This window comes from Microtus pennsylvanicus, chromosome 11 (genome assembly GCF_037038515.1).
Source record: "Microtus pennsylvanicus isolate mMicPen1 chromosome 11, mMicPen1.hap1, whole genome shotgun sequence".
NCBI lineage: Eukaryota > Metazoa > Chordata > Mammalia > Rodentia > Cricetidae > Microtus > Microtus pennsylvanicus.
Genome location: NC_134589.1, coordinates 62,060,233 through 62,121,180, shown reverse-complemented (window position 1 = coordinate 62,121,180; position 60,948 = coordinate 62,060,233). Strand labels below are relative to the sequence as shown.

The 60,948-nt window shown below is 52.0% G+C and overlaps 1 protein-coding gene across 1 annotated transcript; it reads left to right on the top strand.

The window, feature by feature from the left end:
* Positions 1-10,612: 10,612 nt before the first annotated feature.
* Wnt9a (Wnt family member 9A) lies at positions 10,613-35,838 on the top strand. Its single transcript, XM_075992387.1, has 4 exons — positions 10,613-10,790; positions 29,816-30,072; positions 30,764-31,026; positions 33,201-35,838. Exons 1-4 carry the CDS (start codon positions 10,696-10,698, stop codon positions 33,681-33,683), a joined length of 1,098 nt encoding a protein of 365 aa, XP_075848502.1. The 5' UTR covers positions 10,613-10,695; the 3' UTR covers positions 33,684-35,838.
* The last annotated feature ends 25,110 nt before the right edge of the window (positions 35,839-60,948 follow it).

Sequence of the window (60,948 nt, the reverse complement as noted above, 5' to 3'; positions counted from 1 at the left end):
TGAGTTGATCTCTGACACACTCATTTCCAAACAAAGATGGCAGATGCAGTGCCCTGGCTGCCTCCCCACTGCTCTTCCTGGAGAGACTGCAAAGGAGAATTAAGCCTTTCTTTCTCAGCTTTGGCCTCAGCATGGGCTTTCTCCTCTCATGTACCCATCTCTAAATGGCCCTTTTGGAATACTATTTTAACCTTTCCAGCTTAGTCCTTGGTATTGGTCTATATTGGGTAACCTTGAAAGAAAAGAAAGCTTATAAGCAGTCATTGTTCTGGGGGTTTGCAGCTGAGAGGTGCATCTGGTAATTATACTTATTTATATTTATCTCTTCAAGCCTTGCTCCCTATTCCTATAAATTTAGTGCTATTTGTTCACGGGACTCACTGTGAACCTTATATAACTCTAATCACTCCAAAGGCTGCCAGGCGGTGGTGGCGCATGCCTTTAATCCCAGCACTCAGGAGGCAGAGGCAGGCGGATCTCTGTGAGTTTGAGGCCAGCCTGGTCTACAAGAGCTAGTTCCATGACAGGCTCAAAGCTACAGAGAAACTCTGTCTCGGAAAAAAAAAATCACCTCAAAGGCTCCACCTCTGAACATCACAGTCAATTAGATTTCTACCCTCTTAGGACCCCATAATGAAGATTAAATTTCAACCCATGAAATACATTAATATCATATTGATGCTATCTCAGACTCATGGATGTTACCAGAGGCTCAGGCCAGCACCTACTCATGTAGGAAAATCAGGCTCACAGTGAGGTGGCAGAGTGAGATCTAGTCTAGATTCTGGTCTGGGGGTCCCTACCCCAAGGATCCTCCTGTGCTTTACACCCTCCCCCTTCTGTCTGCTGGACTGCTGGATACTTTGCAGCCTTCTTCTCCGAGAGCAAACTCTAAGTTGTCTGGACCCTCCCTGCAGGTGTGTGGCATCGTGGATCTCCACACAGAAGACAAAATCAGACAGAATCTCAGTTCTACGGGAACAGGACACTCCAGCTTGTCGGTGGAGCTAGCTAGCATCAAATAATCCCTTGTTGTAGGTGGGATGAGCTGTGAGATCCTGGGGCCCAAGCAGCTGGGTAGATGGAACACCTTTGAATCCTGGAATGTTATGATTATTGAAAAAAGGACCATAGTTGGAGCATTACATAAAGATTTTTAAAAATGGAAATTGGATTAAGAAAAATCACAGCATGAAGGCTTTCTAGAACCCAGACTTCTGTCCCAGCAGGTCAGAATTTGTAGATTCCTGTCTGGAGTTCTGGTTCCCGGGCTGCAGCAGGAAGTCATGAGACCACTCAGCCTTTCTTAGTGACAGGGTTGTGCTTTTCAGCCAATACTGCCACCCCGTGGAGACGCTCGGGGCAAAGCAGCTTGGAAAGGAGCCTCAGTGTCCCTATCCCTTTGCGGTAATCCATCCCTTTAGGCATGGATGGATTTGGTGGTGTCTCCTCTTACTACTCTCAACATTCCCGTGGCCCAGGTCAGATTTTGCTTTGTGCGGTTGATGCATCTCATGACAGTGGTGACAAAAACGCCTCCCTGCTACGTGCCAGGCTCTGTGTGAGCCAGGTTAGTTCCCTTGGCAGATATAACTGTCACCACCCTGAGGTAGAAGTCAGCTGACATTCCTGCCCTAGACTAGCTGTGTGTGTGTGTGTGTGTGTGTGTGTGTGTGTGTGTGTGTGAACAAAATGAAGCCAATCTGCCAAAGAGGTGTCAGCAGTGACCAAGAAGCAGGAGCATCCCAAGCGGTCATGACTGACTGATGAATGGCTAAGAGAAATGTAGTCCACTCTCTCCTATCTGCTGACTGTAAAATTGGGTGCCTTTTGTGACGTGACCTGGATTACAGGACGGTATATAGAGGAGTTAAGCCAGACACAGAAAGACAATCGCTGTGTGCCCTACACACGATTGGGAAACTAAAAATGTTTCTCTTAAAGCAGGAGTGAAGAACAATGGAAAAGTCTCCTTGTGATCTGACTTTCTCCTGCCCCACTGTTAATAGGGCAGACCCGCCTCGAGGGGTGGCGGCATCAATCAGAGCCTGAGGCCGAGGCTCTCCCATGCAAGTAGACTGTGTGGGCCCTGGTTCTAGAGAACAGGAGTGTGGGGCAAGGGGCAGACAGGGAAAGTCACTGGACTCGCCCGTGGGCTACCATCTGCTTAAGGGAGACTAAGGTATCAAGACCCTACCTCTGCATCTTCCGTCTGTGGACCAGCCATTCAAGAGCAGGGAGAAAGCCAGACATACCTTTAGGATGTGAGCTCAGCTTTAAACCCTTCTGTCTCCATGGCCTGGAAGTTGTGGGCCCAGCTTATTTTGGCCAGAACAAAAACTAAGCTGGGGACCTCACCTGGCCAAGGTAAGCTCAAGCTTCATGAGGGACGGGTACAAGTTAGGGCCTGCAGGGGGCAGTGTTGTCTCTTGTTGCAGTGGCACTGTTCTCGCTCTGTCATTAAGAATACTTCCAGCCCAGAATTAAATCCAGGAGAAAGATCAAGTCACGGAGGTGGGGGGGACGATACGACATAAAATCCATTCTGCAGAAGGTAGGAAGGTGCCATGTGATCGAGACTTCCCCAATATCTCACCGTTAGCGCTGAGGTTTGCATACTACCTCCCAGGAAGGCTCCGTTCTTGTCTACTGACATAGCCTCCACCCGACCCCTCCCCGCAACTGCACCCCCACCCCCGCGCGCGCGCGCGCGCGCGCGCACACACACACACACACACACACACACACACACACACACACACACACTGCGGTCTGAACTTGAGCCCTTGGCACCTCCAGACCCTTCACTCCATCTCCTCCCATCTTGTTTCATTTCTCTGCAATCTGTTTATCTCTTTGGGGGAGGGCGGCTGGGAAGGGGGTTATACCTTCTCCATCTTTCCTTTACTTCTTGAGTTTGTCCATCTTCCCACAGACAACACCAAAGGAAAGAGGTTTAGTTAAGAAACAGGTTGGAAGGCTGAACGTCCCGCATCCGGCAGCCCATCTGGCCTCTGGAGAGGGAAGATGAAGTCACGACAGGGGCATGTCTAGGCAGAAGAGATTTTGTTGATAATCAGGAGACCAGGGAGATTGAGGGATTTAAAAACAAAGTCTTGGGTACGAACTAGAACCATAAATATCTCTGCCACTTTAAAGTTTCAATGAATCAGCCACTTTCTACTTTCTTGACCTCATGTTTCAAAAATAATATATATATATACATACATATATATATATATACATATATGTATATATCGGTTTTGTTTGTTTATTTTTTTGGCAGTCTCACTATGTAGCCTGACTGGCCTGGAATTCACTATGTAAACCAGGCTGTTTGCCTCCTGATTGCTGGATTAAAAGTCTGTGCCACCACGACTGGCAAAACAACAACAAATTCTTTTTTTTTTTTGAAACATGGTCTCATTCTGTAGCCCAGGCTGGCCCCATATCTTCAATCTTCCTGCTCCCATCTTCTGACTACTGTTATTAAAGGGATGTTTCCCAGTCGGCTTTTATTTACTTCTCATTTTATGACATTGTGGTCAGAAAGGACACATGCTATGTGCTGGAATCGCAAGTGCGACCCCCCCCCCCCAAGCCTTGCTTAGACATGCTTTCTTTCTTTTTTCCTCTTAGATGTATTTATTTTATAGACTTATTTTGAAATGTCTGCACACCACATTTGTGCAGTGACTGCAGAGTCCACAAGAGGGTATTAGCTCTCCTGGAACTGGAGTTAAAGACAGTTATGAGGTGCGCCGGACTGGGTCCTCCGCAAGGGTAACCAGCGCTGTTAACTGCTGAGCCATCTCACCAGCTTCTAGGTAACGCTCTCCAATAATGCTACATAGAGGGTCAAGCTCCCAACGCTTGAACCTGAGGGACACACTCACCCCGTATCCGATTCAGCACATCTTTCCAGGGGCCTTGCCTCTCCTCGCGTGCTCCTCCTGGACCATTCAAGAGAAGACAGAATGGGCGCAAAGAGGGCTTCGGGAGCTAGCTCAGTCGGTGGAGCAAGGTCAGCATCCACACAAACGGCCAGGTGGCACAAATTGATAGTCCGGGTGTGGGGGAGACGCTAGGGACAGGGAAAGGTAGACTGGCAGGACAAGAGACAGCTGGATGGCTGGGCTGGAGAGATGGTCGACTGGAAAGAGCACCTTTTGCTTTTGCAAAGAACACGGGTTTGGCTCTCGGCATCCGCCTGCTGTTTACAACAGGCTGTAAGTCCAGTTCCAGGGCATCTGACACTCTCTTCTGGCCTCCAATGACATCAAACACACACGTGCAGGCAAAACACTTATACATGGAAAGTCAAAATAAATAAATCTTTTAAAAAATCCTCAGGAGGGGGGCTGGAGAGATGGCTCAGTGGTTAAGAGCACTAGCTGCTCTTCCAGAGGTCCCAAGTTTAATTCCCAGAAACCACATGGTGGCTCACAACCATCTGTAATGAGATCTGGTGCCCTCTTCTGGTGTGCAGGCATACATGGAGGCAGAATGTTGTATACATAATAAATAAATAAATAAACAAACAAACAAATAAATATTTTAAAAAAAATCCTCAGGAGGGGGCTGGAGAGATGGCTCAGAGGAAGAGCATTGTCTGCTCTTCCAGCGGTCCTGAGTTCAATTCCCAGCAACCACGTGGTGGCTGACAGTTATCCGTAATGAGACCTGGTGCCTTCTTCTGGCCTGAAGGCCTACATGCAGGCAGAACATTGTATACATAATAAATAAATAAATCTAAAAAAAAGTCCTGAGGAATGACACCTGAGTGGAGGGTGACCTTGGTCTTCCACAACAGCCAGATCAACCAGATCAACTCTGGCACTCAAAAGGTGTGATTGCCAGGTCACCTCACATCATAGTGTGCTCTTTCCTGTGTCTCTTCCATTGGCAGTTTGCTAAGTTTCTTGATGTTTAAAATTTTAAAAAGGTTACTCTTGCCAGGCTGTGGTGGCCCACGCCTTTAATCCCAGCACTTGGGAAGCAGAGGCAGGAGGATCTCTGTGAGTTTGAAGCCAGCCTGGTCTACAGAATGAGTTCCTGGACATTCAAGCCTACACAGAGAAATCTTGTCTCAAAAACAAAATAAAACACAAGTTCTGCCTAAGTAATGCACACGTATTTTTTATGACTGCACTTTCAGTGTGAGGCTCCATAGGTCCTCAAAGATTTTGCTCATTTATCAATAGTTTCTTTCTTTGTTTTAAGGTTTTACTTCTTCATACAGTTCCCCTTCAGTGAGGGAAAGCGAGAGACGAGAGAGAGAGAGAGAGAGAGAGAGAGAGAGAGAGAGAGAGAGAGAGAGAGAGGGAGAGAGGAAGAAGGAGGAGGAGGAGGAGAATTCAAATCGGATTTTCTGGGCAGCATCCTGGAAAGGCCAGTGTGGAGTGAGACAAGAACAGAATTCAGGATAATCCATGTAGAGTAGAACAAGCCTGTAATCCCAACACTCAAGGATGAGGCATGAGATCATGAGATCTCAAGCTCAGGACTAGACCCTTATCTTAAATGGCAAGACTATCTTTTTTGAAAATTCAAGAGAGGATAGAAAAATGCCTCAGCAGTTAGGAGCACCGGCTGTTCTTCCAGAGGACCCAAGTTAGATTCTCGGTAGCCATATAGTGGCCCACAGTCATCTGTAGTTCGAATCCCAGGGTCTCTGATGCCCACTTTTGACCTCTCAGGGCACCAGGCATGCAGTGGTGCACAGATACACATGTAGAAAAAAAACATGCATGCACACGCACACACACATATTTAAATAAGTTTGGTTTAAGCCCCACGGTCAGAAACTCTTGGGATGAAGCTGAGCAGAGTGGTGCAAAGCTATAATTTCCACATTTGAGGTGAAGGCAAGAGGTTCAGGAGTTCAAGGCCAGCCTGAGATATACAGGACCCTGTTTAAAAAAAACCAACAACAAAGAAGAGGAAGAGGAGGAAGAGGAAGAAGAAGAGATGGGGACTGGAGGGGGTATAGAAATTCATTGACAGAGTGTTTGTCCAGCATGCCACAAAGCCTTGGACTCAGTGCTTAGAACTGCATATATTGGCATGATGTCCAACGAATCCCAGCATTTGTGAAGAGAGTTGGCAAGATGAAAATTTAAGATCATCCTTAGCTACATAGCAAATTCAAGGCCAGCAAAGCAATAACAACAACAGAAAGGAAGGAAGGAAGGAAGGAAGGAAGGAAGGAAGGAAGGAAGGAAGGAAGGAAGGAAGATAGATCATGGAAGGGGTTTTCTGGGTTATAGTGTTCTGTGGGTCACCAAAGGTGTTGTGGGCATCAAAGAAGAGCTCATCCTTCTCTGGAGTACACGATGCCAGACTGAGACGTTCCTGCCTGGTAACACAAGCATTGTGAAACCAAGCAATGAGACCCCACCTTCACAACGGAAGAGTTGGAAGCCACTTTCTGTGCCCCAGCCAATACCCACAGCAAAACAGAGCCTGGGAGTTGTGTCTGGAGTCTGAACATTGCTTTGTAAAGACAATTTAATAAAAGTCTTACATAAAGGGAAGAAAAATTTCTTACACTCGTATCCCAGAGGATTTAGTGGTGTGGATGAATGTTTTTCTCGACAAGTCTGCCTCTTGCCTGGCATCCGTCCCAAGCCAGGTCTTGGACTGGGTGCTGCCCAGACAGTAGGTATGCACATGCAGGCTGGGATGGTAGCCAGGACATTGGTAGGGACACTGATCATTCTCTCACTGACCGGCAGAGGGCAGCCTAGCCTTGCAATTTAGCTTCCCATGCTTGGCTGTGGCTGTGTTTCTTTCCCTCTCTCTCCTTCTCTCTCCCTCTCCACCTCTCCCCCCATACACACACACACACACACACACACACACCACCACCACCACCACCACCACCACCACCACCACCACCACCACCACCACCACACACTATCACAGCCATGAGCTCATTCTGTCCGTGTCTGGCAATCTGGGTGGGTTCGTTTCTCCTCACACTCTGTCCAGCTTCATTTCAAATGACTCATGCGTGGTTTTGACTTCTCCCCCAGGGAGACCCCTGCCCAACCTTCTCAATTAGGCAGTGTTTCCTGATAAGTGGCCCCTTGCCCCACTCCTCCCAGACCACCCGAGATTGGCTCCCCTGGTTCCAAACGCTAGCGAGTGTACGGGACAGGGACAAATCCCACTCCTTTAACCTCTTCCTGCCTACTGTGGGGCCTGCTGCTGCTGCAACCCTGGTCTGCAGGAATGGTGGCAGGATGCCCGTGGGGTCCATGGAACCCTGTGAAGTGGGTGGAGCTAGGGCAGCATTGGCACTTGTCCCTCTCAAGCCTGTATTCTCAGTGGAAGACAGTGACACTTTAGGTCCCTGGGAATTCATGTGAGTTCAGAAACTGAGCCCAGTAATCTTGAAAATATTTGGTCATTCCCTTTCCCTTCGTGGCTGATCTCCTTGGAAAAGAGCTAGAGGCAGGCTGGGCAGCTAGCAGGGTCCTTTGTCAAGGGGACCTGATCGTCCCTTAACTTGGGGGTTCTGGACCTGTGAGTGGGCTCACGCCAGATGATCCGACAAAGAGTTGTGAACTCAGCTCAGATCTTCAACCAGACTTTTGTTCCTCTCAGTCGTGAACACAGCGGCATCTGGCCCCTGTCCTGTATTTGGATGGCTACATAGGCCCAGGTGGTCACTGAGGAAGATGACAGTGAGCCTTCCAGCCCTGTACCCAAAAGGAAACCAGAGGGCTGCTTGGCCATTCGCCAGGGCAGAGTATTTGGGAGGAGACTGGCCTCCTTCAGCAGGCTGCCCTTCCCACACTCTGCAAAGCCAAGAGATCATCTACCTGGGGAAAGGGAAGAAGGGCAGAAAAGAAAGAGAGCAGAGATGGGAGGGAAGTGGAAAGGAAGGAAGGAAGCTTCCCTTGCTCGGCTGCTGCACCTTAGGCAGGTGAGTGCTACCAAACTCAGGGGGCTCAGTTTCCCACCCAGCAAGGCTCCTTTAGGGATTCACTCTCTACCGCTTCGTGGTTCTTTCAGGCACTGCATTTTGACAGATACCAGAAAAGCGCCAGAATCTTCTGTTTCCTGAACTTCTTCACTCTCTTCCTCAGTGGCCCCTCCTTTCTACCTGTCTTCAGCAGAGACACTGACATGGGGGGAGGGGGCGGAAGGGGGCAGAACCTCCACAAGGCAGGTGCTCTCTCCGCCCTGCCCCGGTGCTGGGCTGACTGGTGGCAGTCTGGGCAGATGTAGAGGGACAGGTAGGCTGGGGTGTTCCTTTGCGGGTGTATGGGAGGGCAGAGCTCTATATGAAGAAGCACCTCAAAGACCTGTGAGGGACAGAGAAGAGTCACTCTGCCATGCAGTTATGTTGCGGAGCAAGGCTGCCCTAGCTCTGGGTGAGACAGCACGCAGCTTGAGAGTATGCTGGGGGCACGCGTCTCCCCAAGTTCTGTTGAAGGTGGGACAGCTGTGGTATCTCCACCATCCACTGCCGTCTCCCCATCTATGGGAATGGAAGGTTGGGGTAGCCCTCAGACCCAGAGCTATCATTCTTATGCCGGGCATGCATCCTGCCACCCACATGCCTTGGGCCCCTAGAGGTGGGCCAGGGCTCTGAGTTTGACAGGTCACTCAGAGATAAGCTGCCCCTACCTCCCCCTGTCATGATCGAAATCCTCCCCAGTATCTAAAAGATAGGTCATCCTTATTAACACCCCATCTCCACAGAGGGCCGGGGCTGAAACCAGGCCTCTCTGTGCTGGGCTGCCTGGCTGCTGCCTCCTTCCTCAGCACTTGCTGGGTGGCCGAGGTGCCAGCTCCACTCTCGCCGAGTCTGTATCGCCTGCAGTGCCTGGCGACACTCGTTTACAATCTCACACATCATTTTTCTTGGAAGCAATCTCGTGCCTTTAAATATGTCATCGCTCGGGGTCTCCAGTCTCCTGCCTCTTCCCAGGAGCAGAAGCCAGGACTCCAGGTGGAAGTCTCCCTGATGCCGAGGCCCCCAAAGCTGCGGAGGCTGGGGCTGCCTTCTGGGTTCATTTTGCTGCAGAAGCACCACTGGACGGCTAAGTGGGGTGGAAAAGGAAGGGTTCCCAGCAATGGGGGGGGGGTGATGCAAGTCTGCCACACCCATTAGGAAGGCAGAGTACAGGCTACAGCGTGAGTGGAAGACGCTGCTCACTAAAGTGGGCCTTTGATGGGAAAACCAAGGCTCAGAGAGGAAGTGATGGGCTCGCTCCACCCCTCACCCGGCCAAACACCCACCACATCTGGAAACTTCTGTCAGGACACAACATATTCGCTTGGGTGGTCCACACCCACAGGAGTAACCTGCTTGGCTCTGGCCCCGGTGGAGGCTGATGTGATTTGTTTCCTCTCTCATTTCCTCTTTTGGTTCCTTTGGAGCACCCTTCCTGTGACAGGTGACTGAGCCGTAGCTGTGCCCAGCTAGACAGCCCAGCCTCCCAGAGATGCTCCAGTCCTTAGCTGTGGAATTCCGTTCAGCCAGAATCAGCCCCTTGAAGTTCAGAAGGTGCTGGCCCGTAGGGAGGTTTGCCTTCCACCGGAGTGGAGCTTGCCCCTTCAAGCCCAGGTCAGTGAGGCTCACTGGTGTTAGTGGCTCCTGAGTTTTATCAGTCTGGCTCTGGTGTGTGCGTGGGTCCCTGTCTTGCACAGAAGTGCATCTCGAGCATGGAAGGCTGACATATGGTGGGTCCCCAAGGAACCCAACCCCTCAGTCTTGTTCTCCAGCGCTTAGTATGTCCCTGCATAAATGCTACCATCCCCCTTTCAGGGAACTTGTAAGCAGCTTCCTGGGTGCTCTGGGCACTTGTGTTTCTCTGCATCTTAGTTCAGGTCTGACTTATCAGACGATGCAGTCTATGAGGATGAGTCACAGCTCTGGGCTTCACAGACACCAGTCACGGTCAGCAGCAGTTCCCCTTCATCTTCCGCCCTGTTTGGGGGGGATGAGGTCCCCGTGTCAGTGAAATTCGCAGCTGATCGTGAGAGGGACCCTAAGGACCATATCGCCCCATGTTATCCACAACCCCGCTCTGCAGAAATGCCTTTTTGATCTCCCTCGAGGGGTCGCTTTTCCATTCCTCCAGCCACACACTGCACCCCAGCTTTCAGCAGTGGCTCCTTCCTTGGCAACAGCTCCGGCGAGTGGATTTACGCCCCAGCGCTGTAATCCGGTAGCTAAAATCGCCCCCAAGACATCCAGTCACCACCCCTCAAGCACAGTCGTCCAAATTTCTCCGACTCTCGGATGCCTTTCCCGGCGGCCAACAGCCGGCCCCAACTGTCGGGAGACTCTCCGGAGCTCGCACTTGTGTCCCGGCTGCAGACGCCTAGCCCAGGGGTCTACCCTTGCTCGGTCACCCGGTCCCCGCCCCGCCGCTCCTCCTGGCCCCGTTACTCGGCCGGGGTTCCCACCGCGCCACGTGCCCAGCCCTCCCCACGGCGCGCCCCAGGCCCGCCCCGCGAGCCGAGCGGCTCGGCGGCGGCGGCGGGCGCGCAGCTCGGGTTTCGGCCCGCCCCCGGCGCCGGCGTGACCCCTCCTCCGGGGCGCGGGCGGGCCAGGCCCAGCTGGCCGGCGCCCCGCCCCGCGGCCGCGGCTGCGGACGCTATAAGAGGGCGGCGGTCGCGGCGCGCCCTGCGCGGAGCCCGGAGCGCGATGGTCAGCCGCCGCGGCGCGGCAAGATGCTGGATGGGTCCCTTCTGGCGCGCTGGCTGGCCGCGGCCTTCGGGCTGACGCTGCTGCTCGCCGCGCTGCGCCCTTCGGCCGCCTACTTCGGGTAGGTGCCCGCGGCGGGCGGCCGCGCGAGGGCGGGCGAGGGCGGCGGGGCCGGACGGGGGCATCGAATCCGGGGCAGCACCCGCCAGGTGCTCTGCGGGGTGCACGGGTGGCTTGGAGTTGTTAGTTGGCAGCGAGCGCGCCTCTCGGTCCGCAGGTCGTTGCCCGCCGTGCGTCCTAGAGGTAGAGGGGCCGGTGTCCCCGACGGGCTTGCGAGGGGCCGCGGTCCACGGTGACTCCCGAGTCGCCTCCGCCGCCTTAGGCCGCGGTATTCCTGCCAAAAGGCTGGAGCCTCCCTGGCCCCTGCCCACTACCCCCCTTCTCTCCTGGAAAAGTTAATTTAACAACAACAAAAAAACACGTACAAAATCCAGATGTTCCTTGCACTGAGCCCCAAAGGGGAGGAAAAAAAAACCCTCCAAGCTGGAGAAATTTATTTTTCTTGCGCTTTCTTCTGGCGCCCGCCCGAGCCCGGCTCCGACCTCGGCCCTCGGGAATACGTCTGGGAGACCTGGCCCGGGGGGTGATCGCCGCCGCTGTCCCGCGGGGTTGCCGCCCGTACTCGCTTGTCTCTGCGCTAGCAGTTTTGCCGCGTTGGTGGGCATGTTTCTTCGCCTTTAGTTCCTTTCGTCCCTCCCCTTCTACTCCTTTCCCAGGTCTGGGATGCCTGAACCCAGCGATCTTTAGAGGGATACCCTCTGCACTTTGAGTTCGCCGAGGTCCTGGGTGGCACCATGAGAGGCAGCGTCCCAGCTTTCTCCGCCCTCCCTGCTTCTCACCCCCGCACTGACCCCCGGGAGCCCTGGTTGGCCCCTCAGGTCGCAGCCCTGGTCCTAGGTGCCCTGAACTGCTCTTGGGCCGCCGCCCTTCGCCGGTCACCTGTTCCCTCGCCCCTGGCTGCGGTGCCCGCTCGTAGCTTTGTGGCCGGCAGAGGGCCCCGTTGGTCCAGGAATCTGGCACCCGCCAGGGCAGGGAGAGGCGGCTGGGCCGAGAAGCCCTGCAGGTGTATCCTGTTCTCAAAGAAAATAAAATATTTTCATGGGAAAATTTCCCTTTGTGTTTTTCTTTCTCCTCGTTTCTCCTTGTCTATCCATTTCTTCTGGGTTGTCTTCCAGGGTCAGTTCCATGTCTCGGTTCCCAGGGTCTCTCCCACCCTGGCTTCCCTGGCTTCCACTGTGGATCCAGTCCCTGGGCCTTGGCCTGGCACGCCCCTGCACGCCATCTGTGCAGCCCTAAGCCTCACCCGCGGGCAAGAGGGAGGGCTGAGGATGGCCGTCTGGCCACAGGTCCGCGGTGAGTCACAGCAGCCCATCAGCCAGCTGTGCCTTCTTCTCTTCTGGCCCAGCCGGGCTCCTGACACGCCCTGGACTTGCATGGGCGGCCACTTGGCTCCTTCTGGGATCTCTTGCTGCTGGCCTTGTGGCCCCAGGATTCAGATTTTACAGATGATGGGGTTAGGGTACTGGCTGCACTTCCCCTCATCAGTCTCTCTTTCTCATCCTCTCCTTGTTGTCTCTAGACCTTGTGCCTTGGTGAAGTCTTCTGGCTAGGCTGCTGTAGGGGTCTTGGCACCCTTTGATGCAATGGCAGGGTTTAAGCACAGGGCAGCTGGCTCCCAAGCAGGTAGGGACTGAAGACATCAGTATTGCTATGGCTTGGGTCAACCTCTTCCTAGCTCTCTGCCCCAAAGGGCTCCTCAAGGAAAGCCAAGTGCTTTTCTCCGGCAGCTGCCATAGAGACCCACTTTCTTGGTTTGGAGGAAGAACTCTAATAGATCAAAGATGAGCAGAGTGGATACCTGTTGAACCAAGAGCCGGGGAGGATGGCTAGCTGACTTGGGCCTCTCTCAAGCTGACTTCTGAGGAGTATGTATTGTGTTGCTCTTTGGATGTTGTTGTTGTATGTATGTATTGTTGGGGGCACAAGGTGTGTCCTAGGCTGTTCTGTGTCCAGGGGGGCCCACCCCTGCCTCAATCAAGGAAGGAGATGAGTCTGGAAACCCTGAAAGGCCTGGCGGCCTGGAGCTGGAGGGGGAGCCTGTGGGTGCGACCGTGAGAATGTGCTGTGCTTCCCAACTAGAGAGGGAGTAGAGAGTAGGGAGAAGGAGTTGGAATCTGGGGCTCTCCTCTCCCTTCCCCCTCTCCAAAGCTCTGCCTGGCACGGAGGCTCCCAGGCAGGAACACGGCTCCAGTTACAGCCCAGGAACCCAGAGAGGAGAGGCTGGCCCGGGGGAGGGTCACGTGGCTACAGGAGCCCTCCCCACCCCCTCCCAGAGCTGCAACCCAACCCTACAGCGCTGGCTGCCCTTCCCTTCTAGAGGCCTCTGGCCACCCTGCTGCTGGACCCCTCCAGGCTGGCCACCAGCCATGGGGAAGGGGCTCCCCTCTCTTCTTCCCTTGGCTCAGCTTTGCATCCCAGTCGGTTGAGCGGATCAGCAGGTGGCAGTTCCAGTAGTTTCTTCCAGAGCTGCTGCCTGCTGCAGGCCTGTGTTCCAGAGGCTGGTCGGAGGTCACATGTGGGTTGGGGACACAGACACAGACCCTCTGGAGGCTTTGCTTCGTTCGCCCTCTACCCCTCTCTGGAAATCGACCAGTTAGAGGCTTGGTGTGAGCCGCAGCGGTCAGGAACAGACCCGGGACTCTGTTTCCCGCTAAACTGCCCTGGCATCTAGAAAGGAGGCCCCAGACTAAGTGGAGGTAGGGATTAAGAGCTCCTGCAGAGGCCTCTGGGAGCTCGGAGACTTTGTAAAGAACTAGGAAGGTGCGTTATAAGCCTTAAGACTCGCTTCATTTCTCTGTTCTGGCCATGTGTGTCGATTTCTCCCAGGAAATGCCTGTATGTCCCCTTCTGAAAGGCACCCTCACTTGGGATCACTAGGGACTCTTTGGGGCTGTGTGGGATCAGAGCCTACGAAGGCCCTCCTTTTGTTATTGAATATAACTCACATCCCTAGAAACTCCCCCAGCTCAGTGGTTTGGGGTATATTCACAAAACTGTCAGCCGTCACCACTGTCTAATTCCAGAACATTTTCCTCACCCCAGAAACCTCATACCCACTCAGCAGTCACTCCCCGCTCCCCTCCCTCCAGCCCCTGGCAACCACTAATCTTTCTGTCTCCATGGATTTTCCTACTCTGGACTCCTTGTAGAAGTGGGACCATGCGCTCCGTGGCCTTTTGTGTCTGGCTTCTTTCATCCGGTGTCGTGTTTTTGGAGGCTCATCCATGTTGTAGCATGAATCAGTGTTTCACTTCTTTTTATGGCCGAATTGATTATACAACAGTCAAAAAAGCAAACCTGTTTGTCAGTTGATGGCTCTTTGGGTTGTTTCCACCAGTTGGTTATTTCTAGTGATGTCGCTGTGACTATGGATGTACCCCCCGCCCAACATATCTGTGTTTTCAGTTCTTGGGGAGTTCCTATCTAGAAGTGGAATTGCCAGGTCCTCAGGCAATTCTGCTTTACACTTCTTGAGGAACTGCCAAGATGTTTTCCCAAGTAGTTACAATATTTTATATCCCTCCCATAAAAGTACAGGGGTCCAGTTTCTCCATGTCATCACCGCCCACATTCTGATTTTTTCATTGTTATTTTTAATTCTAGCCATCCCAGCGGGTGTGAAGCGTGTCTCCTTGTGGCTTTGATGGCTGACGGCACTGGTTGCCTTTTGTAGGCTTCATGTTTGGTTGGCTGGGTTTTCGTTGTGTTTTTGTTTCTTTCTTCTTTTTTTTTAGACGGGGTCTCTTCATTATTTAGCCCTGGCTGTCCTCGAACTCACTAGCTAGTATAAACCAGGCTGGCTTCCAACTCAGAGAGATCTGCCTGACTGTTCTGGAGTGCTGAAATTAAAGGGATTAAGGGCCATGGCTTTTGTAGGCTTCTTTGCATCCCTCCTTTGGAGAACCATCTGTTCAGTTCTTTTGCCCTTTTAAAAGTTGGGTTATTTAGTTTGTTGTTGTACATGAGAGCTCTTTACATATTCTGGATCTCTCCTAGAGAGAGAAGTTTTATTTTTTGACTGGAGAGCAAATGGGTTCTTTTCATCCCATACACAGAGGTGGTGGCAATCCTTACCTGCCGTTCTTGTGCCTGCCCCGGCCTGACTGTAAGGGTGAAGGCGGCATCCTTTATTCAGAGGAATTCTGGGTGTTCAGGAAACTAGAAGAGAAAGATCCCCTCAGGTCAGAAGGGCAGGAGCCTGGAGCCTGGATGGGAGTACCCTGTGGCCATCTGCCCAAACCTGATGGCTGTTTGGACTAGAGGCACCCAGTAGCTCCTAGAGTCAGGGAAGGCTGGGAAGGGTTCCAGACAGGATGCTGGGCCTGAGAGTGCAGTCTCCCCGAGCTATATGGAGCCTTCACTGTGTGTGTTGAGGCAAGAAAGAGGTTACAAAGAAGCCAGGGGTCTGGGTCCAGCCAGGAGCCAAATAGGCATGAATTGAGGAATCCATGGAGGCTTAGGGGCAGATTGGAAGGTCAGGCCTAGGTCAGGGTTGGCAGTTGTACTTGGGGTCAGGTGTATCCACGGAACTGCTGGGCTCAGAACACTCCAGGATGCTCACAGGTCTTTGGAAGGTCGGCAAAGTGTGGCACCCAGGCAGTGGGGCTTTGCAGGGCAGCAATGGGAGCAGAGAGGATGGCCTTGGAGGCCTCTGCCAAGGGGCTCTGTGGGTGAGACCTTTTGGCAGAGGATTAGGAGGAACCAAGAGGTGGATGAGGAGAGAAGAGCTCCCTGTGGCCTGCTGAGGTGGAGGTGGAACCAGCATTCCTTTGCAGCTCCCTGAACAACACCCTGCGCCCCCCCCCCCCAAGTGGCCAGCTGAAGTTGGAGTTGCCTGGCTTCCCAGCTAGGCTGTGTGGCAGTTGTGGCATTAGCCCCAGGTAGGAGCTGGTTATCTTCATTCTGCCTTAGCAACCCCTTACACCCTCCCACTCCAGTTCCCCGCGAGTCTCCCATCTGCATGTTCCTGGAATTGGGGGCAGGTTTTGCCTTGGACATCCTCACACCGGTCGAGCTCAGACCCTCGGACTAGTGTGTGCAGTGTCCCTTGTGTGTCTTGAGGGAATGGGAAATGGTGTTCAGCAGCAGTGTGGTGGGATTTAAGGTGAGGCCAGCCCGGGGCCACCTGGCCCCCCTCAGCTGTGTGAGCAGATGTCCTACTCACAGCCGGCAGCCGTCTGGATGGGGAGACAGCTGGCCTAATCTTACTCCTGTCCTCACCATACGCTCTGCCTCCTGCCTTTGTGGCTCAGGGTGCCTGTCCTGGCAGGACCTGGTGGTAGGTGCCGGGCAGCATTTAGGTGGCCTAAGGCCCCAGGCACCTTCTGCCTGAGCCTTTGCCTCTCTGCCAACTCCCAGGTTTGGCCATCATGGGTAAGGTGTGCAGGTAATTTGTACCCTAGGAAAGAATGTACAAGGATAGATTCCTCCCGGGGAGGCCCTGAACCCTGGAGTGTGATGAGCTGATAAGGGGTAGGTGGAGGCGGGGTAGCCAAGCCCGCCTGGCTCCTTGCTGGAAAGACGACACCTGTTGACAGGCTCCCTGCACTTGCCCTCTGAGTCCAGCCTGCCGGGCACCCGCTGCCTTTGTGTATTGTGCAGTGTGGCGGGTGCCCTGCTGGTGCCCGGCTGGCTGCAGCAGGCTCTGGGCAAGGCACAGTTGTCTGTGTAGTCAGGGAAGCTTCTGGCATGAGCCTTAGGTGCCTGTAGATGAAGCCAGGCCCCCTGAAGCACATAAGTGAACTGTTTGGGGTGGGGGGAGATTCTTGCTAGGAAATTGGGGTGAAATCAGCTTTTGCCTAGCTTACTGTTTCCATGACAGACCAGATGCGTTGCTCTTTGCCTGATTCAACTCTGGAGCATACAGGAGAGTCTCCTATGAGTCTCTTCTTAGCTGTTCACTGTATCCCCTAGGTTCTAAGGTCAGTGGAGGACCCTCTGTTCCCCAGGGGGTGTCTGCCTTTCTTATTGATCTCATAGTCTAGCCTGGTCTCCTACCCTGACTGGAGTCCTGACTTCACCTACTAGATGCGTCTTAGAAGAGGTGTGGCTGCCCGCTCCAAGCTCATGGCTCCCCAGCTGGCATGCCACCCTACCTTCTGGCATGTCTGAGGTCATTATGAGGAAGTGGCCTGGGCATGTGGATGAACACTCATGGGCAGCCATGCTCTGTGAGGCCAGCTGGGAAAATCAGAACGTACACCTATGGCTGACTGCCCCCATGGCAGGTGTCAGGGGATAGGCTCACTATCCTCGCCGATCTGGGTGGCTGCAGACTGCCCTGCCCCTGTGACCCACAGGCCTGGCCCCTCTGGCAAGGTCCCTGCTGGCCCTATGCCCCTGCCCACAGGAGGAAACCCAGCTGCCCAGCTGGCAGCCTAAGTACCTTGGGTCAGGCAGCCGGACGAGGAGATGGAAAAGGCAAGCCGCAAGTTCTGCGTTTGTTTTTCATCTCAATACCTGAGGTCGGAGCAGCTAGGGGAAGTGGGCTGGAGGTCTGGCCCAGGACAAGATGCTTGCTAGGAGCTCCCAGAGCCTGAGGATATTGGGGCCATCTGCGTCCTGGCAGATGGGGATATGGAGATGGGAGCACCCTAGTCACAAGGCTGGGAAGCTAGGGGTATAGAGCTCCAGGGAGAACTGCTGTGTAAGGTCATGGCTGCTGAGGGGCGCACAGATCTCCTGCTTTCATTGCCTAAGGCCTATGGCTAGCCTTTCTGAAGGCTGTTGCTGGCCACAGAGGTAGCTGTTCTGGGAAGTTCTGCTCCTATCTTCTTCCCAGGGGTCCAGCACAGCACTGGGGCCCCACAACATGCTTGCCTGTGATGGATGGGGTCTGCTGGACAGCACCTTGGATCCCGGGGTGGTAGCTGGATGGTGCTTGTCTACCCCACAGTCCCCAGGAGCTTGGCTCCTCCAGGGCAGTGGGCAGTGAGGGAGGGAGACTGGATGGTTGCCCATTTGCAGCCTTCGACCAGTGTCTCTGTGGAAAACATCTCTGGCCTTGTCCTGGGCGCATTGCCACCCCCAGGGACTTGGAGGTACTCGGGCTGGAAGCTGGGCTGCGGGAGGGCGGAGGGTTAATCTCAGTTCCGTCTCTCAGTGCTGGAATTTGTTTTGATTTTGTTTCACACAGAAATTAAATGCTGTCTGGCGGAGCTGAGGTTTCCTCGGCTGGGCGCTGTGGCTTCTGGAACTGTACCCTTGGCTCCCTCCACCCTGGCCCAGGAGAGAGCTGGTTCCCTGGCAGGGTGGCCCAGGGGTGGCCTGGCTTGTTGGTGGGATGGAGGACTGTAGGAGCAACTCTGGGGGCTTGCTGCAATAAGGGGGACTGCCCATCTGTCTGCCCTGCTCCTGTTTGGGGGAACAGCTTGGGCTTCAGAATTGAGATACGCTTCTGTCTTGGGCTATCCTCAGCTCTTGATCACCAGCTTGTGCTCCACGGAGGCTCCTAGGCCCTTCAGCTATCACAGCCTCAGGCCCGTCCAGGACTCAGGAGCAGTCACTGACTATGAGCTCTCTAAAGAGCTAAAAGGGTCTCTCCGCTAAGTTCCTGCAAATCAGTGAGGGGTGGGTTCTTGGTAGCCCACCTCTCAGCACCCTCGGGGATCAACAGTCTTACATGGGTTCTACTCCGTGGGACTTTGTGGGTTGGAATGGCAGTTTTGTCTCATGTGGTTCAGGGTGCTACAGACGTCTTCCTTCTTTCAAGCTGGTCTTATATCTTATATGGCTGCCACTTGAACGATGGAGAAGGCATGAAAGCCAGGTTGGGATGGCTTGGGTTACTGGGGTTGTGTGGGCATCCCCTGGAGACCATGTTGGGCTTCTTGCCAAGGAAGAAATCTTAAGTCAGGTCTGTTTGTGGCTAGGTTGGGAGCTGCTGTTGGATCCCGGTCTTATCTGGCTTCTCCTTCTAGACAGTGCGTCTTGGCCACGTTACTTTAGCCTCTGTCCTTCAGGGTCCTGCCTGTGTATGGAGTGAACACACTGACCGGTACCCATCAAAATGAGAACATCTGTGGGCACAAGTACCTTAGTTGCAGCAACTGAGATGGACCACATCTTGTTGAAACCAGTTGAAGCTGGATTTGTGTGTGCGCGCGCGCGTGTGTGTGTGTGTACACATGTATGCCTGTGGGCATGTGTAAAAGTGCGTGAACGAGTGTGTTTCTTTGTGAATGCGTTTGTGATGTATGTGTCTTGGTATGTGTATGAGTGCACCTGTATGCATGTTTCTGTAGGGTCGCCCGTGTATATTGGTGTGTATGTGCATATACATGTATGAGGATAGTTAATGTCAAAACTATCAAAAGCCAATAAGATGAAGCCCATAGATATAGACCCAGAAAGATTAAACAGTGTTGGCTTAGAGCCTCTCACAGGAGAAAGGACAGCCCAGGCCAGTGCCTGCTACAGCAGGGAACACTCAGTGCAGACTTCCCAACAAGCACTAGGGCCCCGAAGCTTGTAGGACACCTGATGATGACCTGAGTCTCCAGCACAGCCCAGGGTCCAGCCTTGCTTGGACTTAACTTATTCTGAGCTTGAGACTATCATGGCTACAGCAACCTGACTACCTGACATGGGAAACATTTCTGTGGGCTGTTGTTGGATTCCAGTCTGTACAAGTGACTACACACCAGCGTGGTGTGTTAATGCAGCAAGAATTTGTTTTCTGTCAGTTCTGGAGACTAGAGGTCTGAATTCAAGGTATTGGCTCTTCCCGAAGGCGCCTGTGCAAGTCCTTCCTGTCTCCTCCGGGGACCCTAACTGTTTTCTTACGTGTAGGTGCACGCATACATGTGAGTGTGCATGTAGAGGCCATGTCCACACCAGATGCCTTCCTCCACACTGTGTTTTGAGACAGGATCTCCTGCTGAACCTGAAGCTCGTCGGTTAAGCTAGATTGGCCATCGGGACCTAGGGATTTACCTAGCTCGGCCACACCACCTGAGCACTGGCATTGCAGATGCGTGCCACCATGCCGGGCCTTCACAGGGTGCTGCAGTTTTGAACTTAGGTCCTCATGCTTGTACAGCAAGCCTTGGACCCACTGAGTCATCTCTCTAGCACTGCTTACAAGGACGCCTTCTGCTCATTTTGGGGGCCTGGACTTCAGGACTCTGACCTTCATGATAGCTGCAGATTCCAGATGACTCCTTGAGGCTCTGGGTAGATGTCTGTCTTGTGGGGTCACCATTTACCCCCATCTCCATGTTTTATACTTCATCTCACATTGTTCATGTCAAAGACAGCAACCAGCACACAGCCAGGGTAACCAGGCACGCGTGGAAAGGCAGCCACAGCCACACCAGGCTCTAGAGCACTGCACTCTTGCTTGCTGTGCTTTAAGTAGAGGGTGGGGGAATTACGATGAAAGCAGATAGGCTAGGAATCTCTGTACAAAGAGAACCCACAAAAAAACTGACCCAGCAGTTTGGAAACACCAAACAACCAGGGGGGAAAGTGCCAGTGACAGATGGATTGAGAAGCAGATTCAAAACAGCTGAAGGGAATTAGCACGCTGGGAGCCGGTCAGAAGAAATTACCCAGAGCTGGTGGAGAGGCAGACAGATGTGGGACAGGGGCGCTACCTCCCTGCTGGGAAGGTCCAGAGCAGAGGAGAGAGCTGAGCCGGACAGGGCTGGTGTTCCGAGGGAAAATAAAGCCATGCAGAAGAAACAGTGGATGGGTAAAACCCAGACAGAGAAGAAGAGTGAATTTCACAGGATTTTATTCAATTATGGCACATCTGTGAATACTGAGGACAGTTGTGGAAGAGCCAGAGAGAACAAGGCACACATGACATGATGTTCATGGGAGCCAAGGGGCTGACACTCACGTTGGCGGCTCTCCCACCCCATCCCTAGAAGTACAGAGAGAATGGCCTCTGTGAAGTGACAGGGGAGACGATGCTGACTGGAGCCCGATGTTTCCTTGGCCCTGAGCTGTACCTAAAGTACATAATAGCACATCCTTGGTGGCAAGGATGTGAACAGGTGACCTACACTTGCATTGGGCTTGATGAGTTACAACCTTCTGTCAAGGAAAGCTGAGAAAATGGGGGGGGGTATTAACTACTAAACTGCAAATGAAAAGAGGGGAAGTTGTGGGGGAGTCCCTAAAATGAATAAAGAGAAGGTTTAAAGCAGACAGGTGTGGTTCACACCTGGATGAAAGAAAGCAGCAAGCCAAGACCGTGACCTTATTAGGGTCAGCACTCCACGGTTAGGCTGAGCAAACAGCAAGTGAGCAGGCACAGTGTGACGAAGGCTCCTAGTGAGACACCCATCAAAACATGAGGATGTGGGAGTTGAGAGTATGAGAGGAAACACACCAACTCGGGCACAGACAGCAGGGGAATCTAGAGAGACAAAACGCGGACCAGTCTATCAGGCATAGCCTTGAATTGTGAGGCACAGTCTGTGTGAAAACCCAAGACTGTGACTTGGCCCTGTATAGCTGTCTGAACTGGTGATGTGGGCTCTGTAGGATGAACTCAGATTATGAGTTGGATTCGGCTTCTGACTCAGGCTCTGTATGATCTAAGGCTGTGACCCGGGCTCTGTATTGGTCCATGGTGCTGTGACGTGGGCTCTGCGTGGCCTGCTGGGGCTGGAGATGAAGCTGCAGGTTAGCCATGACTAGAATGGTGACCGTTGATGCCTTCTGTGCTTGGGTTTGAGGTGGAGTTAGGCTTGGAAGCACTGAGCGGAAGTCCGTCAGGAGGAGTGAGAACCTTTTAAGCAAAGACAAAGGCAGTCGTGGGAAGACAACTGGCCGTGGTAGAGTCGCACTCCTGGAGGCAGAGTGTGGCCGTGGCTGCACCGGATGAAGGGCCAGGAGAACTCAGAAACCCTGTCTGATGATGTAAGGTGGCGCAGCTGCTTTGGAGAACACGCTGACAGTTCCTGGAAGGTCCCTGGCCCAGCAATTCCATCCCAGGGACACACCCACGAGCAACAAAACAGGTCTGCAGGATCTCTAAAAGGCAGGAACAATCCCAGCGCCCATCCATCAGTGAATAAACAAGCAGCATGTCCTTCCACACAAGGGAATGTTTCCTACTAAAGTAAAGGCCTCTCGATAGTCTTTATCGTGGGTGAGCCAGGAGAACGTGACCGAGTGAAATAAACCAGCCACAAAGGACAGCCGTGTTCTGGCTCCATTCATGTGAAGTACTCAGTTGGGGAAGTGCTTCCTGTGCAAGCACAGGGCCCTGGATCCCCTAGGACCTGCGTTAAAAAACAGGCATGAAGGTGTGTGTGTGTGTGTGTGTGTGTGTGTACCTGTTACCCCAGGGTTGGGGACACAGACTGGAAGGTTCCTAGGGCTTGCTGGCTAGACATCCTGCCCTCCTTGGCAAGCTCTAGATTCAGTGAGAGACCCTGACTCAAAACATAAGGTAGAGGGCTGGCAAGATGGCTCACCAGGTAAGGGTGCTGGCTGCCAAACCTGGTGGACTGAGTCTGAACCCCAAGACCCACATAGTGGAAGGAAGAAAGCAACTTCTGAGAGTTGTCCTCTGACCTCCACGCATGCTCCGTGTCACACAGACACTACCACCACCCCACACAAAGAAATTAAAGTTTTTAATGTTTTTATTTTATGTCAATGCTGTTTTGTCTGCATGTGTATATGTGTCCCACGTACATAAAAGTATCCATGGAGGCTAGAAGAGGGAGTCAGATCCCCTGAAACTGGAGCTACAGACAGTTGTGAGCTGCCATGCAGGTGCTGGGAACTAAGCCTGGGTTATGTGTAAGAACAATAAGTCCTTTTAACTACTGAGCCATCTCTCCAGCCCCAAAATAAATAAATGTTTATCCAAGTAAATGTTTCTGTTTGTTTGCTTGTTTGTTTATTTTGAGATAGGATTTTAACACTGTAGCCTTGGCTGTCCTAGAACTAGACCTAAAAATCGTCCAGGCTGGCCTCGAACTCAGGGATCTGCCAGCCTCTTGTTTCCCAAACCCTGGAATTAAAGGTGTGCACCACCACACTCAGTTATGGAGGAAGTCCTGAATTTGATGCTATTATTACACGTATCTGTAAATGATACATCAACAGTCCTTACGTGTGTGGATTTAGTGGGAGGTGATTTATATCCCAGTGTGAGTGTGACAGGTGACAAGAGAAGAGGTGTGAGCAAAGTGGTGTGCGAACTCTTCCAAAGAATTGGCTCAAGCCGATCTTAAATTCTTCCATCGGATGTCAGCTCTTCCAGGGCATATCAACAGAAGGTTCACTAAGAACTGAGACTCAACAGAAAGAGCATGGAAGAGAAGGGCACACAGGTGAGGCCCCCAGGCAGAGTCTAGTCATGCAGAAGGTAGAGCCACCCTGACCAAGGCGAGTTCTCTGGGCTTTGCTTCAGAATAAAGGCACCGCCAAAGCTGTGGCCTTCTGTGCCTCCCCTCTGCAGATAAGGGGGGTGTTCACTCCCCAAAAGATGCAAGCAACTCTTGATTATGCGTGGCTTTCACTGACGAGTCTGGAAGGAGACCCAGAGAGCTGTTCCACCCTGTTCAATGTGTCTGGTCCTGTCACGAATGGTGTGATGTCAAGAGCTGGCCTTTGATGTTCCGGAGTGACACAGACTGTCTGGTTCAGCCTCGTAGACACTGGGAAGATGCTAGCTGCCTCATTTCCTTCATGAAGTGGTCCAGAGTCTGGGCACATGTGTGGGTACCTGTCCCAGCTCTTGCCTCTCTGTTCTCCAATGTCTTTGGGGTCATTCTTGTGTCAGGTTGGCTGCATCTGGATGACAGATTTGTGATGTTGATTTGACTGTATTTCTGTCAGTTCTTAGAGGGCTTGGCTGTATGTTTTTATACCTGCTGCAGGGGCCCAGATCAACTCTTAGCTAGCCAAAGACCACAATGATACAGGCTGGGAGGCTGAGTGTGGGATACAGTCAGCTGATGCCGTGACACTATGCTGAGGGTTCTCACCGCTATATGGAAGCAAAGGGAAAAAAGTGGCATTGGGGTGGAAAAGATATCCTTGCACAGTTAGTGGGAACATAAAATAGTTAAACCATTCCTGAGGAAATTAAAAATAGAACCAGCCCTCTCCCTTCTGGAGGTCTCAAGGCAGTGGACTCACTCTGTTCAAGAGCCTGTCTTCCTACATGCTCTATGAGGGTGGGCACTGTCCAGCTTCTGTTCTGTGCTGACCTCACTGGCTCTGCAAAGACTGCTCCAATAGTCACCCTGCAGTAGATAGGTCTCGAGCTTCCTCCTCCTTCTTCATGGAGATTTTGAATCTTTTTACCAACTTCCTGCCCAGCACACCTGGTAACCACTGTCCACTATTCTGTCTTGAGCTTTCTCTCCTTGCTCTTCCGAGTGCACTTGTCTTTCTGTACATGACTAACTCCACTAACATATGATCTTCAGTTCCTAAACGAATGCCATAAATAAGCATAAATGACATCAATGACATGATCTCCTGCGTGATGCGGGTGTGCCGTGCTCTTGCTGTCTGTGGAGAAGTTGATGGACACCAAGGATGCTTCCATTTGTCCGTTCTTGTGACAGTGCAGTAAGCAGAGATGTAGGTGTCTTCGACGTAGTGAGTCCATTTCCTTTAGTTGTATGCCCAGTAGGGTAGCTGGAGCGGTGGTTTGAATGAGCATAACCCTTAGGCTCATATGTTTGAATATTCAGTCCACACTTGGAACTGTTTGGGGAGGATTAGGAGCCATGGCCTTGTTGCAAGTGGGTGTATCACTGGGCTTGGAGGCTTCAGAACCCCATGCTGTTTCCAGTTACTGCTCTGTCTCATGGTTGTGTCTCAGCCTTGGCTACTTCTCCAACACCATGCCTGTCTGCCTGCTGCTATGCTCCCTGCCATTAGTGATCATGGAGTCACCCTCTGGATCTGTGAGCCGCCAATAAACTCTATAAATTGCCTTGGTCATGGTGTTTTATCATAGCCCTGTAAGAGTAACAAAGACAGGATCTTAGGATAGTACTAGTTGGTTTTTGTCTTTAGGGACCTCCCTGATTTCTTCCACAATGGCTATACTAATTTCCATCCTTCCCAGTGGTTCTTATTGAGGTTTTGATTGACGTTTCCCTAATCATGAGGAGCAAGGAATGTTTTCCTTGTATGAGGTCTGTTTTGGAGTCATCTCCTTGGCTAGTTGCTGTTGTTGTTTTTGTTTTTTGGTTTTTTTTATGTGTACTGGTGTTTTGCCTGCAAGTGTGCTTGTGGACCGTGACCATACAGCACTGAAGAGAGCATTGGGTTCCTAGAGATGAGTTACAGACAGCTGTTAGCTGCCATGTGGATGCTGGGAATTGAACCCAGGTCATCCGGAGGAGCAGAGTGCTCTCAATCACTAAACCATCTCTTCAGCCCACCTTGGATAGTTTTCAAGGGGTTATTTCTTGCTACTAAATTGGACATTAGCTCCTTAAAGTGTTTCCTCCTGCTCTGCTGGTGTCTCTTTCCCTGTGGATTGCTTCCTTGTCCTGTAGAAGCATCGTGCCTTGATACGGTCCTGTTTTCTGTTGTTACCTCCATTTGGTGTGCTTATAGGGCCATGTGAAGACAACAAACAAAACTACCAAGATTAGTCATTTCCCTTGTATTTTTAGTAGTTCGTTTAGACTAGGATTTAGGTAATTGTAATTCACTTTTGGTCTTCATCATCTTCTAGGTTCATTTATTTTATTTTATGTGTATGGGTGTTTTGTCTGCATGAGGGTATGTATACCACACACATGTCTAGTGCCCGTGGAGGTCAGAGGAGGGTGTCAGATCCCCTGGATTTATGGATGATTGTAAGTCACCATATGCATTCTGGGAATTGAAACCCAGTCCTCTGCAAGAGTAACAAGTGCTCTAAACCATTGAACCGTCTCTTCTGAGACAGGGTCTCTGTCACTCAGACAGGCCTCAGTCTCACTTTGTAGCCAAGGGTGACCTTGAGTTCTGATCCTCCTGCCTCCACTGCCCAAGTGCTGGAATTACATATGTGTGCTCTCATGCCCGATCTATAGAACCCATGGGTTTGTATGCCAGACAGGCACTCTGCCAGTGAAGCTGCAACCTCAGCCCCCTGTGTAACTCACTGTAATTGGTGTGTGTGTGTGTGTGTGTGTGTGTGTCTGTCTGTCTGTCTGTCTGTCTGATCAGAATGAGGGACCTATGTGTAGACAGATACAGAATCATAGACAGACATGGTATGTATGGACTTTAGTTACCAGAAAGACCATGTAGAAAGAGAAACCCACACCCCTGCCTGGAAAGATGTGTGTGCCCAGCTGGGTGACTGTGCTGAGCTGTGCAGCTGGCTCTGTCTGCCATGTTAGGCCAGACACCACTAGGGCTGGGCGGCAGCTGCATTGAGCCTGGCAGCAGGTGCTCTGTGTGTGGCAGGCAGCTGGTCCAGTGGGTAGGGCCTATGCCATGCCAGGACAGGATACAGGGGATGCTGTCTGGGCTCCAGGGCCACAACCTCTGGGTAGACAGCCATAGAGGCAGGCACTTGCCACGTGTTTGCAAAAAAGCCATCTTTGCCCAGGGACGCACACAGCTGTGCGGGAAAGAATGTGCTCCCCCTCCCCAGGTGGCCTGTTCTGAGTGTTTCCCTCTGTCTCCAAGCCTGTCTGCAGGCTGCTGCCATCTGTGGGGCATTGGGTGGGCTCCGTGTTGGCACAGGGCTGCTGCTCACACCAGGGCACAGTGGACGAGGCGGATCCAGCCCTTCCCTACTTCCTTCTTGCACACTCTTCCAGCACTGCATTCTGTCACGTGAGGGCCATGCGGCACAGTGACTTAATATCTTATGTCCCGAGAAACCTATGGCATGTTATTAGTCCAAAATGCATGGAATGTACCCACCCTCTCAGCATCCCAGCTCAGGCCAGCACACACTGGAGCCTAGCTTAGTGGGTCAGAATCAACACCAAGTCTGTTTCATCATAAGCTGACCTCCTATGTCACTTCTGAGCATTGGTGTTCCTCTTAGGATCCTGGGGCCAGCTGCAAGGAGCTTTGTGCCACACAGTGCACAGGAAAAGCAGAAAGCAAATCCACAGTGCCATCTTTCCTGGATTCCTGTCACTTTTGTGCCATTGTAAAGTCAAACTTTTCTAAGTGGGGACCTTGTCTTGGTTAGGGCTACTATTGCTGTGGTGGAGCATCATGACCAAAGCAATTTGGGAAGAAGAGGGCTTATTAGGCTTATTTCTCATCACCGTGTATCAGGAAGTCAGGACAGGAAATCAGACAGCAGGACCCTGGAGGCAGGAGCTGATGCAGAGGCCATGGAAGGGTGCTGCTTACTGGCTTGCTCCACATGACTTGCTCAGACTGCTTTATTATAGAACCCAGGACCCCAGCCCAGGATGGCTCCACCCACAATGGGCTGGCCCTCCCCCATCAATCACTAATTAAGAAAATGCTCTACAGGCTTGCCTATAGTTGATCTTATGGAGGCATTTTCTTAGCTGAGGTCCCTCCTCTCCAGCGATCCTAGCTTGTGTCAAGTTAACATAAAACTGGCCAGCACAGACCTTCTGGAGCTCAAATCTCTCCTTATCTCTCTTCTTCTCTTCTCTTCTCTTCTCTTCTCTTCTCTTCTCATCTCCTTTCCCTCTTTCTGTTTTTCTGTCTGGGTCATGTCTTTTGGCCCAGGATGACATCGAACTCATAAAACTCCTCCCTCAGCCTCCTAAGTGGTTGGGATATTTGGGATCTGCCTGTGCCATCTGGTGTTGGCTTTTTTTTTTTCAGTGAAGATGAGCACCTGTGATCTAAGAGCAGTTGTAGTTTATTTTTTTAAAGTGTTTGTGTGTTGGGGGTGGGGAGCACGCATGTGTGCCACAGAATGCATGTGGGTGTCTCATGACAACTCTCAGGAATTGGTTCTCTCCCTCCACCATGTGGGTTCTGGTATCAGACTTAAGCTGGCAGGCTTGGCAGCAAGCGCCTTAACCTGCTGAGCCATCTCATTGACCCCTGCACCAGTCCTCTCTTGTGAAATTTTTTTTGACAGGTTCTTTCTGTGTAGCACTGGCTATCCTGGAACTTGATCTGTAGACCAGGCTAGCCTTGAACTCACAGAGATTTGCCTGCCTTTGCCTATTGAGCGCTAGGAATAAAAGCATGTGCCACCACTGCCCAACTATTTTCATTATTTTTCAACTAATACTAAAAAAAATTGTGTCGACTAAGGGGGAGTCAGTGATGCTTTCATATTGCAGGTGTTGTTTGGTTTTGAAGACTAAGCAGTCTACTAAAATACCTTAGTTCTTCCATTTTCAAAATCTTTCTAGCTTTTTGGGACACAGTGCATTACTGCCATCTATTATGTTGGTGACGTTTGCATCCCAGTGTCTGAAATACCCAACAGAAACAACTGAAGGGAGGGTGTGTTCAGGCTCACTGTGTCAGAGGGTTTCAGTCCGTTGTGGTGGGTGAGGCGTGGTGAAACAGTGTGGCCGAGGCTGTTTACCTCACTCTGGGTCAGGAGGCCAAGGATGTGATCCTCGCCACCCAAGGCCACCCCTACGGCCTACATCAACCAGCTGAGCCACACTTCCTGGAGCTGCGGAAGGCTCCCAAAACAGTGCCGCCTGCGGGAGATCAAAGCATGAGCCCAGGGCATTTTACACACGGAGCATAATGCAGTCACTCTCAGAGAGCGTTGCACTAGGACCTCTTCTGTCTGCTTTCTGTGATTATCCACACATGTGTGCATACGCACACATGTGTGCACACACACGTGTGCACACACACACTCACACACAGTCATAGAGTTAGGTTTATTCTGGGAAATAAGTTGCAAACAGCTTTCAAGATGGTCTGCTGTCCTTTTATTTCTGGGCCCTTTGCAACACCCCAAAAGTTTTTAGTTCTTTTAGGTATTCAGATACATCCACCCCTTACACCCACACTCAGTCTCAGGGAAGGACACACTTCATCTTAGTGATCTTATGACCCTTCATCTTTTCTTCCAGCGCTCACGTGGGCTATTTTTGCGTTCGATGCTGGTCTCCTAGCAACCTTGCCCTGACTAGGTGGTCCCTGCCTCCTTCCAAGCCCTCTCACCCAGACACTACAAGCCCCCAAATCCTAGCCCTGTTTCTGTGCCCCTGAATGTTGTCATTCTGATGACATGCCTTCCAGATATCTGCACTGAGTCCATCCAGAGTAAAAAAAGGGGTTCTGAGAGAAAGTCAGCCCCAGCAGGACAGTAGAGGGGCAGGCTAGCCCAGACAGGGACCCTGGTCTCTTCAAGTCCCTGTTTACATGGTGGAATTCAGGGGCACCCTGTCTTCAGTCCCCTCAGGCAGAGCATGAACTGATGCTGTCTGAACATGTCCAGGCTCTCCAGGCATCAGGGGATACTACACAGTGTCTTTCAGCATTCGTTCCTAGCCCTTTTTTCCTTTCTGTTTTTGCTTCTTGTTCGTTGTTCCCCTCTACCTGTCTAAAAGCTAGTTCTCCACATAACCCTTAGGTGCCGCTAACAGTGAAGGTTTGGGTCTTGCTTCTCCAGGGGCCAGTGTGCCCACGGTCCTGAGGCCGAGAGACTACCATAGTCAGATCACTTGGCGTCCAGACAGGCTTCAGGGGGTCAGGGAGAAGAAGGGAGTCCAGGACACTGCTGGCTGGTAATAGCACAGGGGAGGAGGGCAGTATGGACACAGCCTGGGGTCCTGGCCCCTTTGCCACCATAGTCCTACACTGCTGTGCTCTCAAGAGAGTGACTGGGGACTGGTCTTTCTCCGTCAATGCTAGAGTCACCCGGAACTGGCGGGACAACTGCAAAGCTGTTAGAGGCCATGCCTGGGCACCAGGAGGGCCTTGGGTTTCACGGGGGTCCCTTAGGCATTCTGTAGGGGGCAGGGCAGTGCTGATAGGTGTGAGAGCAGGCAGCTTCAGGGAAGGTCTCTATGCACTACCTGATTGGCTGAGTGTACTGGTTCCTCTGTTCCTGGGAAGACAGCCCAGACAGTCCTCCCCCACTGTGACGGATACTCACTCTCTCCTCTCTGTCCCTAGACTAACAGGCAGTGAACCCCTGACTATCCTCCCCCTGACGCTGGAGGCTGAGGCTGCAGCCCAAGCACATTACAAGGCCTGTGACAGGCTGAAGCTGGAGCGCAAGCAGCGTCGCATGTGCCGCAGGGACCCGGGTGTAGCCGAGACGCTGGTGGAGGCCGTGAGCATGAGTGCCCTGGAGTGCCAGTACCAGTTCCGCTTTGAGCGCTGGAACTGCACCCTGGAGGGCCGCTACCGAGCCAGCCTGCTCAAGCGAGGTAAGCTCTCGCTGGCTCCCCTTCAGCCATACCCTCCAATCTCTCCCTGGCACGGGTGTGCAGGTGGCAGCTTACCATCAGCTTTGATGGAAAGCCTCAGGCCTCCGGCAAATCCTCCTCCTTGCCCCTTCTTCCACTGGGCACGGGAGCTCATGGGAGTCTCTTCATAAAAACTGGAGACCTGAGGGAATAGGGGTTAATTCAGTGGTAGAGTACTTGCCTGTATATGTAGATGATAGATGATTGATAATAAATAGATGATATATAGACATGGTAGGTAATAGGAAATATACAAATAAATGATTGGTAGGTAGATGACGGAAGATAGGTAGGTGGATGGATGGATGGGTGGATGGATGGATGGATGGACGAAAAATTATACACAGGTTAGTAGAGACCTAAGGTCTAAGGCTGGATTTGTCAAGGACCCCAGGGACAGGCCAAGACTTTGGGGACCTGGTTGAGATCCGTGACCACCAGGCTAGAGGTACCACAGTAGGCACTGAAGCCTTACCCACTCCCTAACCTGTCCTACACTACTGAAACCTCGGCATTTCTCTCCAGGTGCCTACCAAAGGCACATGCCCTAACTCCTAACCTAGCTAGCACACATGTGAAACTGGGCTGTGGGTTGCAAAGCTGCCGTGCCTGCCTGTCCACTGGGCCTCACTAACTCAACTGCTGTCCCCAGGCTTCAAGGAGACTGCCTTCCTCTATGCCATCTCCTCTGCGGGCCTGACGCACGCACTGGCCAAGGCCTGCAGCGCAGGGCGCATGGAACGCTGTACCTGTGACGAGGCCCCTGACCTGGAAAACCGTGAGGCCTGGCAGTGGGGTGGCTGTGGAGACAACCTCAAGTACAGCAGCAAGTTTGTCAAGGAGTTCCTGGGCCGGCGCTCTAGCAAGGATCTGCGAGCCCGAGTGGACTTCCACAACAACCTCGTGGGTGTGAAGGCAAGCTGGGTGGGGCGCAGGGCAGGATGGGGGGCATTGTCAGGTCTGAGAGGAGCTGGGCCTCAGTGAGCATTTTAGCGCCAGGCACTAAGTAGACCTACATAGGGCAGGTGAAAGCGGCTGGGTCCAGGGAGGCTGGGCATGGAGTGGATGAAGAGCCGGTGACTAGCTGGGGGAGTGTAGTGGGAGTGGGTGGGGCCCAAGAAGAAGAGGGGCTGGGAGGGGGCAGGAGCTGGCTCTTGTAGCCGTGCAGTTCCAGCCAGGCAGGGTCCTGGAATCCTGCTGAGCTACGGGACAGATGGGGTCACTGGTCATGGAGGTGCCGCGTGGTGGTCGAGGGAAGGGTCTTCTTCACTCTCTGCTCCTGTTCCTGGCAAGGCAAGGGCGTGGGATTGTCTCTCTGGACAGGCTGCCCCAGAAGCTGATGGTTTGTATTCTACCGGCTAAAGTGACTTACAGAGTCACCACAGAAGGAGAAGGTAGCCACAGTCTAGTAGATGGGAGGTTCCAAGGAAGAGCTAAGGGTACAGGACCATTTGCCCAGAGTGCCCAGTAATGTGTGTAGCCAAGACTCTGTTCTGAAAGATGGAGACCCAACTCTGAAAACAGGCAAAAGGGGGATTTTAGTAGCTCTCTAGAAGGCCTTTGGGGAGCATGGCCAAACTCTGGAGTTGCTTGGCCTCTTGAATGTCTTGGATATCACGGCCCTGAAGCTCCTGGTTTACCTTTGCTGAATGGGAACAAGATAGAACCCCAAGCACCCCCACCTCATCTTTGAATGACTCAAATGTTAAACTCTAGCCTGCGCTTGGGAAAACAGGGTCCATACCCTTCTCGGGAGCTGGGGGCCTTTCCTCCTCCCCTTGCCTGGCTCTGCATCTCCAGTCTAAGGAGGACAGCAAGGTAATTAGAGCCCGTCCTGCCCTGAGCTCCTTGTTATTGAGTAATCGGAGTTCTGAATCCCCCACTTATTAAAGGATTGGTCTGCCTCCTTTGCAGCCAGGGCCTTCTCAGGGCTAGGCTAGTGGGGAGGGAAGCCCGGGAGGGCAGATTCAATCTTCAAGGCCGAGCTGTTCTTTTCTTTCCTGCTGGACCCTCCCTCCCCACCTTACCCTTTTGAGCTATTAATGAAAAGTCAGAATGTGTGAACGTGCTCCCTCAGCTTACTGCTCCCAGGCAGCCGCGCTTTAATTAAATCTGCCCTGCTTTCTCAGGAAAGCGTGCTTAAGTGGGACTCTGGTTGCCTGGCAGGAGAGTGAGGAAGTAGCTCCATTTCTTAATCCCTCTCCAATGGACGCTCCTGGGGGCCAGCTTGGGAGCTCAGCTTTGGCTTAGGGTCCACCTAGGAAGAGGTTCCCCCCTCCCTGACATTCTTCTGCCCCACAACTCTCTGAGATTTGAAACAGCATTTGGAAGGACCCTGGGCATGAGAGGCCAGGCAGAAGATCCCTCAGGCAGAGCCCTGAGAAGGGAAGGGCCTAGCCAGGGTTCCCTGGCAGCTTACCCAGACCTGGAAGTTTGGTGTTCAGTCATGCCTGCTCCTACCTATGGCCATGGGGCACGGGGTGCAACCTCTCCTGGGAAGTCAGCCCTGGAAGTTCTCCTAGGAGCAGCGTTTTCTTAAGAAGTTACCTTTCTTGAAGCATACTTTCCCCCCTTCCTGTGCATCCGCATCCACCCCTCATAGGCTGACCCTCAAGGGGGTAGGGCTTGGGTTTGTATGTCCTCGTGGAGCTGGGTACTGAGGAGGGTTGTGGTCGGCCTAGACAGCCCCGAGGGAACCTTGTCTTCACCGGCCCAATGAGCCATTGCTAAGATCAGAAGTAGGAGTCCCTGGCAAGGCTGGAATTATTGATGGCAGGGCAGGGATGGTTATAAGGTTAGCCAGGAAGTGTCTCAAAGGGGTGTGGGCCAGCCTGTGCTCATAGAGGCGTAGAGGTCCGTCCTGGAAGTCAAGGCACTGGCCTTAAGGCCTCTGTCTCCTGGCAGTCCTGATTGGAGGGGAAAGAGCCAGCCTGTGATCCTGGCTGCTGGGCTTCCTGTGTGCTGCACAGTGCTGACCCCTGCTGGCCAAGGGTTGCGCGGTGGGCAATAAAGGTAGGCAGAGGTTGGGGCCTCTCTGATGTTTCTGGGCCTTCCTGGCAAGCTCCTCATGCTTCCACTCCCCACTGCAGGTGATAAAGGCCGGAGTAGAGACCACCTGCAAATGCCATGGCGTGTCTGGCTCCTGCACGGTGCGGACCTGTTGGCGGCAGCTGGCGCCCTTCCACGAAGTGGGCAAGCACCTGAAACATAAATATGAGACGGCGCTCAAGGTGGGCAGCACTACCAATGAAGCCACGGGCGAGGCCGGTGCCATCTCCCCACCACGGGGCCGGGCCTCTGGGTCAGGAGGTGGTGACCCACTGCCCCGAACGCCGGAGCTGGTCCACCTGGACGACTCACCCAGCTTCTGCCTGGCTGGCCGCTTTTCCCCTGGCACTGCAGGCCGCAGGTGCCATCGTGAGAAGAACTGCGAGAGTATCTGTTGTGGCCGTGGCCACAACACCCAGAGCCGTGTGGTAACGAGGCCCTGCCAATGCCAGGTGCGCTGGTGCTGCTACGTGGAGTGCAGGCAGTGTACACAGAGGGAGGAAGTCTACACCTGCAAGGGCTGACCTCAGGCCCCGTGGCCCTGCCACGAGGGGCATGGGCTTTGTACACAGCACCAGAAGAATTCTCCACCCGCAGGAGCTGACCCTGGCCTCTGCCAGCCTTTCCGCAGGGGCTGTAGTCACTTGCACACAGTGCACAGGATCTTAACCTGCAGAGAGTGAGCCCTGCAGGGCCAACCTATCCTGCTGCGTGAGGCACAGGTGTCACAAACAACACAGAAGGTCTGCAAGGAAGGAGAGGTGCCCCTAGCACACTTGGGCCCTGGTATGCCGACAGCTGGTTGGCTGTCTTCCTTCTCAAAGGCCCACAGGGCGGGGCTGGCCCCTGTCTGGCCTCCTCAACCCTTTTGCTTATGCCTTGGGCCCGAGCTTCCTCCCCTTGACGCGAGAGCGTTGCAGTAATGCTTTCTCAGTTGCCTCCGTCCCTGACACACCAGTCCCTAGAGTACAGCCCTTGTCAGGGACCAGTGTGTCGACTGCCCCCTCCCTGCCTCTTGGCTTCCTCTGAGGCTTGGAGGGCAGGTGCACCGTCATAATCACATGGCTGCCCTTCTGGGCCAGCAGCCTGGTGCCAGCACTGTCTTCAGAGAGCCAAACCACTAGGAGAGGGCAGCCACTCCGTCTCCAGGGCCCAGCCTCTGGCCCTCTGACCCTGAGCACTTCCTTGGAGTATCAGAGACTTTTAAATTATTATTATTTAACTAATATAGTAATTATTATTTTCTCTATCCCCTTGCCTCCTAATCTGTGGCTCTTTCCTCTGACCTGCCTCAGGCCCAATCAAGCCAGTCTGGGAAGCCTCGCCTTCCGTCCCTCTGTACTGTCCCTGCTTGCTCTAGTTTGAAACCACTAACTCAGTGTCATGTTTGGAAAGAAATGAAGCAATGGGCCTAACCATGGCCCTCAGGGCTTTTGGGAACCTCCCCCATCCTACCTTACCTGGGGTTCAGAGGCTCTTGGTGTGGTTCTGTACCCTGCAGGTGTAGTGACCAGGTTGCTGGATATGGATTGTGGGGTCTTGGGTGCTGGAGGCATGGGCGTGGTGACAGAGGCAGGATTAGCTTTTCGAATGTCCATCTCAGGAAGCCACGCTTGCTCTGTGTCACCAAGGGAGGTATGGAGGGACAGACACACTTGCTGTCACCAGGTCTTGCTGATGTCTACACTGAGCTGGTGTTGGGTGTGCGTGCATGGGTTGTGTGAGAATGTGAGTGTATGTACTCTGACCTGTCGTGGCCAGCATCCAGTTGGCCTGTGCCCTCTGCAATATGGTGACTCCCTGGCTCCCAGGAAGCCCAGCTTTAGGTTTGTGTGGGAATCCCGTGGCTATGTGGGCTAGAGTGTGGGCAGTGAGGCAGGAACTACTGAGGAAGGGGTGGCTCCCCTGGAGCTCCAGGGGTCCAGAATGCCCAAGCCTGGGGTGGTGGTAAGACTGTGTCTTAAAAGGAAAACTATTTATGTGGATGAGGGCCTCTGGTCCCTCTTGGATGTGTAAATAGCAAAGTTTATTCTCCTGTGGTTTATGATAGCCCACCGATGAATGCCACGTTCCCAGGATGAGAATCTGAGTGGCATACGCAGTGACTGGTGGGTGGGAAGGGCACCCCGCACTTCTCAGAAGTCTGTACCCAGTCACGCTGTCACTACCGTCTGGAGCTTCATCCCTGTTAGCTCCAGAGAAAGGAGCCTGCCAGTTCAGAGGAAGAATATTTTTATCGAATACCACATTTAGCTCTATGTCCTCAATATTCAGAAAAGTATTTTTTAAAACAAGGCAGAATGAAAATGTCTGCCGGCTGGTTTGTTTCTGTATAAATATATACTAGAATGTCTTTCTGGATGAAGCAACTCCCACAGGCCAGAGCCTCTTGGATCTTCTCTTCTGTGGGCAGTCGGGTGAGCAACTGCCCCGCTCCCTCTGGCCACCCAGTGTATGCTGGCTCCGAGGCCTGCTGCCGGCCTCCCTGGCAGAGTGACGGACACACAAGGGAGCGCGGTCTGTGTGTGGAGTCCTGTGCAGCCTGTGATTTCTCTACCTCATCTGTGTGGCGAGTAGGTGTGAACCTGAGTGACTGCAGAGAATGTATTTATTTAACAGCTTTGTGTAACAAAAACAGAAACAAATGGAAACACTAAATAAATGTATTTTAAATTATAGACAACCTGAGTCTGCTGTTTTCGTAGAGGTCGTGGGGGAGCCTGAGAGGACAGGGAAGAAGATGTGGTAAAGGCGTGGGGGGGGGGGTGCGGGAAGAGGAGGGAAAAGGAGGCCTGGAGATGGGGAGAAGGGTTCAGACTGAAAAAGAATATGGGAGGAGGAAGAAAAGAAAGAAAAAGTATCTTTCTGTCAGGAGGACCCAGGGTGAAGAGACTTGCTAACCGTGAAGGATTGACCACCCTAGTCTGTGTGGCCATCCCAGATGCCAGTCTCTGTCTCCTGTGCTGAGGCTGGGTGGGAATTGAGGCTCTTCAAGGAAGCCTTCTTGTGGCCTAGAAAGGGACCCTCCTAGGTCTATGAACTAGGTCTAAGGGACTATGGAGCATCTACTTGGTCAAGATGTTCAGATCTGTAGCCGTGCCTCCAAGACGATGAGGCCCATGCCTATGCTGGCCCTTCACTGAACCTCTGATCACAGACTGAAGCCCACCAGCTGTGTTCCCCTTCAGCTCCTCAGGACCCTGTGACTGACAGACAGCAGGGGTAAGGAGGTCATGGTTCCTTCCTGGGGTTTTGGGGAGCTTCATGGGATCATTTTTCTGGGTAGGTATTGTGAGTGCTGGCTGAACCCATCTGTGCAAAGTTGCTGGACAGGCAGGACCAGCCATCAGGTGGGTCTGATCTGTTTCCACTCAGGCATATAGATTGTCCACCCCAGGGGGTCCTGGTCATTCTCTTGGAGTCTTGGCTGCCAGCTATGTAGGCCATATCATTTATGCATAATGTCCCTTAGGCATCTAGCTATTCTTTCAGGATCAATGAGCATGACCCTGTGAGTGTGAGTATGCCTCTGTGTGTATGCCTAGGTCTGTGTGCCCACAGATGTCTATACATGTTCAGAGGGGCTGTATCCGTAGATCTGTCTGTATGTGTTTGTGCATGTACACATAGGAGCCATGTCCCAGGTCTGTGTCCACATATCTCTGTATCTTGTGACTGCACATGGCACCCATAAGCCTGTCCTTTCATGTACATATGTGTATAGATATGTGTGTGGCACATTGTGTCTGCATGTGTGGCGTGTCTGCATGCATATTTGTTTGTGTGCATATGGTTGCAGTAGGGGCACAGTGCAGGCTGTAGCTCACCTCCTAGCCCCTACACAGTCTTTGCCTTGCACAACCATTCACCACAGTGAGGTTTAGATCCACCTCCATCTGATTTTCTCAGTGCCTGGGCTCCCATTGGCCACTGAGGCAGAAAGACCTCTCCCCTTGAGTTACTTCCCCAGGTGGACAAGACACCCTTGAATCCTGAAAGGGACTTCATACTCTTGGTTGGAGAAGAGGTTCCCCAGCAATTCTTAGAGGGCAGAGTATCCAACCATGAGTGCTAGCCGGTGAGCACAGACAAGGGGTGGATCCCAGGAGATGATTCTTCTATGGTATGGCCCCAGGGTCCTTCATAGGTAGGGACACAGGCCCAGAGCCTGCAGGTGCTAGGGGCCAGCCAGAGACCAACCAGGCAACTCCCTGAGCTGGGACCAGGACCGGGGCAGGCATCTGGCTCTCCTCCCAGCGGGGCTGGCTGGTGTGGGAGATGGCTGGGGGATTAGGTAAGAAGGAGGCACTTAGGTAATGTCTCAGAAAGGCTTGAGTGTGCAGCAGTGGGAAGGTATTGGGTTGGATCCCGTCTTGTCTGTAAGGCTGACTTCAGACACCAAGGATGAAGGTAGAGAGGAGGAGGGACTGAGAGGAAGAAATGAAGGAGGAGGGAAGAGAGAAAGGGAAGATGTGGGAGGAAGAGAGAGAGAAGGGGGAGAAAGGGAGGAGGGGAGGGGGAGGAATAAGATGAGGTAGATAAAGGACAGGCTGGGAGAAGGGAAAGGAGGAGGCTGGACCCTGGAGCCCATATAACCTGTAGTGAGCCTTTGGTTACGCTGGATGTGTTGAGGAACATGAGGACCCCAGTTCCTGGCCCAGGTTGCTCATGGTAAGCTCCCACAGGATGTCAGGGTGGGGATGTCAGGGTTGGGAGTGCTAACAGTGGAAAATTATGAACAAGTTGAGTTGGGGCTGGGGTCTAGTCTGCCCGTACATGCACACTCAAGCCCTGTGTGCCCCTGCTCCCAGCTTACTGGAGACTGAGTTGACCTGGTCTGACCTAGGAGAGAGCCCCTCCATGATCCCTCAGCACACAAGAGAACCTCGAAGAGACTTGCTGCTCACTTTGTGGGACTGGGGCTGGGGTGGAGGCACATGTACAGGGGCTTTCTGGTACCCTGGACCCTGGAGCTGCTTGGAGACTGGCCACACTGGGGCACTGTTCTGCCCTATCCTTCATCCGCTGCCTGCTAGGGATGATGGGGCTCTGTTCCTGGAAGGTTGGAGCTGACCCCAACCTGTTGTCCCAGAGAGATGCTGTCACCCAGGGACAGCAGGTGGAGCTTTAGGGTGCTCCTCAGCCCTGGGCAAGATTGGTCTTGCCTCCATTTTCCAACCTCTATCTCTAGAAGTGGGGTTAAGGGTTACAGGTCCTTTCTGGCAGCTCAGAATTGTGGCCCCGGGGTCTCAGCACAGCAAGGACTGGCCTGGAAAAGGGCAGTGGTCCTATTCACAGTTTTGCCGGCCTGCTCGGGGATGGGAGTGGGGGAGGGGTCCAGCGAGTTGCCAGGGAAACAAGACCAAACAAACACTTCTTCCCCTCACAGGCCTACTGGCCTGCTGGGGGGCCTGTGGCAATGACCTCATCTGCCCACCCAACCCTACTCCCAAGGCCAGGCTGAAGGTGGGGGGTCCTGGGCTGTTTGTATTGGGCCCAGATCCATGGAAACGGCGGGGGCTAGGGGTGCAGGGCTGTTCCTGCTGCAGTCTGTCAGTAGGTGGCAGGAACAAGGACAGGAGTGGGAAGGAAAATGAGAGGGCAGAGAAAAAAGGAAAGGGAGAGAGGGGAGAGAAGGGAAGCAGGAGAAGAGGAGGACATTCCAGGGAGGAGCAGAGAGAGGAGGTGGGGAGGGCAGAGAGGTCGGGGCAGGGGTGTGGAGAGCCACTGAGCTTGTGGAGTGGGAGCACAGAGAGGGTCTCTAGAAGATATGCCCTGGGGTATAAGAAGAGCCCTGTAGAAGCTGAGGGTAGTCGGATTGGAGTGAGGCAAGGGTGTGGGCACAGGACCTTAGGGCATGTGCCTGGCATAGGGTGGCAACTCCAGAGAGTCTCCTCCAACTTCCTTTTGGTTTGTTTGTTTTTTGTTTTTCAAGACAGGGTTTCTCTGTGTATGTCTGCTGCCCTAACTCACTCTGTAGACCAGGCTGGCCTCAAACTCAGAGCTCCACCTGCCTCTGCCTCCCGATTGGGACTGAGGGGTGCACACCACCGCCCAGCTCCTCCAGTTTTCTAAACCAAGATCTTCCCTGTGGGAGAAGACAACACATGATGGCAACAGTCCACGGAGGACCAGCCTTTCCAGAACCAAACCCTCCAGCCGGGCCCACAGTCAGGTCTTCTCTGCTCTCAGAACACACACATCTATTGTTTTCCTGTCTATCTTGAAGTTGACGATCTAGGCGCTCTGTCCCCGCTTGCTCCTCTTCTATAGTTCGGGGCCAGAAGGGCACTGACTGTAACAAGGGTAACTGTCATGTTCCCCTTGTTCTTCCCTTGTTCCTTGATGGAGGACGTGATAAGGAAGCCCCTCTCCTCTGGGGCCTTCTGCTAGAAACGGTTACGTCATACACTAGTAAGCCCAATTCTGCCATCTCCAGGACCAGGTGCCGTTGTGCGAGGACTCTGTGTGTTTGCAGTTTTTAGCGTCACTAATGGTCGGCGTTCAGTATGCCGTGCAGTGCACTCCTCACCTGGAGAGCTTGGGACCAAAGGGCTATTCAGAAATTAGATGTGTTTTGGAGTAGAGGACATTTGACAGATGGGGTAAACATCCCTAATCTGAACATTCCAACCCCTGAGATCTGAGGCACTCCCAAAGCCGAAACTTTAAATCATATAGCCGGTTACAAAGTTTCCAACCCCAAGATAGCAAGTAGGGCTTACCACCAAACCTGATCTGAATCTAATCACCAGAACCCACAAGGTGGACGGGGAGAACCAGTTTCCCCAAGTTGTCCTTTGGCATCTATACATGTGCCACGGTGGGAGTGCGCACACACACAAGCATACACACACACACACACACACACACACACACACAAAGAACATTAAAGAAATCAAGCGAAAAACAACCAGGTCAGCTTCTCTTGGCCACCCGCCAGCCTCGTGACCACCTGACACCTTTCTGAGCGAGGGGTGACAAGTCTGAAAGTCCCTCCTCTGATGAGCAGACAAAGACCAGATGCTGAGAGGTCGCCCTTCTGCGGAACGCTTCACCCTTCACCCACTTTCTGTCTGGAACACGAGATCTGGTGACAAAGTCACAGCAGCTATCTTGAGCTCACGAGTAGGGAAGCCACACGCTGAAGCTGATGGAGGAAAGCTAGAGAAAGCGTGGGCTCCAGCGCTACCCTTTGTTTCTGTTGCACATGTGACTTATGACAAACGAACACTGGCTGGAGGTGTGGATCAGGGACAGAACACCCGTTTAGCATGTGCAAGACAATCTCCAACCCCAAAATAGATAAATAAATAAGTTTGGGGTGTTTTTTTTGTCTTTTTTTTTTTTGAGCCAGGGTTTCATTGAAGTTTTGGAACCTGTCCTGGAACTAGCTCTTGTAGACCAGGCTGGCCTCGAACTCAGAGATCCGCCTGCCTCTGCCTCCCGAGTGCTGGGATTAAGGTGTGTACCACCACAGCCTGGCCTATAAACAGATTTTTAAAATTTAAAAACATTATCTGTTTGAGTAGGTTTAATTGGGAAAAACAAAACCACGTTTTTCTGTGATGGCCACACAAAGCTCTGGGGGTCAGGTACGTTGTACAAATTAAATCTCAGCTGCAGCTAAGCTTGAAGTCAGGTTGATGGCACAGGCCTGTGATCCCAGCTACTACAGACGCTGAGGCAAGAAGATCAAGAGTTCAAGGCTGACCTGGGCAACTTAGTGAGACCTTGTCTCAAAATAAAATAAGGCTGAGATGTAACTCAGTTGCACAGTACTTGCTTGGCTTGTGTGAGGCTCTGAGTTTAATCCCCCATACCAAAACAAACCTAGACAGTCCAAGGAACAGGCATTTCCAGCCCAGATATCCACACCTACAAGACAGCTTTTTATAAAACAGAAATCAACATCAATTGTGTATTGATAGGTACAAAGTATGCACATTAATAGGGCACTGTGCTATGCTCTTCCCACACAGACATGACATGATGCCCAAGTCAGGGTGAGTTATCTCCTCCAGTGTCAGTCTCTGACTTCCACATGGACATGCACACACATATATGAGCACTTTCATACATGTATACTCCTATATGAGAACACACACACACATACATGGGAAAATAGCTCTGCGTGGTGAACAGAAGGCTGGTGGAGCTGGGAGCCTGAGGCCATGTATGTGCAGATCTGACAGAGCTGAGGTTGGGGAGTTGAGACAGATGGTGCTGAGTCCTTGCTGATCCTTTTCCTAGAGATGGCTGGGGCTCAGCCGCTGAAACCCCTGTGCCCAGGAGACACCCTTACCCCCTTCTCACTTCTGCCTTTTCCCTACATTTCATTTCTTCCCTCTTCTTCCTTTTCCTTTTTTAAGATTTGTCTTTATTTTATATATATGAGTGTTTTGCCATATATGTATATGTGCCCTGTGTGTGCCTGTGGAGGGCAGGTGAGGGTATCTGGAGTTGCAGACGGTTTGTGAGCCACTCTGAATGCTGGGAATTGAACCTGGATCCTCTGCAAGAGCAGCAGGTGTTTTTAACCACACAGCCCTCTTTCTAGCTCCCTTCTTCTTAAAAACGCACTTTCATTTTATGTGCACGGATGTTTGTGTGCACTGTGTGTGTACCTGGAGCTTGCAGAAGCAGAAGAAGGAATCAGATCCCCTGGAACTGGAGTTACATCCGGTTGTGAGTTACCATGTGGGTGCTGGGAATCAAATCCAGGGCTCTGCCAGGGCAACAAGTGCTCTTAAACACTGAGCTGCCTCTCCAGCCCCTTCTCCCTCTTTTTCATTTGAGTGATAGACTCCCCCCACAAAAGTGTATGTAGTGTATGTATGTGCTGCCTGTCTGTGCACAGATGTGGTTGTCCATGCACAGTGTGTGAGCTGCATGTCTGTGCACAGATGTGGTTGTCCATGCACAGTGTGTGCTGCATGTCTGTGCACAGATGTGGTTGTCCGTGCAGAGTGTGTCAAGACCAGAGGTCGGTGTCTGGTGTCTTTCTCCAGGGCTTTTCACCCCACTTTTTTGAGACAGGGTCTCTCAGTGAACCTGGAGCTCTCTGATTCAGCTAAGCTGACGGAGCAATCAGCAGGCAACTCAGCAGGATGACTTGAGCCATCCTCCCATCCCTTCTTGTTCTCTTTCTTCCTTTTCTGTTTTTTTTAAATATGTGTTTCTTTTTCTCCTTTCTCTTATTTTTCTTGCCTTTCCTCTTCTTTCCTGTTTATTTTCTCTTTTTATTTTTCCTTTTCTCTCCATCCACCCTCCACCCATCCATCCAGTAAGCACTTATCAAGAGCCTTGTTTATTCTCCTGCTGCAAAAACTGAGATTAAGGATGTCAGTATCAGCACTCAAGGATATGCCTTCGTGAAGGGAAGTGTGTCCTACAGGAGGAACATGTCCCCAAACATCTTCACACAAGCCACTTGGTCTTTAAGTGAGCCTTCCTGGCCTCGATCCCATCACCACGATCACATGAAGAGAAGAGGCTCTGTGAGGCTCACACATGGAACCCCTGCCATGGCAGGGAGACACACTAAGTCATGGACATGTCAGAGCGACAGACCATGGATCATCTCAGAACGGCACAAGCCTGGGGAGCTGCTGGTAGGGAGGACGGATACTAGGTATCTACCATATTGGCCAGGCTTGGCCAGCATGAGGTCACCAGAGTGGCCATAGGGTGACTAGTGCAAGAAGGATCGTAACTTCATCCCAACACAGTGTCTGGCTTCAACAAACTGGGATCCCATGAAAACATCCCTAATTCATTCCAAGGGGAGGACCCCGGTGACTCAACCACTTCCCGCTGGGATCATCCAGGTCCTACCTCTTACCATCAGGATCCTGAGGAATCAGTTCCTTGGTGGACAAATCACAACAAAGCACAGTAGAACAAAAGATCCCGTCCACCTGCAGAGTTAGGAGGCAGCAAGAAAGCAAGGACAAGATGCTCCGGCACATGCCTTTAATCCCAGCACCCGAACTTCTGAGTTCGAGGCCAACCTGGTCTACAGCGTGAGTTCCAGGACAGCCAGGGACACACTGAAAAACCCTGTCTTGAAAAACAAAAACAAATACACAAAAATAAACCCTATCCAAGGTAAATAAGAGAGTGAGAGGTGACAAGCGATGGCGTAAGTGAGAGGTGGTTCCCCGGGAGAGTCATCTAGGGCACAAGCGCAGAGAGCAGGGAGCCACTCTCACTGCAGAGGAGTCCTGGAATGGAGGCAGGACAAGGATGGGGAAGGGGCTGGCAGGGGACAAGGTCTGGTCTCCTGATGCAGTGACAGGATTTCCTAGCCGAGAGCCTAATTGTGGTGAGGTTTGGCCTGGGGATCCAGCCAGAGCATTAAGGTTATGGCCACGTGCATAGTACAGCCGAGGAGCCACCGACTGACCAAGGAGGAGAAGGAAGAGGTGGTGCTGGTTGACTGTGCGGGGGAGGGGGTGTCAGAGCCTCATGTTAGAGGGGTTCATCCCAGGGTAGAGCCAGGGGGTCTCCCGGAGGCTTCTATTCCTCCCACTGGTGGGGGTCCTTATCTGGAGGCAAGCTCACCCCCAGAGGCACACCCCTGCATCTAAGAGACAAGCTGAAGAACAGGGATTTACGCAAACATTGCTCTGCAGGGAAACTGGCTGGGATGTGGCCCCCTGGACTCCGTGGAAGCGTGTCAGAACACGTTAGACTCCTGTGTACTGCTAGCAATGGGAGCTTCACACTGCTTGCAAAACTGGCCAGGGTGTCCTTCTGATGTGGGATTCCCCTCTGTATGCTGTGAATATGTTTTATTACCATTGGTTAATGAATAAAGTTGTTTGGGCCAACTCTGCTAAGCAGAGTAAAGCCAGGCAGGAAACCAAGAGAGAGAGAGGGAGAGAGAGAGAGAGAGAGAGGAGAGAGAGAGAGAGAGAGAGAGAGAGAGAGAGAGAGAGAGAGAGAGAAGGAGAGGGAGAGGGAGAGAAAGAAGGCAGAGTCAGGGAGATGCCAGAACTTTTACCGGTGAGCCACAGCTTCATGGCAATACACAGATTAATAGAAATGGGTTAATTCAAGATATAAGTGCTAGCTAGAAATATACCCGAGTCATTTGCTGAAACAGCTTTATTCATCAGCCAATAAAACAACACATATACAGAAGGACATCCCTCATCATCCTTCAAACTATGATCAAGGTGAGAACCACGTGTCTATTATGCCTGGAATAAACCTCTGACCCTGAAAGTGCCACCTGCCTCTCAAGCAAGGGACTGGGACTGGCAGGGAGATAGGCAGGGCAGGGAGATAGGCAGGAACAATGTGGAGGGAGCCGGGCAGATGTATACAGCTGTGTACTGAGGAGAGATGCAGAGCCCAGGCTGGCCAGAAGTTTGGCTCCCATGAGGAAGTGGAGGCTGATAGAGTGTGGAGCTGAGGACTTGACATTTAGCCAGAGGCATCCTGAGCTGTGCTACTGCCTGGAGCAGCACCCAGGAGCTTCTGGGACTTGCACTAGGAACTTCTGTCCTAGGCGCCTTGGGGGCGGGACTATGAAGCTGGTCTGTGGCCTTTGGAGACCTTGCTCCATGGGGAAGGAACTGTGGTGCTGGCGTGGTGCTCTGTGGTTGTCTGGGACTCATTTCTGCAGAGCCCAGGTCCCCAGTGACCCAGCATCCACATAGATCTGTATTCCTCTGTGGTGCCTGGGCTCAGGCCAAGGTAGCTGAAACCCCACTTGGGGGTAAAGGGAGTTGGCAAGGCCAGCCCAGAGATGATTAGAGCTTCATGAAGTTTGCAGCCAGAGGGGCGGAGTGATGAGCTGTCCCCACCCAGTCTCCAGTTGGCCCCAGTACAGGGCTGTGGGCTGGGTGGCCAGCTCTGGATGTTGGTAACTGTCATTGATAGCATCTACTGCTGATGACATTTATGGTGCCCTTGGGGACATTTCCTATGCCAAGTAACTCAGCAGGGCTCACACATGGAGAGGGAATGTGTGAACTCCAGGAAAGCAGAGGGGGTTGTAAAGGTTTATGGTGGGGTGCCTGGCCACATGGTCTGGGGGGACAGGGAGCTTCTCAGGCCTACCCACCCACTACAGTCAAGTAGGTGACTCCCTGTTTGCTCTGCTGGGGACAGTAGGGCAGACTTGACATCTTCCTGTGTTTGCCTACCAGTACATAGCAGTGTTCAATGCATGCTTTTATGTCAGAGAGACACAAAAAAGACAGGGGCCCCTGTCCATCCTATCGGCAGTAGCTGTGAAAACGGGCTCATTCTGAGACCTGTGAGACATGGCCCACCTGGGGACTGGGTGGGTAGACACTGCCTTGCCAAGTGCCCTGGACATATTACCCTAGAACCTGCAGGTCCAGCCACCTTATCCTCCCCTCTAAGGATGAGAATTCTTAACTGGACTATTTCCCCTCAAGTCTATCCCTCCATGTAGGAGAGGTAACGAAAGAAAACAGGGCCAGGGTTTCCCCACTCCACCAATGCTACCCCTGAAGCGCAGGAGAGGGTCAGTTTGGGTAGCCAGGGTCCCGTGTGGCCAGTTGGGAGTTCAACAGATATCAGCCAGGTGACTCAGGGGTCAACCAGACTTTCAAGTTAGAGTGCCAGTCAGAATCAGCTGTGTGAGCCAGGGGTCAGCCAGAAACATAACCAGTGTGACTGTTAGGAGCCAGCCAAAGGAAAATATATATTCCATGCTCCTCCTGGCAACGGCTGTTCTTAGCCACCCCGACCAGAGGACAGGAGGGGGCTGATCCTGCCTGCTAGAGAGCCTGGTAGGCACATTGGTAGGGTCTGAATAGATGGGTGTCTTGCTGCTGGGCAAAGCCACACCCAGGGAGGAAAGGAGTAGACAGTTCTTGGTTCTGAAGACCTTGAGTCCAACAGTCCAGTTTAGAGCTGCCTCTCCCAGGAGCGCTCAGGGCCCAAAACTGACATTTTTCAAGATGGTAGGAGTGGGAATTTAAGCCACCTCCTCAGCTGGAGGTTTGGGCTTGCCCCTTTCAGGCTGTCCCAGCCTTGTCTCAGAGTCACAGCAGACCTGTGAGCCACAAGACAGACCCCTTCCTGCTGGGGCCCAACCTGGCTGCTGCTGCATGGCCTTTCAAGATCAGTCTGAGGTCACAGGGTCTCTCTGCAAGGTGCTCTCCGAACCTCCTCCCAACCTGCCCTGCGCTAGGGCCTTGGGCTAGGGCTGAGCCCACCTCAGGTCACAGTGGGAGAGTGGAGCACTGTTTGGCAGCACCTGTCCCCAGGCCTGCAGGATGAACACTTACGTCACTGATTTGGAGTGGGAGTGAGGCCTAGGGGGCCAGAGCCAGCTTGAGAGCCCCATCCCACTGCAGCCCCTTCAAGCCCCAGCCTAGCCAACTCCCCTTTATCCCTCTACTCCATTCCTCCAGTCACTTCCTGCCTTACTTATTTAAGCCAGAGGCCCAGCAGGCTATCCCAGAGACATGGAGAGATGGAGAGAGATAGTGAGATTCAAGGGTAGATGAGACAGGGGGATGGGGAGCTAGAGATGGAGAAATAGCTAGACAGAGATAGAGACAGTAGGAACGAGATAGAGAGAGATGCAGAAACACAGCAATAGAGATAGACAAAGAGAGGACGGAGAGATGATGAGACAGAGGCAGACAATGAGATTCAGAGAGATGGAGATAGAGAGACAGGAACAGTCAGAAGAGATGGGAGACAGTAAATGTCAGAAAGGTAGAGACAGCAAGATAAGAAGAGAGAGGAGACAGAGAGAGACAGAGATAGAGATGGACAGAGAAAGACAGGCAGGAGTAAGGAGACAAGTGGGGGAGGGGAGAGAGAAGAGACAGAGACATACAGAGAGATAGAGAGATGGAGGTAAGCAGAGAGAAGAAGGGGGAGAGGAAAGCAGAAGAGGGGGAGGGGAAAGGGCAGGAGAGGGGAGATCTGGGGATAGAGACTCAGAAGCGAACTGGTCCTGCTCATCCAGTGACTTCTCTTCTCCCACAGCCTCTCCTTTCATTGCTGGGGCACACTAGAGCAAGAATTCAGTCTGCTCAGCCTAGAGGATGGGGCAGCACTGTGCCTCTGTGGCAGGAGGCTCAGCCCATCAAGTCCCATTCAAGAAACCTGAGGCTTCAGGCTTTCAGTGAATCCAACTATGCTCTGTTCCTCTGGACAGCAGCTGGACCTTCCTCAGGCCCAAGAACCACGTCCTGACCCTCCAGGCCTTCTTGTCTTCCTGTCAAATTCCCCAGACTCCAGTGCGCCACCTGCAGGTAGCCTCAATCAGGACTGAAAGTTGGGACTCTCCCTTCCTTGGGGTTCTCGTGGTGTTCTCAAGGAGGATGCTTGCAGGGACAGGGTACCTGGACACGGAGGGAAGAAGCCTCATTCATCCTTTCTGTACACTGAGAGAGACAACGGAAAAGGCTGGCTGTCAAGAAGCCAAAGAGGAGCCCAGGAGCCGGCAGGAGGAGGCCTGGCCTCACGGCCTGGTTATGGGGGCAGGGCATACGAGGACTATTTATGTAAATGCCATACGGTGTTGGATTCTCCCAAGATGAAATCACACTGCTTGGCTCAGGGTCTGGGGAGCTGGCCAGGAGGGCTGAGTTGGCCTGGGGCTGCACCAGGCCCTCAGTGAGAGAACTTAGCAAGGAGAGGCATCTGAGTCCCATGGCTGCAGGGACTGCAGGGTACAACCATCTCTGAAGCTGCAGAAGGAACAGCTGGGGACTCCCTGCTTGGGCTCAAGGGTATATTTAGACTTCTTGCTCCAGGGCCTGGAGTAAGAAGGGTCAGGGTCCTACCATCCGGGGACCATTCTGAACCAGCCAGACTCCTGTGAGATTTGAATCATCCCAGCGGACTGAGATGTGGAAAAGAGAGGGTGCTTCAACTGTGCCAGGACCTAGGGCAGCCCTGTGGATGGCTTATCTTCCAGATTGTCAGCTCCTGGAAGCCAGGCAGCTAGTGAGAGGCCTTGAAGCCAGCAAAGACACTACCATTATACACCCCACTCACTGAGGGCTGGACACAGACCTAGGCATACCCAGATGCCTAGACTTTTAAAGGTTTATCTTGCATGAATATTCTATGGAAGTGTGGACACTGAAGGAGTATGAAAGGCCACCTCAGAGCATGCGGGATAGGCCACCAAGAGGACATGTGGGGTCACCTCAGAGCATGAGGGACAGGACACTAAAAGGACTTGTAAGATCACAGGCCATGTGATACAGGGCATTAAGAAGACATGTTGGCGCACATGTTTAATCCCAGCACTCGAGAGGCAGAGGCTGGCAGATCCCTGTGTGTTTGAGGTCAGCCTGGTCTACAGAGCAAGTTCCAGGAAAGGCTCCAAAGCTACAGGGAAACCCTGTCTTGAAAAACCAAACAAAGCAAAGCAAAGCAAAACAAAACACACACACACACACGAAGACATGCTGGGTCACTTCAGGAGATGAGTGTATTAATTACTTCTTTGTTCTGGGATAAAATCCCATAACAAAGGGAATTTATAGAGAGTAGCATGTATTTTGGCGTTTGGTTCCAGGGAGATATGCGCCTATCATGCAGAGTTAGAGAACTCACATCTTGAATCATAAGCAGGAAGCAGAGAAAAGCGACCTGGAAATTTCATGGAGTCTTTAAATTCCAAAACCTGGCTTCAGTGACACCTCCTCCAACAAGGCTGCTCCTTCTTAATCTCCCCAAGCAATGCCATCGACTGGAGACCAAGTGCTCAAACATCTGGGACTATGAGGGATTTATTCAAACCCTACAGTGAGAGACGGGGCATTAAGAGGACATTGGGTCACCTCAAAGAATGAGGAATGGGACCTCAGAGGACATGCGGGGGCACTTCAGATCAGAAGGGACAGGACACTGAGAGGGTAAATGAGGTCATCGCATGGAACAAGGATGAAAGGCCATTCTACATCAGGTGGTACTGGGCAGTCGGCTGCGCTGGCCTGCTGTGTTTGTGGCAGACTGCTCTGTGTGACCGCGTTCCAACCCTAGCTCTTAGGCTCTCTCTCCCAGCAGGGATGGCATACCTGTGCAGTAAAAGGAAGTGTGTGTGGTCACTGAGGCTACATCCTAGATAGGGGGCGGGTGGGGTGGAGAAGGGGCATGTTCTCTCTCTCTCTCACAGGTACTGTGGGATTGGATACCTCTTGTCGCCTACCTGAAGGACATCTCCTGGTAGTGCATCTGGCGACCAGCACAGCTATGACTTCCCCTCTGTCCTGCAATCTCAGAGTCCTGGCCAAAGATGAAGGCAGTTTTGCAATAACAGGACTGCTTATGGGCCACACTCCCCCGTACCACTCTCAACCCCGAGGACATCTGGGAACGAGAAGGGAGGGATGTGTGGGGTGACAGAGACAGGAGACTTGCCTAAAGGCAGAGAAGAGAAATGGGGACAAAAAGGGAGGTGGAGACACCAAGAAGGGAGAGGGGGACAGGGATAGAGAGGGTGGAAGATAGCCATAAAGACAGAAACACTGGGAGACCGGGAGGGAGTTACAGTCAGGGTCAGGAGCACAGAGGATGCAGGGATATACAGAGTGAAGGAGTCGGGGACAGAGGGGACAGATGGCCCACACCTGCCATTCCAGCACTAGAGAGGCTAAGGGAAAAGGATGACCATGAGTTCCAGGACAGCCTGGGGTACCCCGATGTGAGGGCCAGAGGAAGACAGAGGTAGAGACAGAAGAGACACAGCACCGGTGACGGAGTAGAAGAGTTGGGAGTGGGGGAAGGGTACAGACACCGTGGGAGAGTCACAGAGACTGTGAGGACTGTAAGGAGAAACAGGAATAGAGGCTGGAGCAGCAATGACAGACAGAGAAGACGGGATCCACAGCAGACTGAGGCCATGGAGGTGACAGGAGTGTCTCACTGCACAGCTGGTGCTAAGGGACAGGGCTGCTGCTTGGGGTAGCTAAAGGACTTTCCCTGCCCTTTAGTTTCCACTTGCCACCAAGTCCCCAGATTCCTCACTGTCCTGGGACAGGGACCAGGGATCAGAAGAGAGTGTCTCCCTTTCTCCCACTAGTGCCTGTGACTCCCTGGGTCATCCTCTTTCCCCATCTTGGGCCGTGACATTTGCCACATATGTTAGTGATACCAGGTAACCTTGGTGCTTGCTGGGTGGAGGCAGCAAGGCTGTATAGTGAGGTGACAAATGGCATTTGTCACAACTCTTGGCGGGGGGGACACCTTGGATGCTGAGTGAGGGGATTTAAGGCCTCAGGTTCAGATCCTGAGCTCTGGGGTGGAGAATTTGAGGTCTGACATTCTGATTAAGGTTCTACTGAAGAGCAGCTGGGAACACTGGTGCCTCCTACCTGTGCCCTGGAAAGGTCCTGCCCTCAGTCAAGAGACAGTTTGAATCACCAGGGCCAGGCCTGGTGGGTGTTGGCCTAGAGTGGTACAGTGCATGCTCCCTAACATGCTCAGGTGGGCATGTCAACTTCTGCTCTTCAGTGGTCACTGCTTCTGTACACAGGTGAGGAGGCACACACAGTAAAATGAACAAAACCAACCACAAAGTGGGACCAGTGTGCTAGCATGTTCCTTTAAATCAGGAGGCAGAGGCAGGCAGATCTCTGAGGTTGAGGGCAGCCTGCCTGACCTAGGTAGCAAGTTCCAGGCCATTTTACTCCCATGGGTCTTGCCCAGGGCCAAGCCTGGCTCCAGTAACCAAAATCTCCCTGGGTCTCTGGGATGGAGTCTTACCTCCTTTGGTACCTGGTCCATTTGCTATCTGAGCCACATACCTCTCCTGGAAGGGAACCTCCCGTTTACCTTTGTTACTCCAGGACTAGAGGCAGACCTGGGGATGTTTCCATGAGCCCAGGCTGGGGTTGTGATCCCAGTAGAGGACAGGGCTAGAGCCAGTCTAAGCTGGCTGTAGCTGTGAGGGTCTAGAGTGTGCACAGCCTGTAGAAAATCACCTCTGGGGGACCATTAGCCATTATGGTCTCTGCTGGTCCTAGATGTAACAGTTCTGGCAACCTTAGAAAACTGGAGGAAGAGAGAGAAATCTTGGGCCCCTTCTCCAGGCATCTGCCGCCTGCCTTGGCAACCCTCCCTCTCCCTCCTAGCGAATTCCCGAAATTCCTTTCCGATCCCCTTGCAGGGCTGAGTGAGATGCAGGCTGCTGCACTTCTCCCAGCATCTGTTGACCTATGGCCTCCAGGTTGGATAAAGTCCTGGCCTCTCAGGGCTTTTCAGCCCTCAGAGCTCCACCAGGGCTGTTAAGATCCCAGCCCACACTCCTGGCTCTTGTTGGGCAAGGGATTGATGGAAGACTGCTTTGGAAGGAACTAGAAACCTCCACCTACTAGGAGGACCCACTAGGCTGGCCAGACTTCCTAGTGTCTAATCCTGAGCACCAGGGTTCCTGAGAACCTGCTCTGGATCTAAGAATGGATGGGGAGAAAGAAAGAGAGAGAAAGAAAGAGAGAGAGTGGGCGGGGCACAGAGTCACAGACACCGGAGCTAAGGAAGACAGAAATAAAGAGACAGAGACACAGAAGAAGATAGAAAGAGAGAGAGGAACAAAAACAAAAGACACAGATAAAAAGCTAGGAAAAGAGACAGTGAGGGAGAGAGAGATGAAAGAGACTGAGAGAGATCCATGGAATCAGAACCAGAGAGACAAAGTGAGATGGGGAGAAACAGAGGAGAGGTTCAAGAAGAAGAGAAACAGACCCAGAGACAAATTTAAATCAAAGGAGGGAGGAAGAGAGAGAGAGCATAAGATATTAGCAGAGGGGGCTGGAGAGATGGCTCAGAGGTTAAGAGCATTCCAAAGGTCCTGAGTTCAATTCCCAGCAACCACATGGTGGCTCACAACCATCTGTAATGGGGTCTGGTGCCCTCTTCTGGCCTGCAGGCATACAGACAGAATATTGTATACATAATAAATAAAAAAATTTAAAAAAAGATATTAGCAGAGATGTGTTGAAAAGAGACGAAGACAAGCAGAGACAGGAATATCAGGAGGTTGAAAATCAGAGAGAGTAGAGCTCTGTGCCTACTGTGGGCACTATTGGACTATTGAGGCCCCACCCAGCCCTCTGTGTCCAGAGGTTGGGAGGTATTCTGGAACAGCAAGTGACATTGCTCTGGAACAGTGGCTGTGAGAGATGATCCCACACAACCCCAAGCCTGACTTGTCATGCCCTGCTGGCCTCACAGGGCTCATGGTGGCAACGGTATAGTCCTTACCCAACTATTTCTTACCTCCTGGTTCATGTGTGGCCCCTCAGCTATCTGGAAGCCCGACAGGGGCAGGGTGGCTCAAGGGTGGTATGTGGTGACCAGCCAGGGTAGTGGCAGGTTGTCGTGGCATCTCCCCAGGTCTGCTGGTTCTACTGAAGACCCTCAGAAGAAGCAAACTGTTTCTGAAGCTGGTTTACCCTGAGCCTCAGTTTCTCCTTCTACACTACCAGGCAAGGGTATACATTATTGAAGTATCACATGGAATGGAGGCTTGGGGCTGTGTGTAGGATTCCTATAAAGGTCTGTTGAGCCCCATTGAAAGATTTACAGCGGTGTGACCCTGGCAGGTCCCCTGGTGGATGGGAGACCAAATTTTCCCCCACTCACCTCCTGGTCCTTTACCCATCAGTTGCATCTTCAGCCTCAGTTTCATGGGGCCACCTTCTCTAGCACCATCCTGGCCTGTGGAATCTAAACCAAGATGCCATCCTTGCAGATGCAAGGTATGTGGGGGTGGGGGTGGGGGGCGAGAGAAGTGAGGGATGGCAAGCAGAAGGCATAGCCCAGAACTGCTGCCAGGGGCCTGAGGAATTTTTATATCCTTCAGGGAACTCCAGTCTGGTACAGGCAAATTCTTTTCATTATTTTAAGCTTTGTATTTGAATATATTAATTATACAGAATAATAGATTTCATTAGGACATTTTCATACACGTATATAAAGTATCTTGATCATATTCACCCTGTGTGTTGGCTAGTTTTATGTCAACGTGATCCAAGCCAGAGTCATTGGAGAAGAGGGAGCTTCCGTTGAGAAAATACCTCCATAAGATTAGGCTGTAGGCAACCTGCAAGGCATTTTCTTAATTAGTGATTTATGTGGGAAAGCTTAGCTCATTCTGGGTGGTGCCATCCTTGGGCTGGTGGTCATGGTTTCCTGTAAGAAAGCTATCTGAGAAAATGATGAGGAGCAAGTCAGTAAGCAGCACCCCTCTATGGCCTCTGCATCAGCGTCTGCCTCCAGGGTCCTGCCCTGTTTGAGTTCCTGCCCTGACTTCCTTTGGTGATGAACAGTGATGTGGAAGTGTAAGCCAGAGAAACCCTTTCTTCTCCAAGTTGCTTTAGTCAGGGTGTTTCATCACAGCAGAAGTAACCCTGACTAAGACACCCTCTCTTGTCCCCCTTCAAATCCCCCTGAGCTCTTTCCTCTTCCCTTCTACTGTGTCTTTAATTTTGTAACCCACTTAGTTTAATTAGAGTTGCTTACATGATCATGGGCAGGGATTATTTACAGGCACATGGGTAACTTACCAGTGGCTACAGCACTGGGAAAAATATCCTTCTCCCGTCAGCTAGGAATGGTTTAGGCCTCGTGCCCCCTCCCCTTTCTGTGACAGTGTTAATGGGCCCAATCTCGTGCAAGCAGTTATGGTTGCTGAGGGTAAAGAGGGCAACAGCGACGTCATGCTCAGAGAACACCGTCCCACAGTTCCGCAGCACTCCACCCTTTCCCTGGCTCCTACGCTCTTTCCATCGCCTCTTCCATGATGTTCCCTAGGCCTCGAGTGGGTGACAGAGCTGGATTCCTGACCTGGCCACAGAAAATAATTTCAGGGTGAGCCAATATGAGATAGAGTTGGAGTTTACTGAGAAGAAAGTTCAACATGAATTTCAGCACAGAGATTAATAAGAGAGAGGGGGAGGGAGGGAGAGAGGGAGGGAGGAAGAGAGAGAGAGAGAGAGAGAGAGAGAGAGAGAGAGAGAGAGAGAGAGGCATTCAGGAGAATGATGAGACATGCCCAGGGGCATGAGTATGCCTTTCTCAAAGACAGTTTTGATTTTCTTCACAAGAGACATATGTCAATCAGTTTGGGTGGGATCTAAAGCCACGTTTCCAGGGTTGCTAAGGAACCTAAGTGAGATCAAAGGGTAGTTTCTATGTATTGTGTAGGGTTGTAGTTGATAAGGTAAAACCCTACTAGGTCACAAGAGTTGCTGGGGAAGTTAAGACATTTATATTATAAACAAAATAAAGCAAACAAAAATGGTTTAGTATTGTTTTTAAGATTCCCAGAGGGCTGGAGAGATGGTTCAGTGGTTAAGAGCACTGCCTGCTCTTCCAGTGGACCAGGCTTCTATTCCCAGCATCCACATGGCAGCTCACAACTATCTCTAATCCCAGTTCCAGGGGATCTGAGGTACCCACATATATGTAGGTAAAAATGCACACTAAAAATAATAATTAAAGTGTTTAAAGTAGATAAATAAATAAACATATAGTAAATTTTCAAGCCATGTGTAGTAGTTCTTGCCTTTAATCCCAGCATTTGGGAGGCAGAGGCACATGGATCTCCATGAGTTCAAGGTCAGCCTGGTTTATAGAGCAAATTCCAGGACAGCCAGAATTACATAGTGAGACCCTGTCTTAAAACAAAACAAAACAGCAGCAACAACAAAAAGATTCTCCAGAAAATATGTGGGAAAGAGTAAGGTTATACTTGAAGGTCCTGTAGACTTAGGCCTTAGCTTGGAGTCCTTGCTATTCAACATAAAATATCTCTATATAAAAGGAATATTATTTCTGTGTCACCAACCTATTATGTGATGTTTTACACTTTTGGCTTTTTGGGGGGGTCCGCCACCCAGGTCCCAAATAAATCACACAGGGAGGCTTATTCTTAGCTATGAATGCCCAGCCTTAGCTTGGCTTGTTTCTTGCCAGCTTGCCTTAAATTATCCCGACTACTTTTCACCACTGGGTTTTTATCTTCCTCTATTTCTGTATACCTTTCTTTCCTTCTTACTCGTGACAGGCTGGGCGGCTGGCCCCTGATGACCTCTCCTTGTTCTCCCTCCTCTCAGAATTTTCTTTTTATTTATACTCTCTGCCTGCCAGCCCCGCCTATTAGACCTTGCTCCTGCCTCGCTATTAGACCATACAGGCACGGTAACAGAGTTAAACAAATGCAGTGTAAACCAAAGTCACACACCTGAAAATAATATTCCCCAACACCCATCTTCATAGCACGTGACTGTGCTGGCATTCTTGATTCTCAGCTGTGGAGAGGCTTCAGCCAGACTTCTTTTCCCTTCCCATGCCCCCTTAATTTCCCTCAGTGCTGCCCATAACGGGACCATGTGGGCAGCATCCCCTAACTTAGCACCCGGCTGATGGTTTAATTGTCAAGACAAAGGGTTTCCAGAACCTGCCTAGGCTGGTCTGGTTCCTCTGCTTCCCGCTGAGTACAGGAGGGCAAGACTGTTTGGTTTCTTGCTAGTCTAGGCCCAGGTGACTGACTCTCTGAGTCTCAGGTAAGGAGGGGCTGCAGACCTCAGTGAGTGACATCGTGCCCTGACTTTCAGATGGGGAAACCGAAGCTGGAGATATAGCATCTGCTTTGGAGAGGGTACGTTCTGGGCTGAGTGGAGCTGGGTGTCTTAGGCCTTGCTCTTATTGGGATGTTATATGGTCCTGTCTGGGTGAGAGGTCACCACACTGCAGGGCCCAGCCAGAGAAGGAACCCAGACTGGTTATCTCCAGGCCCCATTCATGCAGTTTTAGCTTTACCCTCTGAGGACAAGCAGCCATACCCAGTGGAGGGATGTCTGCCTCCTTCCTTGCTAGCTCAGCAAGGCAGCTTCCACTAAAGTTCTCTGGCTAGGGCACAAGGTGACTGCCCCTTACTTACTGCTGAAACAGCTCTGGTAATAGGTCTGACATCACCTATTACTCTCTTCGAGAAGTAGGAAATCCATCCAGGAGAGGTCTCTGTGGAGGGGCCTAGCAGGGACATAAAAGAGGAGCTTGTGGCTCAGAAGGTAGTCTCAGCCAGTAGTCCAAGCACCTTGGGGTACCCGACAGTAGGTCTAATGGACAGGGAACCAGAGAAAGACCAAGGCTTCTAGCCAGAAGCCCCCAGGTCTCACCTAGATTGAGGGTAGAGATGTCCTCTTGTCAAGCAAAGGAGCCTAAGCTGCCTCTTTGTGTCCCTGGACACCAAGTCTCCAATCACAGAAGACTCTAGTCACTGCCCACTGTTCTTCTGGCTACGGAGATTCATCCAGCCTATGTGGTTCTGGGACAGTCAACTGAGAAGGACCCATCCCACCTATTTTCTAGCATTCCAAATGTTGTTTGTTTGCTTGTATGTTTGAGATGTGGTCTCAAAGGTAGCCTTGGCTAGCCTGGAACTTGCTATGTAGGCCAGGCTGGTCTCCAACTCAGATTCTTGTCTCTGCTTCCCAGTGTTGGGACTACAGATGTATATTACTGCGCCTGGTTTGTATCCTCAAGATGTCCCTCCCACAGGTGACTTTATCCTGTAGAAGACTCCACTTTCCCTGTGGTAGTTTGAATGTAATTGCCCCTGTAAGTTCATAGGGAGTGGCACTATTAGGAGGTGTGGCTTTGTTGGAATAAGTATGGTCTTGTTGGAGGAAGTGTGTCACTGAAGGGGTGGGCTTTGAGATCTCATATACGCTCAAGCCACACCCTGTGTCTCAGACCACTTCCTGTTGCCTGTCAGTCAACATGTAGGACTCTCGGCTACTTCTCCAGCACCATGTCTGCCTGCATGCTGCCATGTCCCGTCAGGTTGATACTGTACTAAACCTCTGAAAATGTAAGCCACCCCAGTTAAATGTTTTTCCTTTATAAGAGTTTCTGTGGCCATGGTGTCTTTTTATAGCAATAGAAACCCTAATAAGACATTCCCTGTCTGTGGAAAGAAGAAATCCTGTTTCCCAGTGTGAGGACAGAAACAAGAACACACTCTGCTTGATGGAGCTGAGCGTGAGGGCAGACATTAGCGGCACAGCCTGATGTCACATGCAGGGGACATCTGTAGCTTCTCTATGACAACCCTCACCTGCCCTCCACATTGTAGCCTGAGGCTGTCACCGATTCCTCTTTTGCATCCTCTGTGACCTAACACCTGGAAAGGGGCAGTCTCCTGCAGCCTGTCCCGGGACACATAGCAAGTGCACTATGAATGGGAAGGGATATGCAGAGAACTCATTGGGCATCCTCTTTCAGGACAGCTTTCCCTCCAAGCTTCAGAAGCTCCCTCGACAACACCCAGGAGTCTGCTTCCCCATGGTGCTGCAGCATCCAACTGACTGATCTTCCACAAGAACCCGGCTGAGATGAAGTATCCTCGGCTGCCCAGGCTCCATGCCTGCACCCGGCGCGGCTGCAACCACTGAAACGTGTGTTATTTCACCTGCTCGATTCCGGCATTCCAGGGCAGGGCTGGGGAAGGTCATAAAAACGTTGTGGTAACCTATATATTATTTTTATGCCAGTGCTTAACACAGCATGTTTGACACATGTGCAGGAGCCTATCATAAATCAAGCCTGGGGTCCACCCTTGCGTCCATGCAGGGGGTCGCTTGGCTTCTCACACGTGTACACAGGCCCCAGCGGCTGTCCTTCTGGGAGCCAAGCTTCAGGCTGCTCTGAGGTCCAGCTGCTGGCTGCTGCCCCTTGCCTCCCACAAAGCTTCCCTGAGCCAGGGAAAGGGAGGGAGGCCAAACTGGGAAGGCTTGGGCCAGAAACGCTAAGGCAAAATGCATTTTGGAGTGAGCAGCCCTGGTGCATGTTTGCATTTATATGAGTTTGCCCACCATGCATGTGTGAGAGTCCGTGTGTGTGCACAATATTATGATCCTCTGTGCACTGTGTATGTATGAGTGTGTTTGTATATGAGAGAGCACACTCTGCTTACACGTGTATGCCCAATCAGGCTTCTGTGTCTAGGCGTGTGCACATGGGTTGTGTGGGTATGCTTATGTGTACACAAGCAGGCTTGTGTGTGTGTGCTTGTGTTTATAAGCATGAGGACCTTATGTGTTCATGAGGGGACTCCTGTGTGTAGGTATATGCTTCTGTTCATATGTGTGCATGTATTTGCTTATGTATGTAAAAACAGGCTTGTGGGTACAGGTATGTGCTTACGTGTGTGCATGAATATGCTCATTTGAGTGCATGAAGTGTGCTCATGTGTGATCGAGGAGGATACTGTGTGAAGGTATGTGCATATGTTCATGTAAGCATATGTTTGTGTGCACAAGCAGGTTTGTTTGTATGTGCACATATGTGCTATTTATGTGCATGAATATGTGCTTGTACTCTTGAACACACTTGCATAGGTAAGTGTGCTCACAGATATATTGTCCCCTGTGCTGCACTCTCCCTGTCTGGTGCCTGCTGAGTCAGGTCTTTTCGTTACCTGCCCTACCTGTTCCTGGCCTCTTGTCCTCCTGGAAGTGGAGGTCTTGCTCTCTGGTCAGACAAGAAGGTTATGGTATCATCCAGATTCCGGGAGTATCTTAGTTACTTTCTTATTGCTGTGAAGAGACACTATGACCAAGGCAACTTATAAACGAAAGCATTTAACTGGAGGCTTGCTTACAAGTTCAGAGGGTGGGTCCATGGCCACCATGGCCAGAAACAAGGCAGCAAGCAGGTAGGCATGACACAGAAGCAGTAGCTGAGAGCTTATGTCTGATCCACAAGTTGGAGGCAGAAAGAGAGACAGAGCCTGTGTGGTCTTTTGAAACCTCAAAGCCCATCCCAGGAAAAACCTTGAATAAGACTATACTTCCGAATCTTCCTAAATAGTCCTCCAACTAGGGACCAAGCTTTCAACTATATGAGCCTATTTGGCCTTTCTCATTCAGACCACCACAAGGAGCATCTCTACCCTACCCATGAACTGGGGGAGCAAATGGAGCTGGGGCTCCCCTGCCAGCGCTCTGTGCCCATCTGCACACAGGGGCCGTCTCTGCTGTTTGGTAGACTCGGTCACAGATAAGCTGGAGGCTGAGGGAGAGCAACACCTCTATAGTTACCTTCTCTCTAGAAGGTATACTAGGGTGGATTGGTGGCCCCTGGACTTGCAGCCTCCCCAGGACAGGCCCTATGGGGAAAGGGGACCCTTTATGAAGTGGGCAGGGCTCACTAGTCTTCCTGACTTCTCCTGCCTACAGAAACAATGAGCTGGTCTCTGGATCCTGCTTCTCTGGCCTGAGGACCCTGGTCAGGGCACAAGTGGTGCCACAGGAGAGGTCACAGAGACTTTGGACATGAGTGCAGGGCCAGGTCCTGTTTCTCTCTGTGGTGGAAACAGTGACCTTACATCCTGGCTCAGGGGCAAGTTCAGTCAGAATGACATCCCACGCATGAACTCTGGGACCCAGGGGTAGCAAGGTTGGCCACCCATTCTTTGTAGGCACACATGTGCACACTACCTTCACAGATCTGGGACAACTCACTCCGGGAAGGCTTGCTGTGTCCCCTCCAGGCCTGCTGAGGACCACCCCAGAACCCCTTAAGGATATTCTGTTGCATCATGACCCCATGAACCTGAGAGGTTCACTGCAACACTGAATAATCACACTCCACAATGCCAAGCCATTGCTTCCCCGCGATCTTCATGGGCTAGGGTTCAGGAATGGCTGGCTGCTTGACCAAGCCAGCAGACCTCCAAGGGTCAGATGGAACTGGAAGAACCATCTTGGGGAGCAGACTATGCGTGGTGGCTAGCTATGGAGGCAGGATGCTTCCGAGTGGGGTCTTTTTGCATGGGGGGCTCTCCACGCTATGATGGCTTCTCATTCACAAACTGAAGCTGAGTTCTGGGGTCACATGTCAATCCTGCCTCACTCTGTGGATTCCCCAGGCCACCCCATCCTTCAGGCAAATCAAAGTTTCCAGGATAAAACTTCTTTGCTTCAAAGTCCAGTCCTGATCCCAGGCAGAACACAGTGGCAAGGAGGATGGGGACTTCTCCTGCCAAGAACATCTTGCGTAGCCTGGAAGCCAAACTCGGGGCTACAAGGTTAGCCTAGACCAAGGGCTGTAGGGAGTGTTAGTGACTTTTGAGATCACTCCCAGCTGTCCTGTAGAGTGGACACAGGTGGTCTCCCCACTCACTGTCCCTCTGTTGTCCCCTTCTCTCTCTCCCCTTCCACCTCCAAGCCACGGACCTCCAGGACTCCAGCTTGCCACACCTGCCTTTCCAGATGCTGCCCCTGCTGAAGATGCCTCCTTTCCAGGACTTTGGCGGAGAGAGATCAGGATGAGAGGCAGGGGACCTCAGTTTGGCTTATGGTACCAGAGGCACGAATGTCCATCATGGCAGGGAGACATCGCAACGAGCAGCAAGCATGGCGGCAGGAATGGGAAGCTGTGAGCTCACATCTTGAACTGCAATCATGAAGTAGAGAGAGGAAGTGGAAATGGTATGGAGTCCTCAAACTCTGAAGGCCTACCTCCAGTGACGTACATCCACCAACAAGACCACACCCCCAAGCCTCCCCCTAAAGGGCCAAGTGTTCAAATACACCAGCCTATGGGGAACATCCTTTCCAAACCATCCTTCCCAGACACAGCCCCACGGAAGAACAAATAGGGCATTTCTAAGACACACATGGGGGGACATAGTAGAGGGTGAGAGGAGGTTTGAGATATGATGGAGGAGGGGGAGGAGGAAGGGTCCTGGAGGGGGGCAGTTCCTTAGTGCCCTAGGCCAGAGGTGTCTGGCCAGAGGCAGGCTAAAAGCAAAAGGGGTGGTTC

Excerpts from the sequence above, each read along its gene's own strand:
- Wnt9a (XM_075992387.1), top strand. The coding sequence starts at position 10,696 with ATGCTGGATGGGTCCCTTCTGGCGCGCTGGCTGGCCGCGGCCTTCGGG. Across the intron at positions 10,791-29,815 it reads CCTTCGGCCGCCTACTTCGG|ACTAACAGGCAGTGAACCCC; the intron begins GTAGGTGCCCGC and ends CTCTGTCCCTAG. Across the intron at positions 31,027-33,200 it reads ACAACCTCGTGGGTGTGAAG|GTGATAAAGGCCGGAGTAGA; the intron begins GCAAGCTGGGTG and ends TCCCCACTGCAG.